We start from the raw sequence: 72,089 nt of genomic DNA, 5'->3' as shown, positions 1-72,089 counted from the left end.
TGCAGTAGTGACACTTGGGCGGCCTGAGCGAGGCATGTCATCGACAGTTCTTGTCTCTCTGTATCTCCTCCATGTTTTGGTTCACTCAGAGACACAGTTCCCTTGGTGAGAGCCCTTCCTGGCACAAAGAAACAATGCGATGATATACTATCCACAGTCAATGTCTATCTTCAAGAGTTCTGGGAACTGGGGTGATGCAAAACTTTTTTGATGTGTGTATTTCTACATCCCATCACCAATGTCAGGGTTGCGAGGTTAAAGTAAACCGGCAGTAGTGCATCGGTTACAAGCTATTGGATATCCAGGAGAGGCTCCAGTATGATTCATATACTCTAGCATAATGACTCTGACAATGTCCTCGAGGCATATGAAATAGCGCAGCATCCGTCTGATGGAGATTCAGTTCTTGACGGCAGCATTAGTGTCTTGGAGAGACGTCAGCACAGAGCGTGTAGTATGCACTAGCAAATCAAATTCTGTATCCTACCGTCAATATGAGGATGTGAGGGTTACAGTAAACCAGTAGCAGTGCAATGGGTGGAAGCTACTGGACACCCAGGAGAAGTTCCATGCAGTGTCCTTACCAAAATGCCAGTGCGAGTATCGTAGATATACTCTAGCAGAAGAAGCCTCGACTATGTCCTCTCCTTCTGCGCACCACACGTTTAATGGTGAGGCAATTCTCGAGGGCAATAATTGTGTCTTCGAGGGATGGCGGTAGAGAGCCTGTAGTATGCAATGGGAAAGCAATTTCTATGTCCCATCATCAATGTGACGATGCGATTGTTGCAGTAAACCAGCAGTGGTGCATGAGCTACAGACTACTGGACACCCAGGATCGGCTCCATGTGGTGACCATAACCAAATTCTGGTGTAAGTATTATGGATATACACTAGCAGAATGACTCAAAGAATGTCCTCGAGGCATATACAATATCGCAACACCGAAGTAATGGCGAAGCAATTCCCGAGGGCAGCATTATTGCCTTGGAGAGATGTCGGCAGATGGCCTGTAGTACGAGGGTGATATGAAAAGTTCTTGGAATCACCACGAGAGGTCAGCACTAGCGCAACGGGTTGTTCACGTGATATTCATTGGACTCTTACCTGTAAACACGTGCCACGTCAGTCCTCTTGGAAGAGAGTTGTGGTGGTGACGTGGCTCTGTTGTTGCTCCTGCGAAGTGATTTGCGAAGAAGGAAAAAAATCTAGATTCGAGCAGTGATTAAGTACTTTGTAAAGAAATGCATGAAAACAGAGGACATTCGTGTCGATTTCCAGAATACACTGGGGGACTTTGCTCCTTCATATTCAACAGTCGCCAAGTGGACAAACGAATTTAAATTTGTTTGGGAGAGCTTAGATGATGATCCGTGCATTGGTCAGCCAAGATGTGTCACTACTCCAGAAATCATAGCGAAAGTGCACAAATTGTTCACAGAGGATCGCCGATTGAAAGTGCGTGAAACTGCTCGTGCTTGCCAGGTTCATGTGAAAGGGTATATCCTATTTTAACTGAAGAATTAGAAATGAAAAAAAATTATCTGCAAGATGAGTGCCGCGACTCTACACTGGATCAAAAACGCATGAGAATGGGCATATCTGAACAATGTTGGGCTCGTTTTAGGAGAAGCGAACAAGATTTTTTGCACTGGTTTGTGACCACAGATGAAACTAGGGTGCACTACTATACCCCAGAAACAAATCAAGAGTCAAAGCAGTGGAAACATGCCGATTGTCAGCCACCAAAGAAAGCAAAGACAATTCCGGGCGGGAAAGGCCCTGGCATAAGTTTTACGGACTGCGTGGTAATTACTCAGGTGCCTGGTGAGGACTGTGACCTCACCAAATGGATCGCGTGTGAAGCTAGGGATTGATGAACTCCCACAGAAGACGCCGAACCTGAGGGTCGCTGGTTCGATTTCAGAACGCAGCACTCGGCGCCTCACCGTAGTCGCTTGTTAATACACAACGAGCGAATTCACAAGGAGAAGACCGCGCCGCTGCCGCAGTGAGTCACGAGCACAGTGCTGAACTGGAGAACAAACCGCGGGCGCACCGCTGCAACACGAGCCGTCGTCGCATCAGCCGTCACCGGAAACTTCACTCTATGACTCCGCCGCGAGGAACTCAGCGAGTTAAAAAACACTGTATTACTCTGTTTGTTCGAAGGGTCTTTTGTCTCAATAAACGACTGCTAGTGGAACCACCAATGTTTCTCTCACACCTCACCCTCTAAGCCAAGGAAAGAGCCCACTGCACCGCCCACACAGTGTCGTTCCCCTCCCGCCATTCCTGACAAAAAATGACCTTTGGTCTGCTCTGTCACTGACACGTAATATCTAGTGTCACTAAACCTCGACCCACTACTGTGGAAGAAAGAAAGAAATTCGTGTGTTATATTGTTGATTGTACTAGATTTTGGTCTTCAACTTGTAATTTGCATACGATCTGTGCAAATGTTATTTGTTGTTAACGTTTTTGATGTTAAATTCATGTACTTCCTCGTTCCACAATCACGGAGATCTGATAGTCAATTTGATCCTAATCAACAAGGCATGTAAAATAAAATAAAAATAAATGAATTACTTTCCAAAGCGAAATTTTCGTTTTCCATTGTTATGAAATTCCTGGTAGGTTAAAAGTGTGTGAACGAGAATCGAACTCGCGACCTTCACCGTTTGCGGGCAGGTGTTCTACCAGCTAAGCTACCCAAGTATGACTCACGACCTGTCCTCACAACCTTACCTCTGCCAGAACCTTGTCTTCTATCTTGCAAATTTCACATAAGCTCTCCTGCGAATCGTGCAAGACCGGCACTAATAGAAGAAAGAAGTTTGCCGACTCATTGCTTGGCTACAGCCAGAGACTATGCCACATCTCCGCAACATCCTTTCTTCCAGGAGTCCAGGCCTTGGAAGTTTCGCGGCAGAACTGTGTGGTTTGGAATGTTCACTGAAGCCCCAAAGAAAACTGCTATAGCCATGCGTATTCAAATACGGAGATATGTAAACAGGCAGAATTCAGTGCTGCGGTCAGCAACGCCCGTATAAGACAACAAGTGTCTGGTGCAGTTGTTAGATCGGTTACTACTTCCACAATGCCAGGTTATCAAGGTTTAAGTGAGTTTGAAAGTGGTATTACAGTCGGCGCACGAGTTTTGGGATACAGCAAAAATGGCTCTGACTGCTATGGGACTTAGCTTCTCAGGTCATCAGTCCCCTAGAACTAAGAACTACTTAAACCTAACTAACCTAAGGACATCACACACTTCCATGCCCAAGGCAGGATTCGAACCTGCGACCGTAGCGGTCGCGCAGTTCCAGACTGTAGCGCCTAGAACCGCTCAGCCACTTCGACCGGCTGGGATACAGCATTTCCGAGGTAGCGATGAAGTGGAGATTTTCCTGCACGACTATTTCAGGAGTGTACTGTGAACATCAGGAATGCGGTAAAACATCAGATCACCAACATCGCTGCAGCCGGGAAAAGATCTAGCTAGAACGGGACCTACGACAACTGAAGGGAATCGTTCAGCATGATAGAAGTGCAACTTTTCTGCATGTTGCTGCAGATTTCGATGCTGGGACATCAACAAGTGTCAGCGTGCAAACCATTCGACGACACATCAGCGATACGGGCTTTCGGAACCAAAGGCCCACTCGTGTAGCCTCGATGACTGCACGACACAGAGCTTAACGCTTCGCCTGGGCCCATCAACACCGACAATGGACTGTTGATGATGATGGAAACACGTTGCCTGGTCGGACGAGTCTCGTTTCTAATTGTATTGAGATGATGGACGTTCATGGGTAACCTCGTGAATCCGTGGGTCCTGCATGTCAACAGGGGACTGTTGTAGCTGGTGGAGGCTTTGTAATGGTATGGGGCATGTACAATTGGAGTCTAGCTCGTGGAGGCTCTGTAATGGTATCGGGCATGTACAGTTGGAGTCATATGGGACCCCTGATACATCTAGACACAACTCTGAGAGCTGATACATACGTAAGCGCCCTGTGTGATCACCAGCACCCATTTATGTCCATTGTGCATTATGACGGACTTGGGCAATTCGAGCAGGACATTGCGACACCTCACACGTCCAGAATTGCAAACAAAGTGGCTCCAGGCGCACTCTTCTGAGTTTACACACTTCCTCCGACCACTAAACTCCCCAGGCATGACATTGTTGAGTATGTCTGGGATGCCTGACATCGTACTGTCACTAACTTAGGGACAGCCATGCGGGATTCACGGTGTCAATTCCGTCCAACACTACTTCAGACATTAGTTGAGTCCATGCCACATCGTGTTGCGGTACTTCCGCCCTCGCGGGGGCCCTACACCTTACTGTGCAGGTGTACCAGTTTCTTGGGCTCTTCATTGTATTAGATGAGATACTGCCGCTGTGACGGTGTTGTTCTCGGTGGAACTGTCCCGGACAACACAAACCATTTATGCTACTACTATTGTCGGTGTACAGATCGTTTAATTATACGACCATAATTGTGCTCATATCCTCATAGAGTAAACAAAGGCGACGGTGACATGACGCATTTTCCAACAATACATGGGGTTCTTCGACGTCCCCTGTCGTTTCTTAGCAACAGTCTGAGTCGAGTCGATCGGAGAGCAACGTGAATGGCGCTGTCCGCATCCAGCGAATCTGAAGAAATCGTGAAATGCAGTAGGTGCACGGGCGACGATAGTGGCCTCTGGTAAGTCATTAATTAGCATCTGATTTCCGACAATCCCTGGCAGCTGACACAAAGGCGTTAAATCGATTGCATCTTTCTGCACACGCGTAACATTAATTCTCACATCACATATATTGAATGAATGTGGAGATCTTGAACACAGCCGTTATATTCGAGGTAATTTAATTTTCCAAATCCGTCGTCAAGACCGTTTATCACAGTTCGTCTAAAGCAGTTTGTGTTGGAGAACCATTAACCTCATTAATCTTGCAATTAGAGTAAGATCGAAATACTACAAATTATACGTGTTCCTACGGAGATGCACGTGCCACGTGCTTACCGTATTCGCTCGCGTAGATAACGCTCGACAAGCTTAGTACATCGCGATGCTGCCGTGAAACACACGTTTTCCATCCCCCTGTCGTAAGAAATAATATACTTTCTAACGTATTTTAAATAAATGTCAGGCATTAAGCTCTATTTTGAGTCAAATCTAGCGTCCGATTCCACCTAGCTTTGACCAACGACACCCCGAGTGAAGGACGCCATGAGTTTACGATGCGAAGGATGGAACTGGCTTGTTATTAAATTTCATCTGTGGTTGTCTGTACCGTAAACTATGCTGTTCATTACAAAAATATCGCGATATCCCAGGTTGGGTTTCCGAATACGGCACCATTTACAAAGGTGGGGTTGGCCAGAAACTTAAGAGCACAGCTGCGACTATCTGCAGTTACCGGTATATATAATCCTGCTTCTCACAAACATTTGGTTGTTTTTCTCCGAATGTGCCATCACTGCCGAGGGTGAGATTAGGCAGCAGCCTAAGAGGACAGTTATATACGTCATTATAGTTCTTCGTCCCACAGTTCGTTATTTGTCGTGGTTTTTCATTGCTTGTTGTTATTCCTTTTAGGATTATTTGTTTATTTATTTTCTTTTTGTGTCTATATACCGTAGGTCAAATCACATTGTCGATTCCAACGTTAGTTATGTTTCCCGTTCTTCCAGTAGCATAACGAATGATACGAAAAAATTAAACGTTTGACGAAATAACTAACAGCCAATAGAAATCATGAAAATAACGGAACATGGAATCAAAAGATAGAGTGATACCATTCATGACAATTCTCAAAGAATGTGCAGTACACACCTGCAACATCAGTTGTACAGAGAGTAACATGAAAACAGAAATCGTATAACTGTGAAGTCTTTTAGAAGTTTCATGCGTGATACCGCTGAAATTGGTAACTGCACGTTCCATTATTATGTCATTTTCATTAAGGGTGGCTCCCCAATTCCCTTAGGATTTACCTGTATGGTATCGCTTTCTGTACTAATGCAAAAAAGCGATTAATAGCAAGCCTTCGAATCGACAACTAGAACTGACCTATACAGCCCACTTCTGGTTATCGATTGTTCAAATGTGTGTGAAATCTTATGGGACTTAACTGCTAAGATCATCAGTCCCTAAGCTTACACACTACTTAACCTAATTACCCTAAGGACAAACACACACACCCATGACCGAGGGAGGACTCGAACCTCCGCCGGGACCAGCCGCACAGTCCATGACTGCAGCGCCGTAGGTTATCGATTCCAAGATTTGTTATTTTTTCGTTACGTGTGTAGTGACTTTTCTCTTAGAAAATCTGTGTTGCTTCCTTCTTATTTCCCGGTAATGTCCTGCTTACGTTCCTTTTGCAATCTCATTTTGCAGTTCTTGTGTTAGATTTTAGTTTGTGCACATTCAAAACTCCACTCCTCCGTTCAAAACTCCACCCTCCTAAGATTCGATACTTCTTATTAAGACCTGCCGCTATTCCACAATATTACGAGTTTATTATGAGTGATGCTGCAGTGAACTTTTAAGATAGTCTGCGGTTCTTTCACTTCCTAGCGTAAGTTATAATAATAATTCAGGGCCGGCAGCGGTGGCCGTGCGGTTCTAGGCGCTGTGGTCCGGAACCGCGGGACTGCTACGGTCGCAGGTTCGAATCCTGCCTCGGGCATGGAGGTGTGTGATGTCCTTAGGTTAGTTAGGTTTAAGTAGTTCTAAGTTCTAGGGGACTGATGACCTAAGATGTTAAGTCCCATAGTGCTCAGAGCCATTTGAACTATTAATAATTCAGACACTGAGAACCAGAAGGGCCCAAAGCACATATGCAAAGTTTACGGAAAAACAGGTACTTGTGAAAATGAAGTTTGCAGGGAAACCACCAGTGTCATAGGTTTGACCTTTTTTTTTTTAACATCCTTCCTATAAAAGCCATGTAATATTTATTAACCACCAGCCTCATAGGTTTGACTTGTTTTTTTAACATCCTTCCTATAAAAGCCACGTAATATTTGTTATTATTATTATTGTTGTTATTCTTATTGTTAATTTACAAAATTTTTGTATATAGGCTAGAGACAATAGTTTCTTTTAATTGTAGTATAGTTTGTACTTAACGTAAAACTAGAATCAGGACATAAGTAACAGACACTTAATGCACCACACATATAGTTGTGACCTGTTCCAACACGTCATATTCCTCGTTGTCATCATTTTCATTAAGCACGTTCTCTGGCTTGCGGCTCAGACGAAACTGTCTGTTCACTTTAGGCATGAGTTGTAGTAGTTTTGTCATGTCTACGTGTTTCAAGTTTGATATAGTATTTTATTAAGAGTTCGTGTTTCAAGGTTGGTATTTGCTTCCACCTATTGGGCACTAGGATTTGCGAGGCATCTACACACTGTGGAGAAACAGCAAATTGTGGTCTCCCTCGATGTGACTTGCAGAAAATCGTGGCCTCCCACTATTCCAATCAAGAATACGTTGCTTTGAACAATGTTCACGGAAACCCGTTGAAAATTTCATCATTTCAAAATTTCTTAAAAGTACATTGTTACGATGAACATCAGTTTTAGGTGTGATAGAGAGGCCGATAACACTCTCAGATGTTCTGAAATCCTTAACGTCAATTTTACAAATTGGAATCTGAAACCATGGAGCGTGATTTTATGGTGGGGCGTTTACCGTAAGAGCTTCCAGATTTTATGAAGAAATGGGGGTCAATGTAGCTGGTGAGCGTTGATACAGCTTTTCGCAACCGGTCATATACAGGGTGTTTCAAAAAGCACTTTATAACTTTAAAAATTCATATACATTTATTGAAAGAAGATATAGATCTGGGTTTAATGTTATTTTGTAGGGAAACACATCAAGTTTTTTTTTTTTACCTTAAACTAAAGATGTTGTACGTGGCTTCCGTTGCTTATCCTGCACACACTCCATCGGAGTCAATTTCTTCTCAAACTCCTTGTAGCGTTGCAAGTGTAACTTGCTTAGTGGCGGCATAAATTCTTGCTCAAGTTCAGGTAGAGAAGCTGCCACAGGAGGTACAAAGCACAATATCGTTGATGAATCCCAATAAGAAATTCGAGCGGTGTCAGGTTTGGGAAATGTGCGGACCATGCAATTGGTGCATCGCGGCCAATCAATTGACCTGGTAGTAAGTGGTCACTGAGAAAATCCCAGGTGTCAGCCCGGTAGTGGGCTGATGTCCCATCTTGTATGAAGTAAACATTTCAAGCTGTGGTGTCAAAAATTGCAACATATCTAGGTACGCTGTCTCATTGATGGCTCTCTCACGGACAAAGGGGCCGTACCCTTTGTTCTTGCTCAATACACAAAATGTGTTCAGTTTAGGGCTATCACGAACACGATGCAATATTTGATGTTGATTTTCACTGCCCCAAATCCTACAGTTATGTGTGTCAACCTTGCCACTTAGTGAAAAGTCGACTTGTCAGGAAAAATGATTTTGTCGAAGAAATTTTCATCGTCATGTAATCGATTTAACATATCCGCAAAGAAGTTCTTGCGAGCAATTTTATCAGTGTGTTTTGTTGCTTGTACAATCGTCAATCTGCACGGTTTCAAATACAAACGGTTTCTCAACACTCGCCAAATGGTCATTTGTGGGGTTTGCAGTTCGCGAGATGCACGCTGGGTCATTTTCGTAAGGCGGTTGACAAAAGTTGTCTCACTCGCTCAATGACGTCGTCAGATGTGCTTGGACGACCTGATGATTTCCCATGTCTTACTCAGCGTCCTGTTTCTACAAAACATTTATGCCACTCATAAACTGTAGACCTACTAGGAAGATCTCTAGCGTACTTGGTACGGAAATTATTTTGAACTGTGTCGCCGACTTTGATTCTTCAAACCAAAACACACAGCTAGCACGCTCAGATTTAGTGGTGTGATGGCCCAGTGGATATCCCGTCAAAAACTGAACACAGATCAAGCGTGAAAAAAGGAGGAAGATGAACTGAGCTGTGAGAAAAAAGTAAAAATTATAAGTGAGCGATTGAAGCTTAGCAAGTGTAGTGCTGAGCGCAAGTGAACAGCTGTGGCGTCATGGAAAAGTGTGTACGGTATTTGACTATGAAACTGACGAGCCAGTTTCGAAACTCTCTGGTGGTACTTATTTTTATTTTCTTCACAACATTATGAGCTGTCCGTTCGGTCACTGAAATGTTTGGTGTCTTTCCATAATCTTGGCACTTGTTATACTATAGACTGGTTACAGAATATGAGTCATGAATGCGTTACCGTTGCAGGTAAACGTCGTGAATAGTGAGAGCAGGCGAAGTACCATATGGATGTCTCACATAAATGAAAACAAGTAAACCGGTGTGAACTATGATACAACTAAGGAGTTCGAGAGTTAAAACTTCCAAAAAGGAACGCAACATCAAAAACGTTAAAAACACTTGTTTTCACAGAACACAGTGAAAGTATGTGATTGTGAAACTGTTGCGTTCATTTTTTGCAGCTCATGTAGCAAACTACGAGGGCTGTTCACTAAAGAATGATCGTAATTTTTTTGACAACATACCTTTATCATTCTCATAATTTTGATGCTCCCTCTCAAAGTAGTCTCCCATGAATCCGATGCACTTGTCCCAGCGTTTCTGCCACTCTTCAAATACGTGCTGGAAAGCATTTTTTGAGACATCCTTCAAAATCGCTTCCGCAGCCTTCGCCACTGATTCTAATGATTGATAATGCCTCCAACAAAGGCGATTCTTCATGTTAGGGAATAGAAAAAAGTCACTTGGGGCTAACTCCGAACTATAGGGAGGGTGAGGGATGCACTTCACGTTGATTTTTGCAAGATATTCAGCAACCACATTGGCAACATGCGGTCACGCATTATCATGGTGCAGCTTCCAGCCTGCTTCACGGAAATCTGGTCTTGTGCGCCTGATACAGACTTGTAATGTTCTTAGGACACTCCTGTAGTATTTTCCAGTTACTGATGTGTGTACAGGTACAACATGCTGACAAACCACTCCATGAATATCAGAGAATGAGATGACCATAACTTTCTCAGCAGAAGCAACCACTTTCGCTTTTTGGGGGGTTGGTGATGAAGGAGGTATCCACAATGAGCTTTGCTGTTTGCTCTCAGGATCAAAATGTTCTAGCCAAGTTTCATCAGCAGTGATTACATTTGAAAGATACTCCGGATCTTCCTCTAACATCAATTTTAACTGCATGCAGACCTGCACGCGAATGTCCTTTTGTTTGGGAATCAACAGTCTTGGAACCCATCGCGCACAAACACGTGTCATGTGTAATTTTTCTGTCAGCAACGTGTGGGTGGCACCCAATGAAATGTAGAGTATTTCAGAAAGTGATCTTAAGGTAACTCGTCGATCCTCTCTCACAATGACGGCAGCAGTGTTCATGTTTTCTTCCGTAAGAGCAGTAACTGGAGCACCGGGTCCACCTTCCTTTGAAATTGATTGTCTCCCCTCGTTAAACACTTTAAACAACTTTCGAGCTGTGCTATAGGGAAGAACAGACTCTCCATAGGCCTCCTGTAACATTGTAGAGGCCTCAGTTGAAGATTTGTTGAGACGAAATCAGAATTTCAAATCCGCATATTGTTCCTTGCGTGTTATTCCTTGCGTGTTACCTGCATTGCAGCGGAAGGCGACACTGAACATGTCTGACCTTGCCTGCCTCTCACGGGCGGGAACCAGGAGTCCCAACATTGAAACTACTACGGGCTGTTTGCTGCACATTAAGCTAACAGAGTATCATAAGAGTAAATTTTAGCGTTAGAAATTACGACCATAAAAAATTATGGTAATTCTTTATTGAACTGCCCTCGTATATCTTTTCGTCATTTCCTTGGGAGTGACCACGTTCAAATTCATACGAACACCTAAATCGGGCAAGGAGGCGTATCTCACTCACTCACCAGGCGTACAAATTAGGTGCGTCCGTATGAGATTCGTGTCATATGACACACATTCTGTCAGTAATGCCGTGTCTGACACACTAGACATGTTTTCCGTTGGAGGATTCGATTGACTTGTCTCTTTGTCATCAAACGCTTGCGCTTCCCAATCGAGAGCCACTTCCTTTCGGCTGCTAATAGAGTAGTTGAGCAGAATCTACTGTCATTATAGGTCCCTTCCTTACACCTCAGTGTTGCAAACGGACGTTACACCACGATACAGACTCAAATTTGAATACGGCTAACGGTAAAAAAAAAGTTTTTGGCACACGGGAGGTTTGAACACAGCTCGCCTGCTTGATAGTCCAACACCCCGCCACTTTTTAATGCAGGGTACAGGAATAGAAGGAATGGTCTGGGGGCGAAGTGAGCAGGGGTCATTGTACGAGGTCTGCACATGATGTCTGCGTCCCCAAACGGGAACCTATGGAACGGGCAAATGGCCACAGGAGATTATTCATTTGTTTTTTGACAAAAGATAATCCACATTTCTCCCGATCTGTCTCTAAAAGAAAGAAAAACAAACGCAAGGTAACACTTCTGTAACACGCACACACGGCGTCGATACTCTACGGACGCCGGCGCTCATTTTTCATGGCATGTCTTCTTGTAATGTCGTGTACACACCGTTATCTGTTCATCTGCTTGTGTGAATGAATCACATTATCTCCTGCGATGAATAATCCAACCATGGGGCGGATCGTGGAAGATGCTCTGCAACAACTTCGAGAAGTGTTGACTGTACTTAGGGTTCTTCACAATAGAGCAATGAGGATCGTTTAAACAGTTCCAAGAATCCATGAGTTCTATACCTCCAAATAAATGATGAATCGCTTGACCTCTGATGCACATGACGGCGTAGTCTTTCTTCCTCGGGTAGAGGACAATGCCGGAATTGACATAAGGGGGCGGCATCTGTAAAAAGAGAGCTGTCATTAAGTATTTACTGTCAATCATCGGTGTCGATTACATCGACTTAAAAATTCATATGATTTTATCATAATCAGAAATAAGATGGACCAAATTAATTGAACTATCGATTTGAAAACAACTCCGTCGGCTGTATTAGCTCTCTTCATCCATTATATTTACAGAAAGGGTCCTCCACTTTTAACCAGTTACTGTGGTTTGGTCTCTTATAATGAAAAACATTCGAAAATCGAACCTGTATTTGGACATACTGTCAGTCTCACTAAGACAAAATTTGGTACATGTATGTTACCATGTTTTGTTAGGTTGCTATGGATGACGTTAAGTACATTTACAATAAGTTTCTCACACTGTTCGGTCTACCACCCCGCACTCAACGCAAAACATTTTCACGTACACATAGTAGTTATTGGGTTGTACTTTTTTTCTCTGTTGTGTGTGTGTCTACATATTCTGAGTAGACACAGCTGAGACAAATTACATGAACAAAGATGCTAACGCACTGGTACTGCGGACGGGACTCTATACCAAATGGGGAGTGGTGCAACAGTCAACTACTCTGAAGTGGTATAGGCATGTGTATTCAAATACAGAGATACGTAAACAGGCAGAATACGGCGTTGCGGTAGGCAACGCCTACATAAGACAACAAGTGCCTGGCGCAGTTATTAGATCGGCTACTGCTGAAACATTGGTAGGTTATCAAGATTTAAGTGAGTCTGAACGTGGTGCTATAGTCGGCGCACGAGCGATGGGACACAGCATCGCCGAGACAGTGATGACGTGGGGATTTTCCCGTGCCACCATTTCACGAGTGTACCGTGAATATCAGGAATGCGGTAAAACATCAAATCTCAGACATCGCTGCAGCCGCAAAAAGATCCTGCAAGATAGGGACCAATGACGACTGAAAAGGCTCGTTCAGCGTGACAGAACTGCGACCCTTCCGCAGGTTGCTGCAGATTTCAGTGCTGGGACATCAACAAGTGTCAGCGTGCGACCCATTCAATGGAACATCATCGACATGGGCTTTCGGAGCCGAAGGCCCACTCGTGTAGTCTTGATGACAGCTTGACACAAACTTTACGCCTCGCCTGGGCCCATCAACACCCATTGAACTGTTGATGAATGGAAACATGTTGCCTGGTCGGACGAGTCTCGTTTCAGATTGTATCGAGCGGATGGACATGTACGGGTATGGAGACAACCTCATGAATCCACTGACTCTGCATGTCAGCAGGGACTGTTCGTTGGAGTGATAGGGGACCCCTGATACGTCTCTGACAGGTGACACGTACATAAGCGTCCTGTCTGATCACATGCATCCACTCATGTCCATTATGTATTCCGACGGACACGAGCAATTCTAGCAGGACAATGCGGTGCCCCACACGTCCAGAACTGCCACAGAGTGGCTCCAGCAACAGTCTTCTGAGTTTAAATACTTCCGCTGGCCACCAAACTCCCCAGACATGAAGATTATTGAGCATATCTGAGGTGCCTTGCAGCATGCTGTTCAGAAGAGATCTCCACCCCCTTGTACTCTTATCGATTGATGGACAGCTATTCGGGATTCATGGTGGCAGTTCCCTCCAGCACTACGTCAGACATTAATCGAGTCCACGCCACATCATGTTGCTGCACTTCTGTGCGTTCGCAGGGGCCGTGCATAATATTAGGCAGGTGTACCAGTTTCTTTGGCTCTTCAGTGTATTTTGATGGTGATTGCTTATACGTCGACTTCGATACTCGTCAATCCATAACTGCTAGTGGATTACACTGTTACATACACGTAAGACGCTTTCTGTATAAAGTACTTTAAACAGCACACGAGTACACAGCAACCTTGAAAATTAATAATAAATGTGAATGATTGTTTGTTTGCTTTTCTTTCTTTTTTAAAAAAGAGAAAAGTCGTTGAAAGTTAATTCTAAGCTTAGCTGACCTTCTCAGTCCTTTTCAACACTAAACTGTAGCAGTAACACAGGTCTAACCCAGACACCGACTTTGGTTCTCCAGTTTCGAAACTCGTCGAGGCTGGGGTGGCGGGCTTTGTTACAGGGATCCGGACGGTAAGGGAAACGGTGGAGGCAGAGCGGCTGATCCTGACCATCCAAAGTAGGAGATAAAATTAAAAAGAATGGAAGCAGAAGTAAATGCTGAAACACTGTTAATTCAATAGGGGAGACTGCGACACAGTGGGCACGGCTTTTGTTTTAGAACAGTTTGTGACGAAATTTGATAATATTTGTGAATTATTTCGGATCATTTAGGAAGCCTATACCATCTAATCTCCATATTTATTCATACGTTTTGATGTGACAAAAAGTTTACACACGGAATTATTGATAGCACCCCCATCGTGGCGCACACTGAGTGTTGGCGTCGGCCGCAGGGAGCAACAGAAACGAAGTCCACAGACACACTGGAAACATTTATTTTTCTTGGTAAACATGTGATACATTGAATTTGCGCATAGTAAAATCAATGGCATTGTAAGTATCCATGTCAGTAGGGAATACAAGCATCACTACAGTTTCTTTTGTGCCGCTGACTGTGTAAGTCTTCGGTAGTTTGCCTACAAATGACATCTGTGAAACTAATTTCATGTGCTTCTGTACCTGCAGCAAACGAAAAATATCTGTCAAACTTTCATGGGTTCTGTAGGTAAGTAACAACTGCAGTGTAACTTAGTCCTTTCTTTTCAACATCGCCTTTCATCTTTAATTATGCCTTATAGCGAAAACTCAGATTATCACCACTGTCACCCATCAGAAGAATCGCAGAGCCTTCTTGAGCTGCTCTCTGGCTGAAGTTGCCTTCTGACACGTTTACAAATGGACGCGTTGCTTAATTTTGAGAGTTTGAAAGTTCATTTTCTTCCCATTTGTACGCTCTAGAAACTCCTGCTTCTTAGAGCTGTCATTAAGAATTCTTGTTCTTTCTCTTTTTCTTCGATAAATGAGCTCTTATCTTACAGGTTTTTGCTTTTGGAAAATGTGGAAATTCCTTCAGTGTTACCAAATGTATTGAGCTACATACATCAAAAAAACGTTTTGCATCACCTCGGTTCCTAGAGCTCTGGAACCTGTACATAAAATTGGAATGGAGTTCAACATACATGCCATTTCCTCCCTGTTTATTGCTCATGAAAACCATACATACAGCAAGATATTCAGAGGTGGTGGTCGACATTGCTGTCCACACCGGTACCTCTAATACCCAGTAGCAAGTCCTCTTGCATTGATCCATACCTGCATTCTTCGTGGCATACTATCCACAAGTTCAAAGCACTGTTGGTTCACATTGTCCCACTCCTCAAAGGCGATTCAGCGTAGATCCCGCAGGGTGGTTGGTGGGCCACGCCCTGAAAACGCTCTTTTCAGTGTATCCCAGGCATGTTCGATACGGTTCGTGTCTGGAGAAGATGCTGGTCACTCTAGTCGAGCGATGTCGTCATCCTGAAGGATCTCATTCAAAAGATGTGCACGATGGGAGCGCGAATTGTCGTCCACGAAGACGAATGCCTCGCCAGTATGCTGCCGATATGGTTGCACTATCAGTTGGAGGATGGCATTCATGTATCGTACAGCCGTTACGGCGCCTTCCATAACAACCCGTGGCGCACGTCGGCCCCACATAACACCACCCCAAAAGATAAGCGAACCTCCACCTTGCTGCACTCGCTGGACAGTGTGTCTAAGGCGTTCAGCTTGACCAGGATGCCTCCAAACAGGTGCTCCCTGCCGCCGTTGTATAAGCAGCTGCAGCAGCAAGTCGTATAAACCTATCTTACTTATTTGTTAGATAGTTTAATTAATTTCTTTGCGTGTTTTTGGGTACTTGCATTGTTTAATTCATATATTTCGGGCGTATTATAGTATTTGAGGGTTGTAGCATCACGCCTTAGTACCTGAATAGTGTAAATTTGCGTAGTCGTCTGTCTTCTGTTTTTGTTTTGAACAGCCAGTGTCGGTTGGTCACAGCCATTGTGCTCCCTGCCGCCGTTGGATAAGCAGCTGCTGCAGCAAGTCGTATAACCCTAGCTTACTTATTTGTTAGATAGTTTAATTAATTTCTTTGCGTGTTTTTGGGTACTTGCATTGTTTAATTCATATATTTCGGGGGTATTATAGTATTTTACAGTTGTAGCATCGCGCTTTAGTGTTTACTTGGTAGATCCTTATTTAAACTGCGTGTGAGTTTCGTATAGGAGGTGCAATTTCGAGTTTTAGTTACTGTAATCGTAAATTCAGCAGATTGTAGCGCAGTCGTTATGCATTTGTACAGGTTAGTTGATACATTCTTTACGTGTTTCGCTTGCGTTATCTAGGCACGGACTCGTGTTTCAGTAACTGTTGTTCAACATCGATTAGAATGGACAGGGGCTGCGATTGCTGTGTTCGGATGAAGGCTGACTTGGCATCCCTTCGCTCACAGCTGCAATCGGCGCTGACTTCGGTCGCGCGGCTTGAGGCTGTTGCCAATGGGCACCACTGTGGGGAGCCGGACTCGGGTATCACGGGGATGTCAGCCTCGTCCCGTCTGTCCCCTGATCGGTCTGCCGCTGTGGTTGCCCCGGTTGCTGCCCGCAGTGGGGCTGAGCCCTCGCCTGTGGTTGATTGGGAGGTCGTTCCAAGGCGTGGCAGGCAGCGAAAGGCGTCCCCGGAGGCTGATCAGAAAGCCTCCCAGTGCGTCTGACAAACCGGTTTCAGGCACTGTCTCTGGCTGAGCCAGATGCAGCTGCCTGCCCTGTTTCAGAGGATCATTCTCAGCCTTCAAGGTCCGGGCAATCGCAGAGGGTGGGCTTACTGGTAGTTGGGAGCTCCAATGTTAGGCGCGTAATGGAGCCCCTTAGGGATACGGCGGCTAAGGAGGGGAAGAAATCCAGTGTGCACTCCGTGTGCATTCCGGGAGGAGTCATTCCTGATGTGGAAAGGGTCCTTCCGGATGCCATGAAGAGCACAGGGTGCAGCCAGCTGCAGGTGGTGGCACATGTCGGCACTAATGACGTGTGTCGCTTTGGATCTGAGGAAATTCTCTCTATTCCAGCGACTATCTGATTTGGTGAAGGCTGCCGGTCTTGCTTACGAGATGAAGGCAGAGCTCACCATCTGCAGCATCGTCGACAGAACCGACTGCGGACCTTTGGTGCAGAGCCGGGTGGAGGGTCTGAATCAGAGGCTCAGACGGTTTTGCGACCTTATTGGCTGCAGATTCCTTGACTTGCGCCATAGGGTGGTGGGGTTTCGGGTTCCGCTGAATAGGTCAGGAGTTCACTACACTCAGCTGGCGGCTACACGGGTAGCGGAGGCTGTGTGGCGTGGACTGGGCGGTTTTTTAGGTTAGAACACCTCGGGAAAGTACGGGGTGGGCTGCAATGTCAAAGGGTGCTTGGCAATTACAGGACGTGTTTGGATCAAGGAACAGTCGGAATTATAGTTGTAAATTGTTGTAGTTGCGCTGGAAAAGTCCCTGAGCTTCAAACGCTAATAGAAAGCACAGAAGCTGATATCGTTATAGGTACAGAAAGCTGGCTAAAGCCTGAAATAAGTTCTGCAGAAATTTTTACGAAGTCTCAGACGGTGTTCAGGAAAGATAGATTAGGCAGAATTGGTGGTGGAGTGTTTGTGTCTGTCAGTAGTGGTTTATCTCGTAGTGAAGTCGAAGCAGATACTCCGTGCGAATTGGTATGGGTGGAGGTTATACATAACAGCCGAATTAAGTAAATAATTGGCTCCTTCTACCGATTCCCAGACTCCGATGATACAGTTGCGGAACAGTTCAGAGAAAGTTTGAGTCTCGTAACAAATAAATACCCCACTCATACGGATATAGTTGGTGGGGACTTCAACCTACCCTCGGTATGTTGGCAAAAATACTTGTTCAAAACCGGTGGTAGGCAGAAAACGTCTTCCGAGATTGTCCTAAATGCTTTCTCCGAAAATTATTTCGAGCAGTTAGTCCACGAACCCACGTGAATTGTAAATGGTTGCGAAAACACACTTGACCTCTTAGCCACAAACAATCCAGAGCTGATAGAGAGCATCATGACTGACACAGGGATTAGTGATCACAAGGTCGTTGTAGCTAGGTTCAATACAGTTTCTTCCAAATCCATCATAAATGAACGCAAAATAATTTTATTTAAAGAAGCGGATAAAGTGTCACTAGAAGCCTTCCTAAAAGACAATTTGCATTCCTTCCGGACTGACTATGCGAATGTAGACGAGATGTGGCTCAAATTCAAAGATATAGTAGCAACAGCAATTGAGATATTCATACCTCATAAATTTGTAAGAGATGGAACGGATCCCCCGTGGTACACAAAAAAGGTCCGAACGCTGTGGCAGAGGCAACGGAAAAAGCATGCGAAGTTCAGAAGAACACGAAATCCCGAAGATGGGCTAAAATTTACAGACGCTCGAAATTTGGCACGTACTTCGATGCGAGATGCCTTTAATAGGTTCCACAACGAAACATTGTCTCGAAATTTGGTAGAAAATCCGAAGAAATTCTGGTCGTATGTAAAGTACACAAGCGGCAAGACGCAGTCAATACCTTCACTGCGCAGCGCCGATGGTACTGTTACCGACGACTGTGCCGCTAAAGCGGAGTTATTGAACGCAGTTTTCCGAAATTCCTTCACCAGGGAAGACGAATGGAATATTTCAAAATTTGAAACACGAACATCTGCTAGCATGAGTTTCTTAGAAGTAGATACCTTAGGGGTTGCGAATCAACTCAAATCGCTTGATACGGGCAAGTCTTCAGGTCCAGATTGGATACCGATTAGGTTCCTTTCAGATTACGCTGATACTATAGCTCCCTACTTAGCACTCATATACAACCGCTCGCTCACCGATAGATCTGTACCTACAGATTGGAAAATTGCGCAGGTCGCACCAGTGTTCAAGAAGGGTAGTAGGATTAATCCATTTAACTACAGACCTATATCATTGACGTCGGTTTGCTGTAGGGTTTTGGAGCATATACTGTATTCAAACATTATGAATCACCTCGAAGGGAACGATCTATTGACACGTAATCAGCATGGCTTCAGAAAACATCGCTCTTGTGCAACGCAGCTAGCTCTTTATTCGCATGAAGTATTGGCCGCTATCGACAGGAAGGGTCCCATACATACTTCCCTTGTGCACACCTGAAATTTCTTCTACATTTCACGATGGGTCTCCATCCATTCTGTATAACACAGGCACTGCACTATCGTATTTATTCGCCGATTCTGGGCAAGCGACTTTCAAGTGAAATGTCTCCTCTCCACTGGAATATAGATAATGGATGTACTAGTACAGGTTGTATTCTGATGGTTGACGATATATGGAAGTTCGGGTGTGGCCATTTATCGTGCTAGGGTAGTCAAATGGTAAGCCGACGGCTGGAGATAGGCTGGCAATCAAGGAGCGAGCGTCGGTCCGGCACAAGTTTTCACTGTCGTCATTCCATTATACAGCTGATGATTGTCCATATTCACAACTGCGGATACATTTCGTATATTTCATAACGACTTAGTCGCTGCAGTGCATGTCCGAAGAAACACTGAATCTTAATTAGGAATAATACAGGCGTTGCCAATATCGCGTGAAGTACTATTCCATAACTGCTGAGTACTTGCCTATTGTCTGAAAACGTAAGATGAGCACTGGTTTGGTATGGCTGAATGCAGCTGATCGTAGATATTCTCGTTGCATAATTTCCGTTTGCACACAATTTCTCTAGGGTTCTCACAATGCCTGGGAAATGTTGAAAAAAATTGTGTGACGATTTTATATTTTTTCACACTATCTCGTCTCTCACATTCGTGATAAATTGGAAGCGTATTTTCAGTGTGTAGTGGATTCTCCAAAAAAAGTTTATAGCATCGTTTACAGTGACAACAGTAATCGTAATTTCTGGCACTGCGTTTACGTCTTTACCCACAAGGTTGAGTCTGCGGCTTGAGCAAAGAAATTCTGAGGATCGATAATATTTCTTTCTGGAAAATGGCCTGTACACTGCTCTCTCTGCCTGCCATTGTAGAACAACCATCGAAGAAAAATCCTACACAATTTCCTGCGAGGCGCAGGTACCCTTCTCCAGTGAAGTAGATTTGCCGTTCATTGAAATGAGTCCGGCCTCGCAGGTCGACAGGGATCGTGTGCCGAGTCGCGATCAGCACGGAAATTGTTGTGCCATTCCACAACGGTAGCTTTCCACGGACATGCTTCCCCATACACACTCTTCATACTCCGATGCATGTCTACCGGCGTTTGACCTTCAGAAGAAAAGAACAACAGCACGTTGTTCCTCTTTGGATGCATTTGGTGATAGCGTCGTCATAGTTCACGTTTCAGCATTTACTACATACACGTCGGAAAGACACGAATGCTACATCAGTCCCTCGCCTACATGTCGGTGCTTATATACTCGCATCGGTGTTGCGCTACATTGCATATACGCTGCAGTAACGCCTTCAGACGTAAACTTTTTGATCGGACCTTGTATAATGATAATATTCCGTAGAAGTGGGAAATATCTCGTTTTCTTGATGTTGGCTAGCACATACTCTGAGCATTTTAGACAAGAAATCAATGTGAGCCCTTAGTCGGTCGTTCACTGCGTTATCATTTAAACTTATTGTGTTGCCACTGGGTAAACAACTGTCAATTATGAATGATGTGGACTGCTGAGTGTTCCCTTTAGTCTTTGACACATTTCCTAATTCCTGATACCACACCTTGTCATGAGACTACTTTTAAAACCCACATACCCAATAGGAATAAATCGTGAATGGTCCAGAACCAAACGAATCACGTGTAAATATTGATTTTTATGTGAATAAACAAGGGGTTTAGCAGAAGTTTATTTCTTTAATACGCAGGTCTGTAACAAAGAAAAGAAAGTAATAGCTATCGGTGTGACAAACTGTCGGCTAAAAACTTCAGGCTGCAGCGCTAAGACACCCAAGTTCAATTGTCGAATCTGTAGTCTTTATAAATAGTGTCATATCAATTGATGAAAAAATTTGCGGGGATTATTTCTGTAAACATACAGGCTGACAGAGGGCTAGTGCAATCGACGTTGTTGTTTACAAAACAATACATTGCTTCAGTTAATATATTTGATTTTTAGTTCATGTCAAAATTCTGTACGACTGATGGGCAACTTTCAGTCACATTCGCTACGAGATTGTTTTTCCCGCCACGTATTATTTACTGTTTGAGTGTTTTCCCGCGACGAACAATTGCTCTTTGAACGGCTTATGTATACGAGCTGCTGTGGCTTTGCGACACTTGTTTGCTCTGTCTTCGACAGTCACTTAACGAGGCGAATTTGAAGCTTCCACTATTTTATAACAGAGTTCTACAACAGAAGCTCTTATTGTAGGTTTCCAGCGCCCGCCGGCCAGGGTGGCCGAGCGGTTCTATGCGCTACAGTCTGGAACCGCGCGACCGCTACGGTCGCAGGTTCGAATCCTGCCTCGGGCATGGATGTGTATGCTGTCCTTAGGTTCGTTAGGTTTAAGTAGTTCTAAGTTCTAGGGGACTGATGACCTCAGAAGTTAAGTCCCATAGTGCTCAGAGCCATTTTTCCAGCGTCCAGCAGAAAGTTTTCTCGGCGTAGAGGTAAGAGATAATCAACTCTTGTAGCGCAAGAAGAGACTGACACGTGATCGATAGCGGTGGTGCTCATAAGTAGTTGCGAAAATGTGTGATTTTTATGTTCGTCGAGGATGTTAAGGCTGTTGTGTTTTTGTTAGACGTGTCAGTATATGTGAAAAACGTTAAGTGGTTGTACTACACGCAGTTTCTCGTGTTCTGCAACCTCTGCGGCAGCCATTTCCTTCACGATCAATCATAGTCAAAACCCCTATTGTAACTGAAATGGTGCTTCTTTCGGTTGTCAGTGGCTTGGAATAGATAAGAAACTAGTTGAGTTTGTCTTTAATGTCGCTGACCCATATTAAGTTTCTGATCAGTTTTATGTTCATAATCTACTGTCTGACAAGTTAGTAGTCGCAGCTTGCAAACATTGTGTTCATGGCAGTGACTGCCTTGTACGTTTAGTACCACTCAGCTGGTACAGTAATTCACTGGAATGCGTTCAGTTAATCCTGCCACTATTTGCAACAAATGTAAATTATTTGTGAGCAGGTCGTGTAAAAGTTTCATGTGGTCATTTATGACAGTGTTTACCCTCTCTCTGTATGTCTGTGTGTGTTTCCCAGAATCGTATTAAGTTAATTTTGAGCCCCCTCCCCCCCCCCCCCCCCCATAGCCCCTCCCCCTCTTCACAGTCTAAAATTAGCTTCGACTCCAACAGTACTTAAATCAAAAATTCGGATTCCTCTCTTACAAGTTTCATGTCACAAATATAACGCAGGTTTCTACCAGTTAACCTACATCAACATCTACATCATACTCGGCACGGTGAGTGTCGTAGGGTACTTTCGGTACCACTATCTGATCCCTTCAACCCTGTTCCACTCGCGAGTAGTGCGTGGTAAGAATGATTGTCGGTAAGCCTCTGTATTGGCTCTAATTTCTCGAATTTTCTCCTCGTCGTCAATACGCGAGATGTTTGTGTGTGGAAGTAATATGTTGTCCGACCTCTCTTGAAAAGTGCTGTCCTGAAATTTCAGTGTAAATCTCTCCGTGATGCACAGCGCCTCTCTTGTGACGTCAGCCAGTAGCATCTCCGTAACGGTCTCTCGCCAGCTAAACGGTCCGGTAACGAAACGCGCCGCTCTTCGTTGGATCTCCTCTATCCCGTCTATCAGTCCTACCTGATAGAATCACAGATAAATTAAAGATACTCAAGAATCAGAGACAGCAAAGGACTTGGAAGAGCAGTTGAACGGAATGGACAGTGTCTTGAAAGCAGGATATAAGGCGAACATCAACAAAAGCAAAACGAGGATAATGGAATGTAGTCGAATTAAGTCGGGTGATGCTGAGGGAATTAGATTAGGAAATGAGACACTTAAAGCAGTCAAGGAGTTTTGCTATTTGGGGAGTAAAATTAACTGATGATGGTCGAAGTAGAGAGGATATAAAATGTCGACTGGCAATGGCAAGGAAAGCGTTTCTGAAGAAGAGAAATTTGTTAACATCGAGTAGATTTAAGTGTCAGGAAGTCGTTTCTGAAAGTATTTGTATGGAGTGTAGCCATGTATGGAAGTGAAACGTGGACGATAAATAGTTTGGACAAGAAGAGAATAGAAGCTTTCGAAATGTGGTGCTACAGAAGCGTTTTGAAGATTAGATGGGTAGATCACATATCTAATGAGGATGTATTGAATATAACTGGAGAGAAGAGGAGCTTGTGGCATAACTTGACATGAAGAAGGGACCGGTTGGTAGGACATGTTCTGAGACATCAAGGGCTCACAAATTTAGCATTGGAGGACAGCGTGGAGGGTAAAAATCGTAGAGGGAGACCAAGAGATGAATACACTAAGCAGATTCAGAAGGATGTAGGTTGCAGTAGCTACTGGGAGACGAAGAGGCTTGCACAGGATAGAGTAGCATGGAGAGCTGCATCATACCAGTCTCAGGACTGAAGACCACAACAACAACAACATCCTTCCTCCGTACTATTATTTTTAAAGGTACATCCTCAGGGTTCAACTAAGAATGATCTCTCATTTACGAAATGTAGTAAATAATTTGTCCTCTACACCAGGGTGATCAGGTTAAAGGACTGCAATGTTTATTCTCCAATCGACTGGATTTTTGTGGAACAGAGACACTTCATCCACCATACTGCCTATGGGAGATCTTTGATAAATGTTCTTTCTTTCGGTATGCCCTTCTTTTGATTTATATTCTTAAAAGTCATATCCGTAAGTTCACTAAGAACAATCTTCTTTTTTTTATTCCTTGTAGACTTTTATGGTCCTGAAACAAGGAAACGATGGCCTTTGTAATCTGTTTCCTTCAACCCCTCACAGACCAACCATCCATCAACGGGGTTTTAGGTGGAAGGGAACCACCACCTCCCTCATACTGACTACCAGCCTATCTTCTATATTTTATTATGTATGTATTTTGCTTTACATTCTTATCAATTATATGTATCAAGTTAACAGTGAAGTAATTGACTTGATTTGCGAAATGTTGTAAAGTTTTTGCCCTTTACAAAAAAATGGCTCTGAGCACTATGGGACTCAACTACTGTGGTCATTAGTCCCCTAGAACTTAGAACTACTTAAACCTAACTATCCTAAGGACATCACACACATCCATGCCCGAGGCAGGATTCGAACCTGCGACTGTAGCAGTCGCACGGTTCCGGACTGAGCGCCTAGAACCGCGAGACCACCGCGGCCGGATTGCCCTTTACAACGGGGTGTTCTGATGGTGTGCTACAATGTTTATTCTCCCTTCAGTGGGATTTTGGTGGACAAGAGACGCCATATGCACCATACTAACCAACAGAGTTTTGGAACTTGATAAATCTGCTTTGTTTAGTTATGTCCTTCCTTTGTCTTTTATTTTTGATTGTCAGATCCGTATGTTTACTAAGAACAATTAATTTGTTTAGGTGTTTCCTTCGTTTGCATTAAAGTTTTAGAAGTCATATTCCTATGGTCACTAAGAATGATCTATTTGATTTATAAAATGTAATGACTCTTTTCTTCCTCACAGCAGCGAGACTCCACTGTATGTGTGCAATGTTTATTTTTCCATCGACTGGGTTTTTGGTGGAAGGCAACCACCACATCCAACATACTGACTACAGGAGTTGCTGGGAAAATCTTCTTTCTTTTGGTATATCCTTCTTTTGCCTTACATTCTTACCAGTTATATTCATCAAGTTCACAGTGGAATAATTTATTTGACTTGCGAAATGTACTAAATTTCTTGTCCTTTACAGCATGGTGACCTGGGTGTTGGGGCTGCAATGTTTATTCTGATTTTGACTGCTTTTTGGTGGAATTGATGATGATGGTGGTTTATGGCAGATGGTGATAAACTGCTAGGTCATCATTGCCTTTTAATGTTTTACTGGAGAAGATTTTCACAGTCAGTGGAAGGAGATCAATAAACTGGAATACTACGTTTGATCCCACCACAGGAAAAATAAAGCAACCCCAAATAGATGAGGTCCAGGAAAGCCCATAATAAAACCCCAGTGAGACACAGCGGGATAACTAAATAAAATCATGTAGAAAATACCTGTAAAGATGATGTTAAAAAGGGACAAATAACCATGGCTGGATGAAAACTTACAAATAATTCATGACCCAGCCACTCTGTGACACATTAAGATCTTACAGCAAGTTTTTTTGGGAAGAACTCCAGACAACACACAAAATTTTAAGACATGAATAACATTCGCCTCGTTATTAGTTAAAATAGAGGGAAGATCCTGTGGGAGGTCCAGTTCAACTCTCATGTCGTCATATAAAACACGATCATTTAAAAGATGTCACACTGACAGCTATATCCTGCATCTTTGACATACTGGGGGCTCTTCGCGACATGAAAGGAAGCCATGCCTCAATGGACAAATTCCCACTCTAAGCCTAGTAAGGGCTGCTTCTTCACGCCATTGCGAGTCGAAGGAGGTGATCCATGGTCGCACTTAAGTCTTGGTGGAACGTAGTTTATTGTTCCTCAGCTCCAGCCACTGGGACTCCCGCCAACATATGGGTCCTGCTAGCCACAAATGAAGTGACAGCCCATAGAGGGACTGAGCAGTGGGCAGGAGGAGGAAGGGAGCAAGCCTCCTTAGCAGCAGCGAGTTTGTTTCCCTGGGTGTCTTGTGTGTACTGGAACCCAGCCAAAAATGACTTCGTTGTTTTGCCTTCGCAAGAGTAGGAGAGCATCCTGAACTTGTTGCACCATCATACATCTGTCCAACAGTGAGAAGGCCACTTTGAGAGTCGGAGCAGACGATAATTTTTTTGTCACAACACCATATCACCTGCTCCATTGCCCTCAGGATAGCAGACAGTTCCATGAAATAAACTGAAAACAGCATTTTGAGGACAATGTCGGGGAACACGACGGAACAACCGAAAACATATCCCTGCTTAGATTCATCCGTGTAGACAGAAATAAAATCTGGGTGGCTACGTAAAATTTCATTAAATTTAATATTAAAAACTGAGTCTGGGGCACAATGCTTCTTGTAAGCAGTCAGTTCTGAAAGCGATCTGGGCCTTGGTAGTAGCCAGGGTGTGCCCTACTCCACTCCTGGCTCTCTTTTGCACGGATCCCAAATGGCCATGTTGCTTGTGGTCGATGATCGAACAGCCATTACAGTGGTGGCTGAATAATGTAGCTGGATGCTAGTGATATAGGAATGGAGAATGCTCTATATGCTTGGCGTACCACGAGAAGAAGACGTCGAATAGACAGTGGAGTCTCACCAGCCTGCGCACACAAACTAGCAACAGGGTTCGTGCGATAGGCCACTGTTGACACCCAAATACGCTTGAGGTGAACTGCATCCAGCATTTTAAGGTATTAAGGCCTTGCTGACCCATAAATCTGGCATCCGTATTCAAGCCGGTGTCACACAAAGGGCTTATAAAGTTGGAGCAGACGTACTCTGTCAGCTCCCCGAGACCTTCAACTGACACATTTAAGGGTGTTTAAGACCTCGAGACATCTCTGTTTCACTTCTTTAATGTGTGACAACCATGGTAACGTCTCATCAAATATAAGACCCAGATACTTCACCATTTCCTTAAAAGTGAGAACAGTGTCCCCTAGTTTTAAAATGGGGAAATTAAACAGACAGCGGGAATGATTAAAATCGACACAAACTGTTTTCTCTGATGAGAATTTAAAACCTGTGGTACAAGATCAATCCTCCAACCACCTGATCGTCAACTGCAGTTGCCGAGTAGCTGTGGTGAGGCTGGAGGATGAACGGAAGGTGGAGAAATCATCCACAGACAAGGAACATAGTACTGGGCATCGTGGTTGCAACACTACTGCTTGCAGTGGTGGCACTTAAAACACTCCATTCAGGGACACCATTCTCCTGCTTAAAATGGTGAGACAGGACATTCCCAACCCTTTGTCTAAAATATATGTCCGAGAGAAAGGACTGTATGATGGTCAGTAGACGTCCACGGAATCCCCACTGATGGAGCTGCAACAAAATATTATGCCCCCAGGTAGTGTCATAGGCCTTTTCCAAACCGGAGAAAACACCGATAAGGTGTTGCTTACGAAGGAAAGCTTGTTGAACTGCAGCCTCGAGCAGGGTCAAGTTATCGGGAGTGGAGTGGTACCTCCTGAACTCACAGTGGTAGCGACTGAGTAGGGACCTGGTTTCCAGTACCCATACTAGGCGCCAATTGACCATACGTCTACGTAGCTTGTCAGGCTAATACTATGATAACTACCAGGGTCCTGATTTTAAAATTGGGATTAAAATAGAATACTTCCACGACTTGGGAAAGCTGGCAGTTATCCAAATTTGGTTGAAGAGCTGAATGAGGACTTCCTTTGGCTGTCAGTCCAACTGTTGCAGCATGATGTAGGTTGTAAGGTCATTTCCAGGGGACGTATCACAAGCAAATGGCAATGCAGAATCCAGCTCCCACAGAGAGAAAGGCTGTTTGTATTCATCGATGTTGGTGGAACAGAAACCAAGATGAGCATTCTCCTGTTCCTCCCGATATTGACAGATGCTGGTATCCTGGCTGGAATCGGCCGTAATGGATTTATATGATTCAGCCATTTCTGAGCTATATCCCTCGTCGATGTTACAAGAGACCCCTGTATTCGTACAGCTGCTATTGGTGGTCGAGAGTTGTGCCTTGAGAGCCTTCTATAGGCTTCCCATACTTTACGTGTGGGTGTCAATTTATTCATGGATTTCAGGAACCCTTGCAAAGACCTCTGTATACTCTGCCAAATTATTCTCTTCACCTTTGCACATGCCATTCAAAAGTTTGCAAGATCCTCATCTGCATGGCATCGACTGAATCTGCGCATTGCTGCTATCCTGTTCCTGATTGCAAAACGACACTCATCGTTCCACCAAGGGACAGGTCGGTTCCTAGGCATTTCCATAGACTTTGGGATGGATGCATCAGTGGCATGCTGAATCACAGCTGTAATGTGATCCACCCAGCCCTGGATGGCATCACATTGCTAGAAAACAACTAACCGCCTGTAAAGTATCCAGTTAACCTTTTTGAACAGCCATCTCGGTGGCTTTATTTCAGGATCTGTTCGATCAGGCAGATGGATCCATATAGGAAAATGGTCACTACCATGAAAGTCATCGTCCACTAGCCACTGAGCAGTGTCCCCAATAGCAGGCGAGCTGAAGGAGAGATCTATGGTGGTAGACAAACCTGACATTTTAGCAGCTTGATCCATGTTCAATAGTATGAGATCTGTTGTGTGCAGTAGATCCGCAAGCGCCCGACACTTGGGGTGAGTGGTGTGAGAACACCATAGTGCGCTGTGTGCATTGAAATCCGCCAAAAGGGACAGGGGAGTTCATCAAAAGGATGAGTGTGAACCGCACTTTCAAGAGGCTCATGAAGTGGTAGGTACAAAGAGCACACTGTGAAGTCAACGTGGGCCACTATCAGAACAGCAACTGTTTGTAGTGTTGTTTTTAAGGAGTGAGGAGTGAAAAGTGTCCTTTACGAACACTGAAACCTCACCTTTTGCCCTATCACCAGTAAGATCATCTTTTCTGTAAAGGTGATAGCCTCCAAGTACACGTATGTCCCTTGTAGGCAAAGGCAAAACGGCAAAGGCAAAACGCTCTCTCCAGTACAAGGACTCTCAATTCCTCCAGATGAGTTCTGTATCCATTGATATTCCATTGGGGTATGGTAGCCATTTCATCAATGTGGTCTCGATTTAGCCCTGTCTTTCCACCAAAGTGGTGAGGCGCTTGTAGAGCAAGGCATAGTGGTGGGGCTGACTGGGTCTGGTGACGAGGCATAAAAATCCAGGATGTCCTCATCATCAGTCAGACGTGCCAGAATGACGTCTTATGGTACCTGGGTCAGCTTTCGATACGAATGTTGAGTTTCTTTTCCTGCTCCCTTTCCCAGCAAGGATGAGGCAGAATGAGGGCAGTGAGAGCCACCTGTCTTTGAAGAAAGTTGGTGTTGAGGGGCACTCTGCTTTTGGGTGCCTTTGGGCTGTAAGCTGCAGAAGCATTATTGGCGTCTTCCATCGAAGCTGGCTGGTGTGCTATGTCTTTCAATCGGCTTTGGCACATGCAGGTGCAAGTACAGGTGCTAGTAGTAAAGAATGGCTCACTGGACATCGTCTGACTCAAAGCGTCAATCTTAATGACAGGTTCTTGCACCAAGGAAGCATAAGAAGTGGCAAAGACGGCGCGTTTCATATCCTGATACTCCTTTTTGGCTTCTGTATAGGGGATCCGCTTGGTCACTTCGATTTCTTGAATTCTGCGATCCTCTGCAAAAACAGGGCAGGCTCAGCTCCAGATTGGATGGCTTTCAGAGCAGCTAATGCAGACTGCTGGAGACGGACAGTCAGTCTCAACTTCACTGCCTGCCTTTCCACACTTCCCACAATTCGCTTCACCTCCGCAACTTAGAGTCACATGGCCAAAATGCTGGCATTTGAAGCATCAAATAGGGTTAGGTACATAGGGCAGAGCCCTAAGTCGGAGGGAACCTGCCATAATGTGTTCAGGTAGTGTTGGAGAATTGAAAGCCACAACAAAAGTGGCGTCCTTCTCAGTCTGTCCATTGGTCTTGTGTGTCCTTTTTTTTCCACATCTATGATCCCCTGTGGTGTCTATTCTTGTCTCAGTTCAGCAACATCAATGTCCATAATATAACGGCAGGTTGCCACACTTTTGCTGGAGTTCTGGGAGTTATGCAACTCAACAATAATGTTGTACTCACCCAATTTCTGTGACTTAATAAGAAGTTCCAGCTGCTTTGCACAGTTAGTCTCGACAAGCAAGGAGCCAATTTGCAACTGCTTAACAGACTTTAAGGTACCAGCCAGTCGTTCTAAGCCTTTATGTATATAGGAGGGAGACATTTTTTAAAACGTCCCCACCTTCCTCTTGATCACTACAAAGCCATCATAATTCATGACTCCTTGAGGCCCGTTACTGATAACAAGTTGATTATCACAATGACTAGCCTCCTGCATTCTTTTTGATGAAGGAGCGTGAGAACTCCCAGGCAGTACACCCTTTCCAGTGAAGGGAAGAAGATTTTGAGGGTTCCATCTCGGTCCCACGAGTAGCTAGGGAAATAAGCGTCCTCTCAGACAGAGTCCCATGTGTCTGAGTAAGCCTTATACAACTGAGGTGCGGCAGATTCCTCAGAGTTTGCCTGCTAATGACTGTTCCATCTCAACACTCATGCATCTCCTTAGCATGCAGCACACCTTGAGATTGCTTTTTTTTTATAGAGGTTTATTTCATCTTTGCGATGTGGGTTAGAATATGCCTGTGGTATTCCTGTCTGCCATAAGAGGTGACTAAAATGAGTCTCACACATTTCGACCTTTGTGTGATGGTCCCCCCTCGGGTTTTACCTCCATATTTCAAAATTTTTCAAAAGAGCGAGCCAATTACAGAAGGGCACCTTACATGGTGGATTGTGTCCCTCGTGCATTGAGAAATTTTGCCTGCTTACTCATCGTTGCATTGCAGTCCCACTCGTTCTCCATCTCTTGGGCGTGGATACATTCCTGGGTTTGGTTTCCGCCATGCACTGTGCAGTGTCACTTTGTGCGGATCTGACGATCATGGACTTCCTGGTACCTAATATCCAGCACAGTGGCCCTGCAACACAGGGATTGCTCTGCTGATGCCTGAGCCGTTAACTCCCCACATATGCCAAGTAGTAGATGCCTATCTCCCTGGGGCATCGGAACTCCCAGCAATGGCCATCCTGCCAGGTGGCCCTTACTGAGGCTGGGTGGCGCCCATGGGGAGGGCCCTTGGTTGGAGTGGGTTGCATCAGGGCGGAAGACATGCAATGAAGAGTGGTATATCATCTCTCAGTAGGGGGTCTCCAGCAGCAGTCTCTAAGCGATCTAGGTCAAACCTCAACCGAAGAAAATACGACCCAAGAGCGTTCCCTTCCCTGGCCACTCCATCAGAGGAACAAATGGCTAAAGATGGCAGCGAAGGTTATTCACCCCAGTACCTCACCTGTACATAAGTTGATGGGCAATCATTAATATCAACAAAGCCTCAGTTTATTGTGGAGCATTTAGAGGACAAGTTTGGGGAGGTGAGGGCTTGTCGAAAATGTGCTCTGGGGCAGTTTTGAAAGAAGCAGCATCCTTTGTCCAGTCATGACGGTTACTTGCTTGTGTAAAGTTGGGGGATGTTTCAGTTACCATAGCGCCCCATAAGAGTTTAAATATGGTCTAGGGCATTATATTCCACAAGGATCTTCTTTTGCAGTCTGACAATGAACTCTCACCAAGCTAGAACAATAAGGTGTTCACTTACTCTGGCGCATCCATTGAGATCTGAGGGATAATCAGGAAGTCACCACTGTCTTCGTCTTGGCCTTCGAGGATGATGCATTACCCGAAAAGGTCAAGGTGATGGTTTACTGCTGTGTTGTGAAGCGTATATCTCTCCCCCGATGCGGTGTTTTAAATGCTGGAGGTTGTGGTTGGCAGGAGAGCCAACACCGTTACTACAGGAGGCCGAAATGCACGTGTTTTAACTCACGCAGGCTGGCGTGAGGTCTGGAACATGACAAGGGAATTAGAATTGAGAAAAACGGACGTACCTGGTGGAATACTTTAATCCATTAACGACGAACGTCGCTCTTGACATTACATGATTCACAGTATCAATCGTAACTGATAATGGCGCCTTGCTAGGTCGTAGCAAATAACGTAGCTGAAGGCTATGCTAACTATCGTCTCGGCAAATGAGAGCGTATTTTGTCAGTGAACCATCGCTAGCAAAGTCGGCTGTACAACTGGGGCGAGTGCTAGGAAGTCTGTCTAGACCTGCCGAGTGGCGGCGCTCGGTCTGCAATCACTGATAGTGGCGACACGCGGGTCCGACGTATACTACCGGACCGCGGCCGATTTAAAGGCTACCACCTAGCAAGTGTGGTGTCTGGCGGTGACACCACATTCCTCCCCCGCAAATCGGCGTACGGTTGTGGCATAAGGCTTCCGCCCACCGTGGGGAGGATTCCATGTTGACGTATGCGACGAGGTGGGGATACAACAGGCGAGGCTGTGCCACCCGCATCCTGGCATTCGGAGCGCGGGGAGCTAGGAAACGCCTGAAAACCTGCTCCAGGGTGCACGCCAATATGCGGTGTATGCGCCCGTAGAGAGACAGGAGGGGCCGAAGGGACGACCTCCATCGGGCCGGGGCACCCGACGGGCGAAGACGACATATGGTCCGGAGCGGGCAAGAGTTCCATGGCGGAGGACAACTGGTCACGGGAAGCGATCGGCGGCACCTGACCCAGGGAGGCGCCCGGCGGTTGCAGCGACGCGTCCACTGCGGGCGTCGCCGGCGGCAGAACAGGCGGCGGCGGCCGCGGTGGCGGCCGCGTCGGCGGCGCGTCGCCATGGGGCAAAATGGAAGGCAGCGTCGGTAACACCTGGGGCTGAGGCGAGCCAGTAGAGGGGTCCCCGGGGCGCCGACCGGGCGGCACCGTCGCTGAAAGCAGACGGCGAGCGACAGATCCCGTGCGACGACAGAGGCGCAGCTGATTGAGATGCCGACGCACCTCACCAGAGACCCCCAAAACCAGATACGTAGCGCGTCCGTGGCAGCGAAGAATGCGCCCTTCGAGCCAACGCCGTGAACCTTGGTAGTGGCAATAGTAGACAACGTCGCCTGGAGCAAAAGCAGGTGTCTGCCGCTGCACAGGAACCTGATGCGGCGGATGTAGCAAAGACATCAAGGTTCGATGAGGGCGACCGTGAAGCAACTCAGCCGGCGAGCGACCATCTCGTGGCTGAGAGCGACACGAGGACAAAAAGAGCAATAACGCGTCCTCCCGATAATGCGGCTCTCTCAACTTCAACATCTGTGACTTGAAAGTCCTGACCAATCGTTCAGCTGCACCGTTTGACTGTGGCGAAAACGGCGCGGACGTCAGATGTTGAATACCATTGGCCTTGCAGAATGACTGAAATTCCGCGGACATGAATTGTCGGCCATTGTCGGGAACAATTGTCTGTGGAAGACCTTCAATGCAAAAGATAGCGGATAACACTTGGATGGTGGCAGATGACGTCGTCGAAGACATCCGGACAACAAAAGGAAGATTACTGAATAAATCTACCACAACCAACCATCGAGCGTTCCAGAATGGACCAGCAAAATCGATGTGTAAGCGTTGCCAAGGGGATGTGGCTTTTGGCCATGCAAAGAACTCCCGCGGTGGTGCTGATTGTTGTTTGGCACACACCCTGCAAGAAGAGCACATATTCGTAATCGCGGCATCGATTCCGAACCAAGTACAGTGCTGACGAGCAAGTTGTTTCGTTCTCACTATACCCCAATGTCCTTGGTGGAGAAGCTGTAAGACAGAGGACTGTAACGAACGTGGTACCACGACCCTGGACTGATCATTATCAGAACGCAACAGCAAAACACCACGTCGTACAAAAAGTCTCTCCTTGTGAGCAAAAAATCGGCGAACGAACGGGTCCCCGATCCGTGACTTTGACAAGGGCCATTGCGTAGCAACAAAACGCAGAACGGTAGCAAGGACAGGGTCGGCAGCTGTGGCTGTAGCTACACGACGAAAATCAATCTGAAACGATTCGACCACGACATCGGTTTCCGCATCAATGAACATGCAAGCAAGTTCGGAGGAATCGAATGCCCTATCCTCAGCAACAGGCAAGCGGGACAACGCATCGGCGTTTCCGTGCTTAGCAGTGGACCGATGCAAGATATCGTAGCGGTACTGCGAGAGGAAAATAGACCAGCGACTGAATTTCTGCGCTGTACGTGGAGGTATAGGCTTGGTCGGATGAAAAAGCGATGTCAAAGGTTTATGGTCTGTGATTATGGTAAAGCGACGACCGTACAAGGAATCATGAAACTTTGTAACACCAAATACGATAGCCAATGCTTCTTTCTCGATCTGTGAATAATTTCTTTGCGCAGACGAGAGCAATTTGGACGCAAAAGGGCGATCGTGCGATCCATCTTTGTGCGCAAGCACAGCACCGATCCCGAAATCCGATGCATCCACCATCAACAAAATGGGCTGCCGGTTGTCGAATGGCGTAAGGCAAGTATTGGAAAGCAACGCCGATTTCAACTGGCGAAAGGCGCATTCGCATTCCGTCGTCCAGACGAACGGAACACCCTTACGGCGTAAGCGATGAAGCGGAGCTGAAATAGAAGAGGCATGCGGTATATAACGGTGATAATAATTAATTTTTCCCAGCACACTCTGTAGCTGCTTCAAATTCTGCGGCGATGGCAAGTCTTGTATGGCACGAAGGTGTGTGGGACAGGGATGTATGCCTTGGGCATTGAGTACATGTCCCAAGTATGGCAAGTCCCGAGTAAAAAATACACATTTGTCCTTCCGCAAGCGAAGACCATTTTGTCGCAAGACCTGAAATAATGTTCGGAGATTGGCCAAATGTTCTTCTTCCGTTTTTCCGGAGATCACAATATCGAAAACTGGCTCTGAGCTCTATGGGACTTAACATCTGTGGTCATCAGTCCCCTAGAACAGAACTAATTAAACCTAACTAACCTAAGGACATCACACACATCCATGCCCGAGGCAGGATTCGAACCTGCGACCGTAGCAGTCGTGCGGTTCCGGACTGAGCGCCTGAACCACTAGACCACCGCGGCCGGCTCACAATATCGTCCAGATAATTTGCTGCAGTAGGGACCGACGCACAAACAGTTTGTAGATATTGCTGAAACAATGCAGGGGCGGATGCACACCCGAATGGCAGTCGTTTAAATCGATACAAACCAAGATGCGTGTTAACCACCAAAACGCGCTGGGATTCTTTGTCCACCGGTATTTGCAAGTACGCATCTGCGAGGTCCAACTTCGAAAAATATTTACCCGGACAGAGTTTGTCAAAAAGATCTTCCGGGCGGGGTAAAGGAAAAGTTGCAATCACTAGTTGTGGATTCACCGTTGCCTTGAAGTCCACACAAAGTCTCAACTTTCTGGAAGGTTTTGGCAAAATTACTAAGGGTGATGCCCAGAGAGAAGCCTGCACACGTTCAATTACACCTGGCGATTCCAAATCGTGTAATGTTTTTGCGACCTCATCACGCAATGCGTGGGGAACATTGCACGCTCTGAAAAATTTCGGTTTCGCGTTTACTTTCAGTTCCAAATGTGCTTTATAGTTCTTAGCGCCACCGAGGCCCGGTGCAAAAATGTCTGCAAATTCTTCACATAGACGAGAAACACTGTCTGAAGGCACAGTCTGGTTCACTGATATGACCTGATTTACTATAGACAAGTAAAACAACTGAAATAAATCGAAACCAAACAAGTTCACTGCAGAAGAAGAACGAAGGACGTAAAATGACACAAGTTTTGTTTGTCCTTTGTATGTTGCAAGAAGGCTGCACTGTCCGAACACAGGGATACCTTGCCCTGAATAGCTAGTTAACTTAACATTTGCGGCACGCAACGGAGGTGTGCCCAGCAGTTTGTAAGTGTCTTGATTGACCAGTGAAACTGCAGCTCCGGTATTGAGCTGGAATGGTATCACTTTGCCGTTAATGTCCAAGTCTACAAAAAGTTTATTGTCCTGCTGACGACAAGGGCGACTGTCTCGTGCAACGTGAACTGACACTGGTAAATAATCACTTGCGACTTGACGGGAATTCCGGCGATGACGACGCACACTATTTTTGGGACGAACACAGTCACTGTTAGAGAGAGTGGCACTGGGCGGAGTGGAATGAACTACATGAATTTCCATGTGCGAAGTTTCGCGAGCCTGAGTATCCATGGTTCGATTCCGATTCCGGCGCGAAGCAAAGGGCCTGGAACGGTTTTGAGCTTCCGATCTGTGCTATTTCTGGCAAACACACTGAACATGTCCTTTTTTTATTACAATAAAAGCAAATAGCTTGGCGTGACGGGCAATTCTCACGCGAATGTTTAGTAGCACACCGCGGGCATGATTTGATCACTGCCTGCGCGGCACATGTGGCTGAGAGCCTGGCGGCAGCAGCGCGGCCGGGCGCGAGGGCTGTTTACTGCTCCGTGCAGCTCGCCCGGCGGGCCGGTTAACCTGACACACTGCTCGCGAAGTTTCAGATGATTACTGAGCAAAGACAAGTGTGTCCTGCCGATCCAATATGACCATCACTTGTTGAAGGGAGGGATTTACTAGTTTCAAAATCTGTTCCCTTATACGAACATCAGAAACTTTCTGTGCAATTGCATCACGTACTATAGTATCTGAATAAGGGAGTCCACATTGACACTCATAAGCACAATCCCTAGTAAGGCCTTGCGAGGTTGCAACCCACTCCCGATTAGTCTGACCTGCCGTGCGTTTTGTACGAAAGAAGGTATACCTTTTTGCAACTACATTGACTGATACTTAGAAATATGCACCTGATGAAGACAACATTTCTTCGTAGGACAGAGTTGCTACGTTGCGTCGGGGAAATAATTTGACTATCACACGGTACATGGTCACCCCGACGGAAGATAACAAAAAAGGCTGCCGCTCGTTACCTTGAATTCTGTAGGTGGCGAGATGGAATCCAAATTGGCGGGACCACTCCGTCCAGCTTTCCAGTGCAGCATCAAAAGGTCGAAAAGTGGGTGCAACAGCGTGTTGTGGCTGAGTTAGCGGTGAAGCGGCTGCTGCCGCATAGTTTTGCATCGCACGTTGACCCTGGACGAGCTGTCCAGAGGCACCAAGTAATGCCTGCGTCTGCTGATTTTGTAAGCGATGAAATTGGGACAGTATATCTGGAGATTGTGGCGAAGCCATTACGCAAGTAAATCAGGGCAATATCGATAAGAACACTTTTACTCTCGTCGACAATGTTGTGGTTGGCAGGAGAGCCAACACCGTTACTACAGGAGGCCGAAATGCACGTGTTTTAGCTCACGCAGGCTGGCGTGAGGTCTGGAACATGACAAGGGAATTAGAATTGAGAAAAACGGACGTACCTGGTGGAATACTTAACTTTAATCCATTAATGACAAACTTCGCTCTTGACATTTCATGATTCACAGTATCAATCGTAACTGATAATGGCGCCTTGCTAGGTCGTAGCAAATAACGTCTCGGCAAATGAGAGCGTATTTTGTCAGTGAACCATCGCTAGCAAAGTCGGCTGTACAACTGGGGCGAGTACTAGGAAATCTGTCTAGACCTGCAGAGTGGCGGCGCTCGGTCTGCAATCACTGATAGTGGCGACACGCGGGTCCGACGTATACTACCGGACCGCGGCCGATTTATAGGCTACCATCTAGCAAGTGTGGTGTCTGGCACTACCGGACCGCGGCCGATTTATAGGCTACCATCTAGCAAGTGTGGTGTCTGGCGGTGACACCACACTGGAAGTTTGGGCATATGTCATCCTGGTGTACTTCCAGCGTCACGTGTTGATATTGTGGACGTCCTTTGCTTCCCAATACCCTCTGTGTCCCGCCTCCCATCTGTATTAACAGCGGAGAACACCATTCCCCTTGCTCTCTGGACTATCGGATTTTACAGAAAGAATGGAGGATTATGGAATATAAGACTCTGGATCGCCTGACCTACACTGATACACTGAGGCTAAACTGAAATACGAGAGACTCCATCCTGTGCATATGACATCAACCTACACTGCTGTTGCGACAGTGGTTCTACCATCTCCCATTTCATTGTGTACAGTTGGCTCTCAGAACTGTCAGACTCCACCCGCCCCCTTGATGGTGGGGGACATTTCCCTCCCTGTTGCTCCTGCACCACATACTTCAGGAGCAACGCCCCCTTCCCCAATATCGGGGACACCAGTCCCCACTTCTCACTCAGAGAAGCGTGCGTCTTCTTTGGCTCCTCTCACCAGGAAGGGGTCCCTTGGGTCACTCCCTTCCTGAGTTCTGACCAGTGGACAAGTGGATGCCCACCAGTGGCTGAAGCAACCACACACAGGTGGCTGGTCATAGAGTTTCACGGTCCTCCCCATTCCCTGAGACTGACCCAGTGAAGCCCTCCCAGCTAGATCCGTTGAAGGACCAGCAGGAGACAAGAAGAAGGCACACAGGAATCCTGACCTTGCGGTGGCACCCATTCCACTGCTCCCTACAAGCTCTGCATCTGAGGAAGAAGTGGAGATTCTGGCGTCTGCTGAGGACCTAGATCTCGCTGGACCCTCAGACACAATGGATGTCACTCTCACAGGTACTCAATCAATGGCAGCAAGTGACCCTGAGTCGTGACCTGCCTCCTTGAGCGCTTCCTGTCTTTCCAGCCTAATCATGACGTCATCCTCCAGTGGAATTTCAGTGGGTTTTTTTCAACCACTTGGCTGAACTAAGACAGATTTTGAGCTCAACGCCTGCTCTCTGTATTTCCCTCCAAGAAACCTGGTTCCCAGCAATGCAGACCCATGCCCTTTGTGGCTATCGGGGGTTTTATAAAAATCAGACTGACTGTAACAGGGCGTCAGGTGGCATATGTCTGTGTGTCCTTATCTCTGTTTACTCTGAATCAGTGCCTCTTCACACAGCTTTAGAGGCTGTTGCTGTGAGTATAAGGACAATCTTGGATATTACCGTCTGCAATGTCTACCTTCCTCCAGATGGTGAAGTACCTCTTAATGAATTGGCTCTCATGACTTCCCAACTTCCTCCACCATTCCTACTTTTGGAGGACTTCAATGCCTATAAACCCTTGGAAGGTGGGGCCGTGATTACTGGCTGGGTTAGAGACGTTGAGAATCTTCTCTCTCAGCTCGACCTGTGCCTCTTAAATAATGGAGACCCCACACACTTCAGTGTGGTTCGTGGCACAAATACGACCATTGATCTCTCGCTTGGCAGCCTAGGATTTTCACCATCAATCCATTGGAGGGTTCACATCAACTTGTGTGGTCGTGACCACTTTCCGATCTTCCTGTCACTACCCCAGCGTCACAGTTCTGGACGTCTTCTGCGATGGGCCCTTAATAGGGCCAATTGGCTGGCTTTCACATCTGCTGTCACTGTTGACACTCCCACTCATGGCGCTATTAATGTGGTGGTCGAGCAGGTCACTGCGTAGATCGTATCAGCTGCAGGACGCACCGTTCCTCTTCCTTCTGAGTGCCCTCGGCGTAAAACTGTGCCTTGGTGGTCGCTGTAAATCGCTGAGGCCATCAAAGTGCGTAGGCGGGCCCTCCAACTACACAAGCGGCATCCATCATTGGAGACTCTCATTTTTTTAAGCGGCTCTGTGCCCATGCCTGCCACCTGATACAATGACGGAAGCAAGAGTGCTGGCAACGATATGTTTCCTCCATTGGTTCTCGTACCCCTGCCTCCTGGGTGTGGACTCAGATTCGCCACCTTTATCGTTACCTGACCCCTGGGAAGAACCATGCAGCATTGGACAGCTACCATCTCATTAGCCTCATCAACGTTCTCTGCAAATTATTCGAATGAATGGTGAGCCGGAGGTTGTGTTGGCTCCTGGAGTCTCGGGGGCATCTGGCTCCATCCCAGGGTCGTTTCCGCCGAGGCCGCTCAACGACACATAATTTGGTGTGCCTTGAGTCTGCCATCCAAACATCTTTTTCCAGTTGTCAACATCTGGTAGTCGTCATTTTTGATTTGCGGGGGGCCTACGACACGACCTGGCGCCACCACATCCTTGCCACACTGCATGAGTGGCTCACTCCCGATTTTTATATGGAACTTTCTCTCCCTTTGTACCTTCCGTGTTCAAGTCGGAGGCTCCTTTAGCTCCTCCCATATCCAAGAGAAGGGGGTCCCACATGGCTATCTGTTGAGCGTTCCCCTGTTTTTAATCGCTATAAATGGCCTAGCAGCAGCTTTAGGGCCGTCAGTGTCGCCCTCCATATATGCTGACGATTTCTGCCTTTGCTTCAGTTTCTCAACCATCGGTGTTGCTGAAAGCCAACTACAGGGAGCCATTCAGAATGAACAGTCTTGGGCTCTCTCCCATGGGTTTCACTTCTCTGCCGACAAGATTTGCGTTTTGCACTTCTGTCGGCGACAGGCAGTCCACCCAGACCCTGCACTTTTTCTTGATGGCCATCCACTACAGGTAGTCGAAACGTATCGCTTTTTAGCACTGGTTTTCGACGCCCAGCTAAGATGGCTCCCCCACATTCGCCAGCTTAAGCGAAAGTGCTGACGGTATCTTAACGCAATCCGCTGCCTGACAAACACCACTGGAAAGGGGGTTGGGGAGGGGGAGCAGATCGCCCTACATTACTGCACCTCTACAAAGCCCTAGTTCAGTCACGACTTGACGATGGGAGTGAAGTGTATGGTTCGTCAGTGCCTTCAGCATTGAAGTAGTTTGATCCTGTGCACCACTGCAGGGTCCATCTGGGGATGGGCGCTTTTCGAACGAGTCCAGTGGCCAGTCTACTAGTGGAGATTGGAGTCCTTCCATTGCACATCAGGCGCCGCCAACTGCTTGCCCAATATGCATCGCACGTCCATAGCTGTCTTTTGTTCCTGAATGCAGTGATTCATCTCCCAGAATGGCGGCCTCAGTCAGGGATAACGATCGCTGTACGTATCCATTTCCTATTGTTTGAACTCGAGTCCTTTCCCTTACAGCGTCTTGTGTGGGTCCATCACATACACCTCCATTGTGTATGCTTCGGCCGAAACTATGGCTGGACCTATCGCATTTCTATAAGGACTCCAATCCTCCTGAGGCACTCCACAGTCAATTCTTATCGATCCTTGACGAATCCCACGATTCTCAAGTCATTTATCCCGACAGCTCGCTGGTTGATGGTCGCGTAGGCTTTGCCTATGCTCACTCAGGGCATATCGAACAGCACTCCATGCTGGGTGGCTGCAGTGTCTTCACTGCCGAGCTGGTGGCCACCTCTCGCGCCCTTGAGCATATTCGTTCTTGCCCAGTGTGTCCTACCTGGTCCGCGGTGATTCTCTGAATGGTTTACAGGCCATTGATCAGTGCTACCCACGCCATCCTCTGGTAGCAAGTATCCAGGAGTCAATTTAAGCCCTCAAATGATCTGGTCGTCCAGTGGTCATTCTATGGACCCCAGGGCACGTTCGAATCCCGGGAAATGAGCTCGTTGACAGGCTGGCCAAACAGGCCACTCGTAAACCGCTTCTGGAGATTGGAGTACCCGAATCTGACCTCTGATTAGTATTATGCCACAAAGTTCTCAAGATTCGGGTTGCTGAATGACACAGCTTAGTTACGCCCAATAAAATCCGCGCCATCAAGGAGAGATCAAATGAGTGGTCGTCTTCTTTGCGGGCTTCTCACAGGGTCTCTGTGGTCCTCTGCTGCCTTTGCATTGCCCACACTTGGCTGACACACAGATATTTATTGAGCCACGAGGACCCACCTCTCTGTCGATGTGGTCCACATACTGTTGGGCTGTCCGTTTTTAACTCCGCCCAGGCAGACTTTTGCGCTGCCTGATATGCCGCCTACACTTTTATCAGATGACGCTGCAATGGCAGGCTTAGTTTTGACTTTTTCCATGCAGGGGGCTTTCATCACTCGACCTAAGCGTTTGTGTCTTTGTTTGTGTTGAGTCTGACCTTTGGTGTGCGGTTTTAGATTGGGGTTTTTAGTGTATTTCTTGGTGGTTGGCTTTTCCATTTTTGTTTCCATGGTCTGCCAACCACTTTCACACGCTGTGTACTTTTAATTTCTTTTGTCTGGCCTTTGCCTGTGTCCTTCTTGTACTATGTCGTCCCTTGTCATCTCTGTTGCTTGTTTTTTTATTCCTTGCATACTTTTATGGTCCTGAAACAAGGAAACGATGGCCTTTGTAATCTGTTTCCTTCAACCCCTCACAGACCCACCATCCATCAATTGGGTTTTAGGTGGAAGGGAACCACCACCTCCGTCATACTGACTAACAGCCTATCTTCTATATTTTATTATGTATTTTGATTTACATTCTTATCAGTTATATGTAGCAAGTTAACAGTGGAGTAATTGACTTGATCTGCGAAATGTTGTAAAATTTTTGTCCTTTACAACGGGGTGTTCTGATTTAATCTCCCTTCAGCGGGATTTTGGTGGACAAGAGACGCCCCATGCACAATACTAACCAACAGATTTTCGGATCTTGTAAATCTGCTTTATTTAGTTATGTCCTTCCTTTGTTTTTTATTTTTGATTGTCAGATCCCTATGTTTATTTAGAACACTCAATTTGGAGGTAGGTTACATTGTATGGGTGCAGTGTTTAATTACCCACTGACTCGGTGTTTCCGTGGGATATACGTGGAAATTCTCTCTTTTCTTGGTATGTCCTTTTGATTTAGATTCCTATTAGTTATACTGATCAAGTTAACAGTGGTATAATTTACTTGATTGATGATACGTGGTAACGTTTTTGACCTTTAGAGCAGGGTGATCTGGTAGTGCGGCTACAATATTTATTCTCCTTTCAACAGGTTTTTGGTGTAAATGAGACACCACTTGCACCATAGTTACTAAGAGATTTTTGCATCTTGATTCTGGTACCGAGCGCCGCGTGTTTCGAATCCGCGCCAGATGCCATGGACCTCAGTTACCACTAGAGGTCTCTCCAGCTGTCACGCCATTAGCCGTGAGTGCGCTCGCACTCCTTGCCTTCGCACATGTGAGGGCGCCACGGTGGAGCGCTTGGTCCTAGCGGCCAATAGCAATGTACTCTATCAGGTATTTAAGCGCCTGCCTCTCGCTCAGCAAGTAATCTGATATTCGCGTTAGTCTATCAACAACTCGCCCACAGACGGCGTGTTTACTTGCTTTCCATGTACAAGTAGATGTTGTGGATTCGTGAGGGTTCACTTATGACCCAGTTGCTATTTGTGTGTTGTTGTTCGTTAGGTCTTGTGCCGTCGTCCGTCGTTGTTCGTGTCCGTCTTTCCCTGTCCATTTTGATTATTCGCGGGGCGCTCGCGTTTGGTCCCGCTGCGCTTTCATAAAACATTGATAAATCTTCTGTGTTTAGATATGTCTTTCCTTTCATTTTTATTTTCATATTCCTATGTTCATTAAGCACAATCTATTTAGATTACAAAATGTAGGAAGTCATTGTTTCCACACAGCAGGGAGATCCCATTTTATTGGTGCAATGTTTATTTTCTCATCGACTGGGTTTTTGGTGGAAGGGAACCATCACATCCAACGTACTGACTACAGGAGACACTGGGAAAATCTTCTTTCTTTTGGTATGTCCTTCTTTTGCCTTACATTCTTATCAGTTATATTAATTAAGTTCACTGTGGAATAATTTATTTGACTTGCGAAATGTACTAAATTTCTTGTCCTTTACAGTAGGGTCACCCGGTTTTGTGGGTGTAATGTTTGTTCTCCCTTCAACGGGTTTTTGGGGGAAATGAGACACCACATTTACCACACTAACTAACTGGTTTTTGGATCTTGCTCAATCTGGTTAGTTTAGGTATGTCCTTCCTTTGCTTTATATTTTTCATAGCTATATCCCTATGTTCACTAAGAACTCGCTATTGGCATTGACAGTTTTTGGTGGAAGGGAACCACCACATCCAGCATACTGACTACAGGAGTGTATGGGCAAAGGGATTTTCTTTTGGTACGTCCATCTTTTGTTATATATTCTTATAGTTACATTCATCAAGTTAACAGTGGAATAATTTATTTAATATGTGAAATGTAAATATTTTGTCCTTTACAGCAGGGTTATCTGGTTGTGTTGCTACCCTGCTGCCAATGGATAAGCAGAAGCCAGCAGCAAGTCATACTCTTAGCTCACTTATTTGTTTTATAGTTTAATTCTTAATTCCTTTGCGTGTTTTTGTGTGCTTGCATAGTTTAAGTCATATTTTTCGTGTGTATTATAGTATTTTAGAGTTGTAGCATCACATTTTAGTACCTGTGTAGTGTAAATTCGCGTAATCGCCAGTCATCTGTTTGTTTTAAACAGCTTGTGAGATAAAAGAGAGGAAAAAAAGTTGTTAATGATGGATAGGGACTGCGCCAGTTGTGTAAGGATTCAGGGGTATTGGCCACCGTCTGTAAACAGCTGGAAGCTGTGTTGGCCATGGTCGACAGGTTCCAGGCTGTTGCCTTGGGCCGTGGTGACATTAGGACAACCAAGGCGAGCGCTTTGGCGCTTGTGGAACCTGTAGCATTGCCTGGAATCTCTGATGCCACTGCGCCCTGCAGGTCGACACTTGCCTGACGGTGATTGGCGAACCGTGGCGGGGTCACGGATACCTGGGCGGAAGGTGAAAGTTGGTGCTAGTCGCAAGGCTGTACGCTTATGCCTCCGTGACAGCTTTGAGGTTCTGCCCAGTGCTGAAAGTACTTCTGAGCCAGCAAGGGCGGCCACACCTGCTGCGTCAGTAGCCGGTCTTCCTGAGAGGTCCGGACAAGTGCAGAGGGTCGGATTGCTTGTCATGGGGAAGGGGCGAGTGATGGAGCCCCTCAGGGATATGGCAGCTAAGGACGGGAGGAGAGCCAATGTGCACTCTGTGTGCATACTGCGGGGAGTCATCCAAGATGTGGAAAGGGTCCTTCCGGATGCCATGAAGGGTACAGGGCGCAGCCAACTGTGGATGGTGTCGCTATGGATCGGAAGAGATTTTCTCTGGTTTCTGGCGGCTATCTGAGTTGGTAAAGACTGCCAGTCTTGATAACGAGATGAAGGCAGAGCTCACTATCATCTGCAGCATCGTCGACAGGACCACTTGTGGATATTTGGTTAAGAGCCGAGTGGAGGGTCTGAATCAGAGGCTCAGACGGTTCTGCGACCATGTAGGCTGCAGATTCCTCGACTTACGCCATAGGGTGGTGGGGTTTCGGGTCCCGGTAAATAGGTCAGGTGTCCACTACACACAGGAGGCGGCTACACGTGTAGCACGGGCTGTGAGGCAGGGACAGGGCGGTTTTTTTAAGTTAGACCGTCTCGGGAAAGATCAAAAAGGGCTCCAGTCTCAAAGGGTACAGGGCAAAGGAACGACAAGAATTGACCAAGCAACAGTCGGTATTGTAGCTGTAAATTGTCGTAGCTGTGTAGGAAAAGTACCAGAGTTTCAAGTGCTGATAGAAAGCACTGAAGCTGAAATCGTTATAGGAACAGAAAGCTGGCTAAAGCCGGAGATAAATTCTGCCAAAATTTTTACAGAGGCGCAAAGTGTGCTCAGAAAGGATAGATTAAATAAAGTAGGTGGTGGTCTGTTTGTGCCTGTTTGTAGTAGTTTATCTTGCAGTGAAGCTGAAATAAATAGTTCCTGCAAATCACTATGGGTAGAGGTTATACTCAACAGCTATGCCAAAATAAATAATTGGCTCCTTCTAACGACGCCCCCGTGTCAGATGATATAATAGCTGAATGGATCTAGGAAAACTTGAATCACATTACAAATAAGTACCCCACTCATACTTATAATTGGTGGAAACTTCAATGTACCCTCGATTTTTTGGCGAAAATACATGTTCAAAGCCAGTGGTAGACAGAAAACATATTCCGAAATTGTACTAAATGCTTTCTCTGAGAATTACTTTGAACAATTAGTTCATGAGCCCACATGAGAAAGTCTCCATTCTTTCCAAGCTAATTATGTAAGTATAGACCAGACATGACCCAAATTCAAAGGTATAGTATCGACAGCAATAGATAGATTCATACCGCATAAGTTAATAAGAGACGGGAGTGATCCACCATGGTACACAAAACGCGTCAGAACACTGTTGCAGAAGCAACGAAAAAAGCATGCCAAATTCAGAAGCACAAAAAATCCTCATGACTGGCTAAGTTTCACGGAACCTCGAAATTTACTGTGGACGTCAATGCGAGATGCTTTTAATAGTTTCAACAACGAAACATTGTCTCAAAATATGGTAGAAAACCCGAAGAGATTCTCGATGTATGTAAAGTACACCAGTCGCAAAGATGGTGCTACTAAAGCGGAGTTACTAAACACAGTTTTCCATAATCCCTTCACGTAAGAAGACGAAGAAAATATTCCACAATTCGGAACCAGAACAGCTGTTAGCATGAGTGACATAAAAGTAGATGTCTTAGGTGTTGCGAAAGAACTCAGATCGCTTAAGAAAGGCATGTCTTCTTGGCCCAGATGATAACCATTCAGGTTCCTTTCAGCGTATGCAGACACAAGAGCGCCTTTCCTAGCAATCCTATACAACTGCTCACTTGATGAAAGGTCTGTTCCTAAAGACTGGAAAGTAGCACAGATCACAGCGATATACAAAAAATGAAATAGGAGTAACCCATTGAATTACAGACCCATATCACTGACCTCAATTTGCAGTAGGATTTTGGAGCATGTACGGTACTCGAACATTATGAATCACCAATCAAACTATCCACGGGTGTACTGCCGGTCTATAGTGTTCAACGGGCACAATATTTCGGCGATCAAACATGTCGCCATCATCAGGTGAACTGACGGACTGCGCTCCTGTGAACGTGCCGGCACGGAGATCCGTACGCTATGGCTGCTCAGGGGGAACTGGGTTCGGTCGCGACGGCGGCCGATTTAAATACCCTCCGCCCGCGGCGCGCTCCTTCCGCCGTCCGCGCCCCGCGCCACGGTAGCGCGGTGGAACAGATTGCGACAGCGTTTGAGATGACGTCGGTGTGATGGCTCTGTCCGCCGTGGTCGTCACAACTATGCGTTTGCTCGATTTACTCTTGATTAACCCAATCGCCTTGAGTTTCTCCCGGCGTATTTGATAATCAAAATATCCACGGGTGTACTGCCGGTCTATAGTGTCCAACGGGCACAATATTTCGGCGATCAAACATGTCGCCATCATCAGGTGAACTGACTCAGTCCGTCATTTCACCTGATGATGGCGACATGTTTGATCGCCGAAGTATTGTGCCCGTTGGAGACTATAGACCGGCAGTACACCCGTGGATATTTTGATTATCAAATACGCCGGGAGAAACTCAAGAATCACATTATGAATCACCTTCGAGAAAATGAATTATTGATACATAACCAACACGGATTCAGAAAATATCGTTCTTGTGCAACTGCATGAAGTAATGAGTGCTACCGACAAGGGATCTCAGATCGATTCCATATTCCTAGATTTCCAGAAGTCTTTTGATACCTCTCCTCACAAGCGACTATTAATCAAATTGCGTGCATATGAAGTATCGTCTCAGTTGTGTGACTGGATTCGTGATTTCCTCTCAGCGAGGTCACAGTTCATAGTGATAGACGGTAAATCATCGAACAGAACAGTAGTGATTTCTGGCGTTCAGCGAGGTAATGTCATAGGCCCTCTGCTGTTCCTCATTTACATAAATGACCTAGCTGATAATCTGAGCAGCCCCCTTAGATTGTTTGCAAATGATGCTGTAATTTACCATGTAGTAAAATCATCAGACGATCAATTCCAATTGTAAAATGAACTAGGGAGAATTTTTGAATGGTGCGAAAAGTGGAAATTGGCACTAAACAAAGAAAAGTGCAAGTTCATCCACATGGGTACTAAAAGAAATCCGATAAATTTCGGGTATACGATAAATCGCACAAATCTATGGACTGTCAATTTGACTAAACACCTAGGAATTACAATTACGAGCATCTTGAGTTGCAAATACCACATAGGTAATATTGTAAAGAAGGCGAAACAAAGAGTGCACTTTGTTGGCAGAACACTTAGAAGATGCGACAAACCCACTAAAGAGACAGCCTACATTACACTTGTCCGTCCTCTGCTGGAATATTGCTGTGCGAAGTAGGATCCTTACCAGGTAGGATTGACGGAGGACATCGAAAAAGTGCAAAGAAGGGCAGCGCGTTTCGTGTTACCGCGCAATAGGGGTGAGAGTGTCACCGATATGATACGCGAGTTGGGGTGGCAGTCACTGAAACAAAGGCAGTTTTCATTGCGGCGAGATCTATTTACGAAATTTCAATCACCAACTTTCTCTTCCGAATGCGAAAATATTTTGTTGACACCCACTTGTGTAGAGAGAAATGATCATCATAATAAAATAAGTGTAATTAGCGCTCGAACGGAAAGATTTAGGTGTTCCTTTTTCCCATGCGCCATTCGAGAGTGGAATGGTAGGGAAGTAGTATGAAAATGGTTCGATGAACCCTCTGTCAGGCACTTAAGTGTGAACTGCAGAGTATCCATGTAGACGTAGATGTAGATGTAGAATGTTTAATCTCCCTTCAGTGTGTTTTTGCTGGAAATAAGACACCACACGCACCATACTCAATAATAGATTTTCGGAACTTGATAAATCTGCTTTGGTTAGGTATCTCCTAAGTTTGCTTTATATTTTTAAAAGTCATATTCCTAAGGACACTAGGAACGATCTTTTTGCTTTACAAAATGTAAATCTTACTTTCCTCATAGTAGAGAGATTCCATTGTATGGGTGTCTGGTACCGACTGCTGTGGGTTTCGAATCCGCATTAGACGTCATGGAACTCGATGACCACTAGAGGTCTCTGTAGCAGTCGCGCCATAAGCTGTGGCTGCGTGAGCTCCTGGCCTCGAGTCTAACGTGAGGACGCCACTGTGAAGCACGTGGTCCCAGCGGCCATTAGCGACATAAGCTGTCGTCTGTTTATGCACCTGCCTCTCACTCGGCTAGCTACGGATGCAGATCCTTTACAACTCCCGTAAACTTGATCCCCCTCACCCACTTGTCTCTCCCATCCTCTCCCACCCCCGTCTGCTGCCGTGCCTGTTTTCCCACCTTCCACCTGCTCTCGATCTCTCCATTCTCCATACCCTCACCCATAGTGGCTTCCACCAACTTCCCCTCCCTGATGATGTCCTTCTCCCCTCCATCTCCCCCTCCTACCAATTTTGATCCTCCCCTTCCACACCCTGTGTTTTTTCCTTAGGGCACCCTCTCTGCCTTCTCTTCCTCCTCCCTTCCTTCCCCCCTCCTCGGCCTGGGCTTCCCTACGCCCCCCCCCCCCCCCCCGTGCCTTCTTTCCTCCACCTTCCATCTCCTCTGCCACTGGCATCTACGCCCTCCCCTCCCCTTCCTCCCCCACCTTTTCCCCTTTTGGCAGGTCCCCGGACCCATACACGTCAAGTGAACATTCGTGCACCGGAGATCATTACCATCAGTTCTTTGTGTGTACCGTCGTGTTAGTTCCTCAGTGTTTTCACCGCCCATGCTCCATCGTTCACGTGTCTCATTTCAGTCATCAGTGTTTGTGTACAAGTGCTGAACGTTTTTAATTTTGCTACACCCGTAAATGGCTCCATGTTTTTTACTCATGTGTCAACTGTTTTTTGTCCACAATTATGTTTTGTTTTCCTGTATCTTCCTTGTTTCTATTTGTACTATCTGTGACCGAAGAGCGGCGTAATATTGCCGCTGCCAGCCCACCTTTTGTATGAAGTGTTAAAATAACAATAAAGAAAAAAAAACTGGTGAGGCAGTCTGGTGTTCGCATTGAGTTGGTTGATATCTCGCTTACAGACATCGTGCTTACATTGCGTGTGCTTTCTTCCTGTTTATGAGGGGATGTTGTTTTAATTTCTTGAGGTTCTCTCTTGGGACCCCATTGTTTAATACTTCCTTGTTGATCTTGGTGTCTTCTTGGTTGTCTGTCATTGTGCTTGTCCTTCCATTCCCATTCGTCTGACTTGTTTGTTCGCCGGCCGCTACCATTCGGTCCCGCCGCATTTTCGTTAGTGGCAATCCCCCGACCGTTCCTGCCGTCGTTACAACATTTTGGTGACAAGGTAAACGGTGATAGTTGTTCGCATGGAGGCTAAGTTGGTCTGTCTGTTGCAATAACAACAGCAGCAGCTCGTGCAGCAGCAGCAGCCTCCAGTTAGACAAATTACAAAAGTCGATGTGGTTTGCTAATGGGTACAGTTGATGCCCGGGACGCATTACCACAACAGCTTCAAGTCCTCAGGTGTCCGATGCTTTCCCCACATCCGCTGTCATTCCCAACTTTTGATGACGCTAAAGAAGACTGTAAAACATACTTACATAGGGTGAAACAACATTTCACGGCTTTTCAAATCACGGATGACCTACTGCAGTGGCCATTGTTTTGTCTTGGGCCACCCCAGACACATTCTTTCTTCTCCGCAAGTTGGCACCCTTGTCTGATCCTGTAGCTCTCTCTTTCCAGGAGATATGCCTTCTGGTATCAAACTACACTCCTGGAAATGGAAAAAAGAACACATTGACACCGGTGTGTCAGACCCACCATACTTGCTCTGGACACTGCGAGAGGGCTGTACAAGCAATGATCACACGCATGGCACAGCGGACACACCAGGAACCGCAGAGTTGGCCGTCGAATGGGGCTAGTTGCGCAGCATTTGTGCACCGCCGCCGTCAGTGTCAGCCAGTTTGCCGTGGCATACGGAGCTCCATTGCAGTCTTTAACACTGGTAGCATGCCGCGACAGCGTGGACGTGAACCGTATGTGCAGTTGACGGACTTTGAGCGAGGGCGTATAGTGGGCATGCGGGAGGCCGGCTGGACGTACCGCCGAATTGCTCAACACGTGGGGTGTGAGGTCTCCACAGTACATCGATGTTGTCTCCAGTGGTCGGCAGAAGGTGCACGTGCCCGTCGACCTGGGACCGGACCGCAGCGACGCACGGATGCACGCCAAGACCGTAGGATTCCACGCAGTGCCGTAGGAGACCGCACCGCCACTTCCCAGCAAATTAGGGACACTGTTGCTCCTGGGGTATCGGCGAGGACCATTCGCAACCGTCTCCATGAAGCTGGGCTACGGTCCCGCACACCGTTAGGCCGTCTTCCGCTCACGCCCCAACATCGTGCAGCCCGCCTCCAGTGGTGTCGCGACAGGTGTGAATGGAGGGACGAATGGAGACGTGTCGTCTTCAGCGATGAGAGTCGCTTCTGCCTTGGTGCCAATGATGGTCGTATGCGTGTTTGGCGCCGTGCAGGTGAGCGCCACAATCAGGACTGCATACGACCGAGGCACACAGGGCCAACACCCGGCATCATGGTGTGGGGAGCGATCTCCTACACTGGCCGTACACCTCTGGTGATCGTCGAAGGGACACTGAATAGTGCACGGTACATCCAAACCGTCATCGAACCCATCGTTCTACTATTCCTAGACCGGCAAGGGAACTTGCTGTTCCAACAGGACAATGCACGTCCGCATGTATCCCGTGCCACCCAACGTGCTCTAGAAGGTGTAAGTCAACTACCCTGGCCAGCAAGATCTCCGGATCTGTCCCCCATTGAGCATGTTTGGGACTGGATGAAGAATCGTCTCACGCGGTCTGCACGTCCAGCACGAACGCTGGTCCAACTGAGGCGCCAGGTGGAAATGGCATGGCAAGCCGTTCCACAGGACTACATCCAGCATCCCTACGATCGTCTCCATGGGAGAATAGCAGCCTGCATTGCTGCGGAAGGTGGATATACACTGTACTAGTGCCGACATTGTGCATGCTCTGTTGCCTGTGTCTATGTGCCTGTGGTTCTGTCAGTGTGATCATGTGATGTATCTGACCCCAGGAATATGTCAATAAAGTTTCCCCTTCCTGGGACAATGAATTCACGGTGTTCTTATTTCAATTTCCAGGAGTGTATTATTCCCAGTGATACTATGTGGTCGCCCCTCAGCAGGAGTTCCACCAGTGCCATAAACAGCCTGGACAATCATATCGTTCCTGGGTCATGGACTTGCAGGATCTCAGCCATCAATGTTATTTTAAATGCACCAATCAGCAATGTAAGGCTACGTATGTGGACTCCCTGGTCCAGGATGTGGTGGTTCAGCTGGCTCCCGATACTGAGGTCCACACTGAGGCATTGAAACTCAATAATCCCTCATTGGAAGAGATTCTCCGAATTGCCCACTCATCTGAAATTGCTGAGGTGGCTAATGAGTGTCTCAAGGCTCAGCTGCAAGTGGCGGCGATCGACGCATCTCTGTGGGTTCCACCCTTGCAATGTCGATGTGGCCCAGCCAACAGAGGCCAGTAGCATTGGGACTCCTCTTTGTCTGATGTCTCTATGGTATCAGAGCTGGTCGTGTGACCAGCTTCCATCTTGCCCACGGTGCTTTACCGCACATGCTCGAGCTGATTGCCCCCATTGCTGGAAAACGTGCATGCTGTGTAAGAAGGAGGGCCACATGTGATCTGTTTGTCATACTCGTTCGACTCACCCCTGTCCTTCCCCTAATGGGCCTCAGGATACAGTACATGCTCTGCAATCAGTCGTCCCGCTGGGGGACCCATCAGTACAGAGGCTATTCCTCACGCTCCGCCTTTTTACTGAGGATGTCAGTTTTCAGGTTGGCACTGGGGCCACCATCTCCCGGATAAATATTGCATTGTATAGTCGCCTGGACTCTCCTGCATTGTTGCCGCCCTCTTGATGTTTCGTTGCCTGTGGCGACGGTTCCATTCCCCTTTGTGAACAGTCCACCTACGAACATGTTCCCTGGCTCTTTACCCTATTTGTCGTCGACCATCCGTCGGCTTCAAATATTTTTGGACTAGATGCATTTCAACAGTTTGGCTTTTCAATTTCCGATGAAGTTATGGTTATTTCCATGGCTGTTCCTTTTCAGAACCTGGACGATCTGTGCTCGGCTTTTGCATCATTGTTTGTGACATATCGCAGGTGTGCTTCACATTTTGAGGCACACATCACACTTCAGCCAGATGTGCAGCCTTGCTTTTTCCAGGCCAGACCCATTCTGGTGGCCTCACAGCTAGCACTCATGCAGGAACTTTATCGGCTCCAGGCTGCTGGCGTCCTCAAGTCTGTGACATACAGTGCTTGGGCGACACCATTGGTGGTCATATGGAAACCCAATGGGTCCCTTCAGCTGTTTTGGGACTTCAGTGCTACTGTCAGTGCTCAGTCCTTAGTAGACACTTACCCCATTTCCCGACAGGAAGACCTTCCCTCCAAGCTTGTGGCGACGAGTACTTTTCTAAGATCAACCTGGCTGAGGCATACCACCAGTTACCTTTGGATTCCAATTCCTTGAACATCTTGGTGATCAACACACCTTTTGGCTTATACAAGTACAAGCGCCTTCCATTTGGTGTATCTTCAGTGCCAGCTAATTTGAAAATGGTTCCTGGAGCAGCTTATGCCACAGCCTATCCCAGCCTACGTTAATTATCTAGATGACATATCAGTCACCGGGCGTTCCTGCCAGGAACATTTGCACAACCTCAGCACCTTGTTTCACGCTCTGCAATCAGTGTGTATACGCTGTCACCTGGACAAGTGTTGTTTTTTTTTCAACTAGAAGTGGAACACTTAGGCCACTGGCTTAGCAAAGATGGCATTCACCCTTCAGATTGCAATGTCATGGCCATTGAGGCCCTTCCTCATCTCAAGGACATATCTGAACTCCAGGTGTTTTTGGGCAAGGTTAATTATTACTTAAAGTTCTTGCACCAAGCTGCCTCTGTTGCTCAACCCTTCAATCACTTGCATCACAAAGGGGTACCTTTTGATAGGACTCCTGCCTGTGACCAGACTTTTCTCCATTTAAAGGCGATGCTGAAGTCTGCCCCTTGACTTACACCCTTCTCTCTAGATCGCACCTTGGTTGTGGTGGTGGATGCGTCGGCCTACGGCACGGGGGCAGTCCTCACACATCGGAATACCAATGGCTCAGAACAGCACATTTAAACAACAGTTGACAAAAGTAGTGGAAACATCTCTAACCACATCAGCCCTCACCCTGTTCTTGAGCACATATCCCAACACACCAATTGACGGACATAGTCTGACAGAGCTCCTCCATGGGCGACAGTTGCAGACCCTGCTCCATTTGCTGAAGCTGTCAACTTCCCACCCCACTCTTAGCCATCTCAGCGTTACACCCTGAGCATGGCCTTGTGGGCCCGCATGTAAGGGAGCAAGGTGGGCTGTGCGTCTGCCATGGTCGTCATGGCCCATGGTCAGTGTGTGACGTCAGTGCACGTGTCGAAAGGATTCTAGCCCCACCATCATAACCATCTCCATCCATGTACCCCTGTCGGACTACTGCTGCCACCTCCTCCTACACTACCTCCTTCAGGTACAGACATGGTCATTGAGTCGCTGCCACTGCCCTCGGTTGCTACATCCTCGCAAGCCTACTGCCAACCATTCCCATCCTGAGCTGGATCGGAAGCTCCTTGCAACACCCTGGCCTCTGGCTTGGCTGACATGGACAACTCGGGTGTCCCTTCCTCCCCGACAATGGCAGTTGACAAGCCTGGGTCTTCTCCCATCTGCCGAACACCGCAGCACAGACTGGGGCATTTTCACCCCAATGCAGGGGGGGAGAAGGATCTGGTACCAAGCTCCATGGGTTTCAAATCCACAGGAGACCGCATGGAACTTGATGACCACTAGAGGTTTCTGGAGCAATCACCCCGAATGCTGTAGCTGCACGTGCTACTGGCCCTGAGTCTAATGTGGGGGCGCCACTGTGGAGCATGTGGCCCACTGGACAATAGCAAAATACCCTGCCTCTCACTCAGTGAGCCAGCCTGGTGCTTGCGTTGAGTCAGTAGACATCTCGCTTACAGACATCGTGTTCACATTGTGTGTGCTTGCTTCCCGTTTACGGGGGAGCATAGTTTGATTTCGTGAGGTTATCTCTTATGACCCTGTTGCTTAATACTTTGTTGTTGATCTTGGTACCTTGCTTGGTTGTCTGTCATCTTGATTGTCCTTCCATTCCATTCTTGTTTGTTCACAGCTGCTCCAGTCGATACCACCACATTTTGGTTTGCGGTAACCCGTGGCATTCCTGTTGCGGTTACAACAGGTGGCAAAGTTTATTTTCACATCCACTGGGTGTTTGGTGTAAGGGAACCGTCACATCCAGCATACTGACTACTGGAGAGACTGGAAAATTCTTCTTTCTTCTTGTATGTTCTCATTTACTTACATTCTTATCAGTTATATTCATCAATTTCACAGTAGAATAATTTATTTGTTCTTTGAAATGTTGTAAATTTTTATCCTTTACAGCTGGGTAATGTTGTTGTTTGGCTACAATGTTTATTCTCATTTCAACAGGTTTTCAGTGGAAATGAGACACCACATGTACAATACTAACAGATTTTTTAAAATTGATAAATCGGCTTTGTTTAGGTATGTCCTTACTTTGTATTGTATTTTTGATAGTCATATCCCTGTGTTCACCAAGAACAATCTATTTGCAATACAAAACATAGTAAATGGTTCTTTCCTCACAGCAGGGAGATTTCATTGCATGGGTGCAATGTTTATTTTCTCATCGACTGTGTTTTGGTGAAGGGAACCACCACATCCATCATACTGACTACTGGAGATAATTGTAAATCTTCTTTCTTCTGGTATGTTCTTCTTTTGCTTTGCATTCTTATCAGTTACATTCTTCCAGTCCACAGTGGAAAAATGTATTTTATTTGTGAAATGTTCAAATTTTTTTACTTTACAGCTGGGTGATGTGGTTGTGTGGCTAAGTTGATTATTATCCCTTGAATGGGTTTTGTGGTGGAAATAACATACCACATTCACCTTACTAACTAACAGATTATCAGAGTTTGATAAACAAGCTCTGATGAATTATTCTCTGGTTATCAGCTGAGTGGTGGTGTCATCTTGTCGCAACGTTTCAATGAGTTTCGTACCCATCATCTTCTGTCGAAGTGACGCGGTGCTGTGTTCTATATGCTTGGCTGTCATCCACTACTGTAGGCCAGCCAATCACATTCTTCCAGCATGGAGTACTGTGTGGGTATTAGTGGGGGCAGGGGCTGCGGCACTGCCCAGTATCTAGACCAGGTGGCTATCCAATCTGTCTGCGGATGCCACTGCCTTCAGATCAGAGTGTTCCTGATGTATTATGTCAATTGTGGAATTCCAAGCTGCACTGAGCTGAAAACCACTACCGCTGTTTACTAAGTTGTTGTGCAGACATATCTCCACTGCCTCTTTGAAGATCGAGCCCCAGAAACTGTTGATGCTGCACAGCTTCTTCGAAGATGTGTCCCTTGATAATGCTATGTTTTGCTACCGCAGACTTGTTTGTCTGTCCTAGTCATACATTTCTGATGTATCATTGTATCTACCTGATTGTCCCTTGATAATGCTATGTTTTGCTACCGCAGACTTGTTTGTCTGTCCTAGTCATACGTTTCTGATGTATCATTGTATCTACCTGATATATTCCATCCCACATTCACACTCAATACTGTAAATGTGCAGTGTCTGCAACCCCAGCTGGTCTTTGGTTGAGCCAAGAATATCTTTGACTTTTTTGGTGCACAAAAGATGGTCGTTATTTTGTGTTTCTTTAATATTTTTATGATCTTGGCTGTTGGCAGTCCAGCACATGGCAGAAACGCCAAACGTTTTGCTTCATCTTCTTCTTGTTTCTCCTTGTCTGCATGCAAGGCGTATCTTATTTGTGTCACAGTGTAGCTCTTAAAGAAGGTTTCCCGCAGATGTGCTAACTCACATGGCAAACTCTCGCCATCACAGATTGACCAGGTTCTTTGTACTAAGGTGTTCATTACTGTGTTACATTTTGCTGGATGGTGGCAACTCCAAGCATTGAGATATAAGTCTGTGTGCATCTTCTTGCTGTAGACCAAATGTCCCAATGTACTGTCTGGATTTTTCCTGGTCAGAATATCCAAGAAGGGAAGGCAGCCATTCTCTTCTACCTCCATGCTAAATTTGATGCTATCATGTACATCATTGAGATGGTGTAGGAACTCCTATAGTTTTTTCATACCATGGGGCCACACTTCAAAAGTATCATCTATGTATCTGTAGAACACCTTTGGTTTATGGCAGATAGTGTTCAATGCCACATTTTCAAAGTGCTCCATGCACAAGTTGGCATACCTGGGGCCAGAGGGGAACCCATGGTAACACCATCTGTTTGTTGATTTCCCACCACATTTGAAGTACATTGTGGTTAACACAAGACAAAAGAGTCTGAGTGTGTCCTCATCGAAGTGATCTTCAAGTAGAGCTATGGAATCATCCAGAGACACACGGGTGAAAACAGAAGTGACATCAAAGCCAGCTAGTAGATCCTTCTCATCCAGGTGTAACCCTTGGAGTACCTTAACAAATTCGGTCGAGTTCTTGACATGGGGAGGGCAATGACCCACGAGTGGTTTTAACAGGTGTGCTAGGTGCTTGGCTACACCATACATCAGAGAATTTATGGTGTTCAATATAGGATGTAGTGGGACATTCTCCTTAAGGTTCTTTGGGAGCGCATACTGTGGAACAGGTGCCCAAGGGTAAAGCTTCCTGATGGTGTTTCTGTCAAGTCCTGAGCTATTGAGAAGATTGATGGTCTTGCCTGTAACAGAAGCAATTGTGTCTTTCCCCACTTCTTTGTATGCTGGACCTTGCAGTAAGATGTAGATCTTCTACCAGTAATCCTCCGACTTCAGTAGGACTTTCGCATTGCTTTTGTCTTCTGCTAAGACCGCTACACCCCTGTCGTCGTGAAGGTTCATCAGTGCCTTGTGCTCTTCTGCTGTAATGCTGTTCTCAGGCATTCTTGCTTTCTCGAGTACCCTGCTGGTCTCCCTCCTCACTTCCTCGGATGATCTCAGCGGGAGTCCACATGTGGCTTGCTCGACATATAGGTATGCAGAACAAAGCATCCCAACACTTCACCAGAAAATGATGGGTATGAAACTCATTGAAACATTGCGACAAGACAACACCACCACTCGGCTGATAACGCAAGAAGCATGCGTCAGTGGAATACACCAAGAAAGACTGTGCTTTGTTTAAGAATGTCCTTCCTTTGCATTATATTTTACATATTCATATCCCAATATTCACTAAGAAGAAAATATTTCTCTCCTCAGAGCAGGGAAATTACATTGTATGTCTGCAATTTTTTTTTTTCCATCGACTGGGTTTTTGGTGGAAGGGAACCACCAAATCCTATGGCAGTAACTAGGAAAATCTTCTTTCTTTTGGTATATCTTTATAATGAGACACCGCATGTACAATATTAACCAACAGATATTCCAAACTTCTAAATCTTCTTAATTATGTATGTCCTTCTATTGCTTTATATTGTTAGATGTTGTATCAGTATGTTCACAAAGAAAAATTTATTTGCTTGACATGATGGAGTAAATCTATCTCTCCTCACAGAAGCGAGATTACATTGCTTGGTTGCAATGTTTATTATACCATAGAATGGGATTTTGGTGAAAGGGAACCACCACATCCAGCATACTGAACATGGGAGATACTGGGAAAGTCTTCTTTTTTGGTATGTCCTTCTTTTGAATTATAATCATATCAGTTATATTCATCAAGTTCACAGTGGAATAATTTATTTGAATTGTGAAATGTGGGAAGGTTTTGTTATTTACAGCAGAGTTATCATGTTGTGTGGCAAGAAAGTTTATTCTTCATTCAATGTGTTTTCAGTTCAAATAAGACATAATGTGCACCTTACCAACTAACAGATTCTAGGATCTTAATAAATACATTTTTTAGGAATGTCCTTCATTTACTTTAAATATTTAAAAATCATATCCCAATGGTCACTATGAACAATCAATGTACATTACAATATGTAACAAATCTTTATTTCTCCCAGCATGGAGATTCCATTGTACGAGTGCAATATTTATTTTCCCATTGACTGGGTACCTTGTGGAATGGAACAGCCACATGCATCATACTGACTATGGGACAAACTAGAAATCCTTGTTTTGTTTAGTATGCCCTTCTTTTAAATTTTATTCTTATCAGATATATTTCTCATGTTCTCAGTTAAGTAATTTGTTCTAATTGCAAAATGTAGTAAAGATTTTGTTCTTTACAGCAGGGTGATGTGGTTATGATGCTACAAAGATTATTCTCCATTCAATGTGTTTTTGGTGCAAATGAGACAAAACCTGCATCTTACCAACTTACAGATCTTTGGATCTTAATAAACATATTTTTTTAGATATGTCATTCATTTACTTTATGTATTTAAAAATCATGTCAGAATGGTCAATGTACATTAGAAAATGTTGTATATCTAAAAAATGTTGTATGTCTAACTTTCCTCACAACAGGGAGATTCCACTGTACTGGTATGTTTATTTTAGCATCGTCTGGCAATCTGGTGGAAGGGAACCAAAATATGCACCATACTGACTATGGGAGATACTAGAAAGCCTTCTTTCTTTTGGTATGCCCTTCTATTAAATTTTATTCTTGTGCTTGTCTTGCTACAAATATTGTTCTCCATTCAATAATGTTTTATGCAAGTGAGACATGGTGTGCATGTTTAACTTCCCATCGACTGGGAATCTGGTGGGAGGGAACCACCACATGCAGAATACTGGTTATGGGAGACACTAGAATGCCTTCTTTCTTTTGGTGTGACACTCTTTTAAATTTTATTCTAATTGGATATATATGTCTCAAGTTCACATTTCAATAATTTATTCATTACAGCGGAGTGATGAGGTTGTGTTGCTACGAAGATTATTTTCCATTCAATTTGTTTTTGGTGCAAATGAGTCACAATGTGCACCTTAGCAACTAACAGATTTTTTGATCTTAATAAATATACTTTTTTAAGTTGTTGTATTGTTGTTGTTTTTGTTGTGGTCTTCAGTCCTGAGACTGGTTTGATGCAGCTCTCCACGCTACTCTATCCTGTGCGAGCTTCTTCACCTCCCAGTACCTACTGCAACCTACATCCTTCTGAATCTGCTTAGTGTATTCATTTCTTGGTCTCCCTCTGCGATTTTTACCCTCCACGCTGCCCTCCAATACTAAATTGGTGATCCCTAGATGCCTCAGAAAATGTCCTACCAACTGGTCCCTTCTTCTTGTCAAGTTGTGCCACAAACTCCTCTTCTCCCCAATTCTATTCAATACATCCACATTAGTTATGTGATCTACCCATCTAATCTTCAGCATTCTTCTGTAGCACCACATTTCGAAAGCTTCTATTCTCTTCTTGTCCAAACTATTTATCATCCATGATTCAGTTCCATACATGGCTACACTCCACACAAATGCTTTCAAGAACAACTTCCTGACATTAAAATCTATACTCGATGTTAACAAATTTCTCTTCTTCAGAAGTGCTTTACTTGCCATTGCCAGTCTACACTTCATATCCTCTCTACTTCAACCATCATCAGTTATTTTGATCCCCAAATAGCAAAACTCCTTCACTACTTTAAGTGTCTCATTTCCTAATCTAATTCCCTCATCATCACCTGACTTAATTCGACTACATTCCATTATCCTTGTTTTTCTTTTGTTGATGTTCATCTTATACCCTCCTTTCAAGACACTGTCCATTCTGTTCAACTCCTCTTCCAAGTCCTTTGCTGTCTCTGACAGAATTACAATGTCATCGGCGAACCTCAATGTTTTTATTTCCTCTCCATGGATTTTAATGCCTACTCCGAATTTTTCTTTTGTTTCCTTTACTGTTTGCTCAAAATGCAGATTGAATAACATCAGATAAAGGTTACCACCCTGCCTCACTCCCTTCCCAACCACTACTTCCCTTTCATGCCCCTAACTGTTATAACTACCATCTGCTTTCTGTACAAATTGTAAATAGCCTTTCGCTCCCTTTTTTTTACCCTTCCACCTTTAAAATTTGAAAGAGAGTATGCCAGTCAACTTTGTTAAAAGCTTTCTCTATGTCCACACATGCTAGAAACATAGGTTAGCCTTTCCTTACTCTTTCTTCTAAGATACGTCGTAGGGTTAGTATTGCCTCACGTGTTCCAACATTTCTATGGAATCCAAACTGACCCCAAGGTCAGCTTCTACCCGTTTCTCCATTTGTCTGTAGAGAATTCGTGTTACTATTTTGAAGCTGTGACTTATTAAACTGATAGTTCAGTAATTTTCACATCTGTCAACATCTGCTTTCTTTGGGATTTGAACTATTACATTCTTCTTGAAGTCTGAGGGTATCTCGCCTGTCTCATACATCTTGCTCACCAGATGGTAGAGTTTTGTCAGGACTGGGTCTTCCAAGGCTGTCAGTAGTTCCAATGGAATGTTGTCTACTCTTGGGGCCTTGTTACGACTCAGGTCTTTCAGTGCTCTGTCAAACTCTTCACGCAGTATCATATCTCCCATTTCATCTTCATCTTCATCTTCATCCTCTTCCATTTCCATAATATTGTCCTCAAGTACATCGCCCTCTATATACTCCTTCCACCTTTCTGCTATCCTTTCTTTGCTTAAGACTGGGTTTCCATCTGAGCTCTTGATATTCATACAAGTGGCTCTCTTTTATCCAAAGGTGTCTTTAATTTTCCTGTAGGTAGTATCTATCTTACCCGTAGTGAGATAAGCCTCTACATCCTTACATTTTTCCTCTAGCCATTCTTTTTAGCCATTTTGCACTTCCTGTCGATCTCATTTTTGAGACGTTTGTGTTCCTTTTTGCCTGTTTCATTTACTGCGTTATAATATTTTCTACTTTCATCAATTAAATTCAATATTTCTTCTGTTACCCAAGGATTTCTACTAGCCCTCATCTTTTTTCCTACTTGATCCTCTGCTGCCTTCACTACTTCATCCCTCAGAGCTACACATTCTTTATCTACTGTATTTCTTTCCCCCATTCCTGTCAATTGTTCCCTTATGCTCTCCCTGAAACTTAAAACCCTTGGTTTAGTCAGTTTATCCAGGTCCCATCTTCTTAAATTCTCATCTTTTTGCAGTTTCTTCAGTTTTAATCTACAGTTCATAACTAATAGATTGTGGTCAGTGTCCACATCTGCCTCTAGAAATGTCTTACAATTTCAAACCTTGTTCCTAAATCTCTGTCCTACCATTATATAAGCTATCTGAAACCTTATAGTATCTCCAGGATTCTTCCATGTATACAACCTTCTTTAATGATTCATGAACCAAGTGTTAGCTATGATTAAGTTATGATCTGTGCAAAATTCTACCAGACGGCTTCCTCTTTCACTTCTCACCCCCAATCCATATTCACCCACTATGTTTCCTTCTCTATCGAATTCCAGTCACCCATGACTATTAAATTTTCGCCCCTTCGCTAGTTGAATAATATCTTTTATCTCATTATACATTTCATCAATTTCTTCATCATCTGCAGAGCAAGTTGGCATATAAACTTGTACTACTGTTGTAGGTGTGGTCTTTCATATCTATCTTGGCCACAATAATGCGTTTACTATCCTGCAACTACTGAAAAGTCTGCTGCCCCTCTTGAGGAACCACACGTATGTCTGGCCTCTCAATATATACCGTTCCATTGTGGTTGCACCTACGGTATGGCCATCTGCATCACTGAGGCATTGAGGCATGCAAGCCTCCCCACTAACGGCTAGGTCCATGGTTCATGGGGGGGACTAGTATGGCCTTCATTTACTCTATATATTTACAAACCATATAAAAATGATTTACTAGGAACAATCAATGTACATTTCAATATGTAGTAAAGCTTTATTTCCTTACAGCAGGGAGATTCCATTGTACAGATGCAATGTTTATTTTCCCATCAACTGGAAATCTTAGATTAGATTAGTTTTCCAATCCATAGATCCATGCTGAGGAGATCCTCATGGATGTGGAACATGTCAATTATTTTTTTTATATTTTTATTTTATTTAAAGCTGTAATAACAATAATAATAGCATGAGTATATACAATACATCCTATTCTTAAGCTGAAATAACAATGCTAATAGTGTGGGTATATACGAAACATCATTTGTTTCTATTAAAAAATTTGTCAATGGAATTGAATGAGTTGGCCACTAGTAAGTCTTTCAGGCTCATTTAAAAACTGATTCTCATTTGTAACTAATTTTTTTTTTATTTTTGCTGGCAAATTATTGAAGATAAGTCTTCCTGAGTAGTTGACTCCATTTTTGATCTAAAGTAATTGCTTTTAAGACTTTGTGCAGATAATTTTTGTTCTTGGTATTGTATGTATGAACTGAGCTGTTTGTTGGAAAAAGAGATATATTACTTAAGACAAATTTCATTGAGGAGTAAATATACAGAGAGGCAGTAGTTAGTGTACCCAGTTCTTTGAAGAGGTATGTACAGGACGTCCATGAATTTACTCCACAAATAATACATATTACATGCTTTTGTACTCTAAAAACTTTTGTTTGACTTGAAGCTCTTTCATTTTTATGTAACCTATGTCTGCTATCACTCGAATTACAACCACAGATTTATTGAGGTGTTATTGCAGTTCTGTGGTGTGCTCCTCCCAACTGAATTTATTGTCAAGTTGTAATCCCAGGATTTTAAGACTGTCAACATCTTCTGCCTGCTCTTCTTCATACTTTATGCATATACTGGGTGGAAACTTCTTACAGGTTCTGAATTGGATATAGTGAGTCTTATCGAAGTTTAATGTTGGCTTTACACCATTTATTATTATCCATGAGAATATCATTAACAGATCTTTCTAGAACTACACTCAACATACTATTTATTGCAGTACTTGTGTTATCTGCAAACAAAATGAACTCTGCTTCTGGCAGTGTAACTTTTGATGAGAGATTATTAATGTGCACAGGAAAAAGCAATGGCCCTAAGATGAATCCTTGTGGGATATCACATGTAATTTCTTCCCATTCTGATGACTTAATTCACTAGTCCCTTGCACTGACACCCTTTGTTTCCTGTTACCAAGGCATGACTTGAACCATTTTGCAGCACTGCCATGACACCATAGAATTCTAATTCATTTAAAAGGATGTTGTGGTTCACACAGTCAAATGCCTTTGACAAATCACAGAAAATACCTGCTGCTTATCATTTGTTATTTAATGAATTAAGTACATTTTCACTGTAGGTGTAAATAGCCATCTCGATATCAGAACCCTTCAGAAATCCAAAGTGTGTTCTTGCTTATATGTTATTTGTGGTCAGATGGTTGAGAAGCTGCCTATACATTACTTTTTCTAAAATTTTTGAGAATGCTGGCAAAAGTGAAATCAGGCTGTAGTTTGATGTTATCTCTTTATCCCCACTTTTGAATAGAGGCTTAACATCTGCATATTTTAGCCAATCAGGAAATGTCCCAGTTATAATAGACTGGTTACACAAGTAATTTCGAATTGTACTAAGCTCACAAGAACTTGCCATAATTAACTTTGTTGATATGAATAGATTATAAATTCCTGCAGGTGCTTGGTAAATAGTCACTATTATATAGGATCTGTTATGGAACTCTACATCTGTTGCACATGCTTCTAGATGCTGCTCTAAACAGAATTTATTAATGTCAGTATTCTTGAATTTCTGACAGTTTTTAATGAATGTGGCAACTCCTCCTCCATCCATATATACTCTGCAGATGTAGGAAGCTAGCATACATCCTGAAATCTGGTGGAAGGGAACCACCACTTGCAGCATACTGAATATGGGAGATACTAGAAAGCCTTCATCCTTTTCGTTTGCCCTTATTTTAAATTTTATTCTTATCAGATTCTTATTTCTCAAGTTCACAGCTGAATAGTTTATTCGAATTGCGAAATGTTGTAAACTTTTTTTAAAAAAAAAAAAAACCAGCAGGGTGATGTGGTTGTGTGGCTACAAAAGTTACTCTCCATTCAATGTGTTTTGGGTGCAAATGAGCCTCAACGTGCACCTACCAACTAACAGATCTTCAGATTGTAATAAATATACTTGTTTGAGTTACTACAAAAATTATTCTCCATTCAACGTGTTTTTGTGCAAATGTGTCACAAAGTTGTAATGTTCAAACAGGCAACAAAAGTATCGCCACTGGTAATGGCGAACTGCTGCTGCTTTGTAGTTGCATGTGTGAACTCTTAGTTTTCGGTGACGCCATTTAAGAAGCGCAACTTTTGTCACGCCACAAAAAGTTTAACTTGGTTCTACTTTGTTGCACCATTTTGCCTTCTCCACAGTCGAATAACGTCATTCCATTGCTACCTCGCGGCTGGATTCAAACCATTCTAGTGCGTATTCGTTCGCAGATAGTGCTTTTGTTTGGGCGTTTGCTATTAATATGCCGAAAAAGTGGTCAACAGCGACAATTATGAGATTCTTGGAGGTGTATCAAGAACGATAATGCCTTTGGAACCACAAAAGCGAATCATACAAAGACATAAATTTGAGAGATGCTGCTTTAATTGAAATAGTAAACAGTATGCGTGAATATGTACCTGGAATTGATGTAGCTACAACAAAATTAAAAATTTGAAATGCTTACATGAATGAACATAAAGAAGTACTGAAATCACTTAAGAGTGGTGCGTCTACAGACGGTATTTATAAACCCAGCCTTGCTTGGTTTGAAGGTGCAGACCGGTTCTTAAAACGTGTAGTCGAGAGAAGAGAGATGAGAAACACTTTGGTAAGTAGTATTTTATATTTATTATGTTTCCAAAACATCTTATTTAGTAATATGTACAGCTGTTTAATCAGCCGAGACAGGTGACGCCATTTTACGCACTGCGCAATTACGAATAATTTATGGCTTCCTGTGTGAACGGTAACTCAATGCGCCACTCGAAAATGACTTGACTTGTGGCGGTACTTTCGTTGCGTGTGTGAACCATGCTTAATGAACGACTGCAACTATCGATACAATCCACAGGGTAGCTACGCGTTGCTGTTAATCGACATGAAAGAACAATTATATATAAAATTACAGTTAACTTTAATTATGTCAACATAGACAGATATATTATCGCTCTATAATAAAAACTAATAATTTGCAGGACAATAATATTATGTATTGCTGCAGAACTATTTGAGAACTCTATTCAATTTTCGCACTGTTTTCATAGGTGTATACGTGCGATGTAAAAATTATGTATGCTCAATTCATGTTGGCACACCTGCGTACTTTGTAAGGTCGTGGATTGTTGAGGCCGAAACAGTTACGTTATACTAAGTCCAAGAGGCAGTGTCATGAGAAGTCGTGAGAAATGGAAAATTTTGAGAAAATTCGTGTTGTTGAACATTTTGAGACAACGACTTATGTTGGGAAAGCTTATTTTGGTGAAGTACTGATTGTTATGAAGATGATATTACGAAAATATATAATATGGAAGCCTTTAAACAGCATCAGTTACGTAGCATATTACAAACCCAAGGACCCATTGTAGTAACAATTACAGCAAATCCAGAAGTTACCCCTAGACAACGAGTATTCATGGTGAGGTAATTAAATTATTTCATGTTCGTACTGTGAAGTTACCTTCTCTTTAAGTCTCTTATGCTCTGTTAATAGAGTGAACAGACTGACGGGGACTTGTGGTCCACTATTGAAACCAGGAAGACCTCACAGGTTTTTAAACACGTGTCATAATTTGATATAAAATAATTGATGATATTCAATATTTCTTCCCCAGACGAGAGAGGTACAATACATATGGGAACTTCCTGTCCAGGATTCAAATTGAATTGTTCGAACTTAATCTTGTTCTATGTTCACAGATAATAATAGGTACAGTAACAGTAAATCAGCCAATAAAGGGGAAGAGGAAAAGGAATCCAATGACGAAGGCAAATAACATGTATTAAAGTACAGTAGCAGTTAAGAAACAACAAAATTAGGCCTACACTTAACGGAAAGACCACGCGAAAAACAAGGTAAGTGCATATATTGATTTGTTCATATTGTTGGCTGTTTTTAGGCGTATTTTGTGGGTTAATAAGTTTAAAAATTTCTTGCTTTAAAATGACGTTAACGGAGGATATGACATACTATCTTGTTGCTGGGTGGGAGGGGGTAGGCAAATTCGAATGCAAGTGGCGAGGTTAGCACCAGTACAGGAATAGAGTTATCAAAAAATGTTGTTGAAGAATTAGATACATCCACGATGTTGCGATTACTTTTTAAAAAAAATTCTGAATTGAAGAACGTAATTGAAAATAAAAGTGTCTCGAATTGTTAGCAAATGCAAAACGTGTAGAAGTAAAACTTTCGAAAGAAAATAGCCAAGTGGCTCAGCAATTCGTTAAAGTAAGTGAAGGTATGAGATCTGATATGGAGTTAATGAAAATTAATTTAGAATAACGTGCAAATAAGATTGAAGATAGGGTGTCGACATAGAAGTTACGCTCAATAAAGTCAAACTAACGATCAAACGGGAAGCGGAAGAAACCGCGAAAAATTTCGAAGTATTTGCAAATGAAAGGAAAATTAGATAGGGGGGGTAATGATTACCGGAATTGAGTTGCATACGAAAAATTTCTAAACTTACAGAGGGGGAAATGGTTACCAGAATGGAGTTGGATACGAAAAATTTCTATGGCAAATTGCCAATACTTGAAAACAATGTTGTGGAAAAAGTAAAGACTGCCGGGAATCATGTAGAGTGTTGTAACGCCGTAATTAAAGACAATGAGAATGAGGTAGCACGATTACAGAAACAACTGAGATTCGGGATAATTTAGCAATGAAATCGGTGGCGACTCCTTTTAGCGGATTTTGGACAGGTGTTGACGTGCGTAATTTTCCAGGGGTCGAAAAATTTCACCCGGTTGACTTGATTATAAATAGTAGTGACAATTTTGGTATGAAATGAAAGAGTGGAAATTATTGAAGTAATTATAATGGGAACAATCAAAATTAGCAGCAAAATCGTCATTATAACTGCCAGGGAAATTCCAATACTGAAAACAAGGGCAACTGGAGACGAAACGAGAACAAGGAAAGAAATAATTATGGGTGGAACGGGAATAGACAATGGGAAAATTCAGAGAGAAGACAAGATGGGATTGTGCAAGGGCGGTTAAACTAGAGCCATTCCGATGAGGGCCTGTCAGTTTGGGACGAACAGATATAACTTCAGAAATCCTGCTATTAGAAACCAAAGTAGGCATATAATAATAATAATTTTATTGTCGTTCGGCTGATTACAGCAATAGCAAAGTCAAGAGCATATATTTCTATATAAACTACTATGTTGATGTAATTTGGTTAACATAAAATAGGTACACGTTAGAATACAGTATTTTCATCTTCAAAGAATTCATAAATGGTATAAAATGGATTGTTCACTAGTAGCTTGTATAATTTAGCTTTAAAGATATTAACAGGCAGTTCTTTAAAGTCAGCACTTGATAAATCTTCTTGTTTTCGTCTCTCCTTCAGTTGCTTTATTTTTTGTCTTATTTCAATGGTCACTAAAAATAATCAATGTGCTGCAGAAATTGTGGGACATGTTTCTTCCCTCTCAACAGGGAGATTCTGTTTCATGACTGCTATGTTTGTTCAAACATTGAGTGTGAATTTGTTGGATGGGAACCACCACTCCGAGCATCCTGAGTATTGGTGTTATTAGAAAGACTTTTTTTCTTTTGCTGGGTGCTTCCTTTGATACCTTTATCACTTACATTCATCAATTTCACAGTGTAATGTATTTGATTCGTGAAATGTTCGTATATGTTTGTTGTTTAGAAAAGGGTCATCTGGTTGTAAGGCCAGAATACAGATTCTCCATTCAAAGGATTTTTGGTGCAGAATGGACACCATATGCACTTTACTGAATAACAAATGCTCGGAATTTGATAAATCTTCTTGTTTAGGTATGTCCTTCATTTGCTTTATATTTTTAAAAATCTTACTTCAATGGCCACTAAAAATAGACAATGTCCTGCACAAATTGTAGTACATGTTTCTTCCCTCTCAGCAGGGAGATTCTGTTTAATGATGGCTATATTCGTTTTACCACTGAGTGTGATTTTGTTGGATGGGAAGCACTACTCCGAGCATTCTTACAATTGGAGTTATTAGGAAAGACTTCTTTCTTTTGCTGAGTCCTTGTTTTGATTGTTACCCTCATCACATATATTCATCAATTTCACAGTGGAATAATATATTTGAATCGCGAAATGTGGGTAAATGTTTGTTGATTACAGCAGGGTCATCTGGTTGTATGGCCAGAAAGCAGATTCCCCATTCAATCGTCTTTTGGTGCATATTTGACACCACATGCACTTTACTGAATAAGGAATGTTCGGAATTTAATATATCTTCGTTTTTAGGCACCTCCTTCAATTGCTTTATATTTTTAAAAATCTTATTGCAATTGTCACAAAACAGTAATCAATGTGCTGCCCAAATTGTTTCTTCCCTGTCAATAGGGAGATTTCGTTTCATGACTACATGTGTTCTACCATCGAGTGTGATTTTGTTGAATGGGAACCATCACTCTGAGCATTCTGACCATTCGAGTTATTAGGAAAGATTTCATTCTTTTTCTAGGTGCTTCCTTTGACTGATACTTTTATCACATATATTCATTAATTTCACACTGGAGTAATTTATTTGAATCGTGAAATGTGGGTAAATGTTTGTTGTTTACGGCATTGTCATCAGGTTGTATGGCCAGAAGGCAGATTCTCTATTCAATTGTCTTTTGGTGCAGATTGGAAACCACATGCACTTTACTGAATAACGAATGTTCGGAATTGGATAAGTCTTCTTGTCTAGCTAGCTCCTTCATTTGCTTTATTTTTTTAAATATCTTATTTCAATGGTCACTAAAAATAGACATTGTGCTGCACAAATTGTGGGACATGTTTCTTACCTCTCAACATGGAGATTCTGTTTTATGATTGCTATGTTTGTTCAAACATCGAGTGTGATTTTGTTGGATGGGAACTACCACTCCAAGCATCCTGAGTATTGGAGTTATTAGGAAAGACCTCTTTCTTTTCCTAGGTGCGTCTTTTGATTGTTACCCCTATAACTTAAATTCATCTGTTTTGCAGTGGAGTAATGTATTTGAATCGTTAAATGTGTGTAAATGTTTTTTGTTTAGAGCAGGGTCATCTAGTTGTATGACCAGAAAGCAGATTCTCCATTCAATGCGTTTTTAGTGCAGATTGGACACCGTTTGCATTTTCTGAATAACAAATGTTAGGAATTTGATAAATATTCATATTTTCGTATCTCTTTCAATTGCTTTAAATTTTTAAAAATCTTAATGCAATGGCCACTAAAAATAATCAATGTGCTGCACAAATGGTGGTACATGTTTCTTCTCTCTCAACAGGGAGATTCCGTTTCATGACTGCTGTCTTTATTCAAACATCGAGTGTGATTATGTTGGATGGAAATCACCACTCCGAGCGTTCTGACGATTCGAGTTATTAGAAATACTGTTTTCTTTTGCTATGTGCTTCTTTTGATTGATACCTTTATCACATATATTCATCAATTTCACAGCGGAGTAATGTATTTGAATCGTGAAATTTGGGTAAATGTTTGTTGTTTACCGCAGGGTCATCTGGTTGTGTGGCCAGAAACCGGATTCTCTATTCAATGGTCTTTTGTTGCAGATTGGACACCACATGCACTTTACTAAATAACGAATGTTCGGAATTTGATAAATCTTCTTGTTTAGGTATCTCCGTCATTTGCTTTATATTTTTAAAAATATTATTGCAATGGTCACTAAATATAATCAATGTGCTGCACAAATTGTATAACATGTTTCTTCCCTCTCAACAGGGAGATTCCGTTTAATGCCTGCTATGTTTGTTCTACTTTTTAGTGTGATTTTGTTGGATGGGAGCATTACACCGAGCATTCTGACAATTGGCGTTATTAGGAAAAACTTCTTTTTTTTTGCTGAGTCCTTGTTTTGATTGTTACCCTCGTCACATATAGTCATCAATTTCACAGTGGAATAATATATTTGAATAGTTAAATGTGGGTAAATGTTTGTTGATTGCAGCAGGGTCATCTGGTTGTATGGCCAGAAAGCAGATTCCCCATTCAATCGTCTTTTGGTGCATATTTGACTCCACATTCACTTTACTGAATAAGGAATGTTCGGAATTTTATGTATCTTCGTTTTTAGGTATCTCCTTCATTTACTTTGTATTTTTAAAAATCTATTTGCAATGGTCACTAAAAATAATCAATGTGCTGCACAAATTGTGGTACATGTTTCTTGCCTCTCAACAGGGAGATTCCGTTTAATGCCTGCTACGTTTGTTCTACTTTTGAGTGTGATTTTGTAGGATGGGAAGCACTACTCCGAGCATTCTCACAATTGGAGTTATTACGAAAGACTTCTTTCTTTTTGTGAGTCCTTGTTTTGATAGTTACCCTCATCACATATATTCAATAATTTCGTAGTGGAATAATATATTTGATTCGTGAAATGTGGGTAAATGTTTGTTGTTTACAGCAGGGTCATCTGGTTGTATGGCCAGAAAGCAGATTCTCTGTTCAATGGTCTTCGGGTGCAGATTGGACACCACATGCACTTTACTGAATAACGAATGTTCGGAATTTGATAAATCTTCTTGTTTAGGTATCTCCTTGATATGCTTTTTATTTTTAAAAATCTTATTGCAATTGTCACTAAAATAATAAATTTCTGCACATATTGTGGAACATGTTTCTTCCCTCTCAACAGGGAGATTCCGTTTAATGCCTGCTATGTTTGTTCTACTTTTGAGTGTGATTTTGTTGGATGGGAAGCACTACTCCGAGAATTCTGACAATTGGAGTTAGTTAGGAAAGACTTCTTTTTTTTTTGCTGAGTCCTTGTTTTGATTGTTACCCTCATCACATATATTCACCAACATCACAGTGGAATAATATGTTTGAATCGTGAAACGTGGGTAAATGTTTTTTGATTACAGCAGGGTCATCTGGTTGTATGGCCAGAAAGCAGATTCCCCATTCAATCGTCTTTTGGTGCATATTTGACACCACGTGCACAAATTGTGGTACATGTTTCTTGGCTCTCAACAGGGAGATTCCGTTTAATGCCTGCTATGTTTGTTCTACTTCTGAGTGTGATTTTGTTGGATGGGAAGCATTACTCCGAGCATTCTGACAATTGGCGTTATTAGGAAAGACTTCTTTTTTTTGCTGAGTCCTTGTTTTGATTGTTACAATCATCACATATATTCATCAAATTCACAGTGGAATAATATATTTGAATCGTGAAATGTGGGTAAATGTTTGTTGATTACTGCAGGGTCATCTGGTTGTATGGCCAGAAAGCAGATTCCCCATTCAATCGTCTTGTGGTGCATATTTGACACTACATTCACTTTACTGAATAAGGAATGTTCGGAATTTTATATATCTTC

The sequence above is a fragment of the Schistocerca gregaria genome, chromosome 11, assembly GCF_023897955.1.
Source record: "Schistocerca gregaria isolate iqSchGreg1 chromosome 11, iqSchGreg1.2, whole genome shotgun sequence".
NCBI lineage: Eukaryota > Metazoa > Arthropoda > Insecta > Orthoptera > Acrididae > Schistocerca > Schistocerca gregaria.
The sequence above is the reverse complement of the archived record's forward strand: the minus strand, read 5'-3'. Positions refer to the sequence as shown.